Source organism: Apteryx rowi, unplaced genomic scaffold, assembly GCF_003343035.1.
Source record: "Apteryx rowi isolate R43461 unplaced genomic scaffold, aptRow1 scaffold_53, whole genome shotgun sequence".
NCBI lineage: Eukaryota > Metazoa > Chordata > Aves > Apterygiformes > Apterygidae > Apteryx > Apteryx rowi.
In genome coordinates this window covers 1,473,577-1,544,883 of record NW_020450794.1, presented here as the reverse complement: position 1 = coordinate 1,544,883, position 71,307 = coordinate 1,473,577, and the positions used below count along the sequence as shown (strand labels likewise).

General features: G+C 43.8%; 2 protein-coding genes across 4 annotated transcripts in view; one reads left to right on the top strand and one right to left on the bottom strand.

The window, feature by feature from the left end:
- Window positions 1-23,521, top strand: part of ACTR2 (ARP2 actin related protein 2 homolog) — a 25,833-nt gene extending 2,312 nt beyond the window's left edge. The window contains exons 1-9 of one of the 3 annotated variants that reach the window (XM_026080683.1): window positions 2,244-2,651; window positions 3,662-3,772; window positions 9,369-9,584; window positions 14,353-14,425; window positions 17,111-17,247; window positions 18,034-18,183; window positions 18,554-18,699; window positions 19,113-19,245; window positions 20,452-23,521. In XM_026080683.1, coding sequence (XP_025936468.1) covers window positions 9,375-9,584; window positions 14,353-14,425; window positions 17,111-17,247; window positions 18,034-18,183; window positions 18,554-18,699; window positions 19,113-19,245; window positions 20,452-20,622 — 1,020 coding nt within the window. In that variant the 5' untranslated portion in view covers window positions 2,244-2,651; window positions 3,662-3,772; window positions 9,369-9,374 and the 3' untranslated portion in view covers window positions 20,623-23,521. Of the gene's footprint in view, window positions 1-2,243; window positions 2,652-2,691; window positions 2,792-3,661; window positions 3,773-9,368; window positions 9,585-14,352; window positions 14,426-17,110; window positions 17,248-18,033; window positions 18,184-18,553; window positions 18,700-19,112; window positions 19,246-20,451 lie in introns of those variants that run through there. The other 2 variants (XM_026080682.1, XM_026080681.1) reach the window with 2 other exon arrangements.
- A 12,683-nt stretch (window positions 23,522-36,204) lies between these two features.
- SPRED2 (sprouty related EVH1 domain containing 2) lies at window positions 36,205-63,782 on the bottom strand. The gene is made up of 8 exons (XM_026080666.1): window positions 63,689-63,782; window positions 63,202-63,223; window positions 62,263-62,440; window positions 60,758-60,926; window positions 57,999-58,063; window positions 40,250-40,399; window positions 39,076-39,637; window positions 36,205-38,709 (listed from the first exon to the last, which is right to left on the bottom strand). The coding sequence occupies exons 1-8, from the start codon at window positions 63,780-63,782 to the stop codon at window positions 38,537-38,539; spliced, it is 1,413 nt and encodes a 470-aa protein (XP_025936451.1). The 3' UTR covers window positions 36,205-38,536.
- Between the last annotated feature and the right edge of the window lie 7,525 nt (window positions 63,783-71,307).

Genomic DNA, 71,307 nt, shown 5'->3' with positions numbered 1-71,307 from the left:
TACTGTTTGATGACTCAGTAGGAAGTGAAAGAGTCAGTATAAACCACAGTGCAATGGAGAAGAAACTATATATGGTAAAACTTCTTACATATGTGGTCTTGCATGCAGGCAAACTAAGTAGCTATTCTTAAAACACTTTTGGTGCATAGCAAACATTTGCAAAAATGCATGATTTTGAACTCTTGGCTTCCTTAGAAAGATGTGCAAATTCATTGAATTTTTAGTGTTAAAAGCATGGTGTATAGTAAGCACTGTACTGAAGTTATTTGAAAATTGTTCCAAGGAGTGTACACAATAATGTAAGAAAGAAGTAAGTGCGCTGTATTTAAATTTTATTCAGAGGTTTCAAATTCAAAGTGGAAAGAGCAGTGAATTTTTAATGGCTGGTCATTAGAAAATGAGAAACTGATGTATTCCAAACTACTGCAGTTCATAATGTTTGATTAAAGATTTTGGAGGAGCTCTTGTAGGGAAGGGAGGGAAAGTATCTAATTTTTCTTACTCTCCTTCAAAAAGCTTAAACTGTCTAGGATCTATTATCTATGGATACATTTTTGTCTCTTGGATGAATTTACCTATCTGTTATCTGTTGTATCAGCTATCACTTGTATCAGGTCTTTTCTTTCAGCCGTAATAACCAATGTTATGTCATAACCAACCTACCAAACTAGCTGAATATCATCTGTCTATCTAATGGCAGGAGGAACACTACACTGGGAAAGCTGTCATTTATGTCTAAAGAGATTGACATATGAGGCTAACTTGTTCTCACCTTCACCAAATAACCGTGTAGCCTAGGGAAAAAAATTCTAATCTGTGGAAGCGGAGACAGAGTTAAAATTTTGCCCTTGCTGTCTGCTGTTGAGTTTACCAAACTTTGTAAAAATGTCATTTTTAAGGTTCTTAGTTCCAATGTGAAAAAGGTAGGGAACAGTCTCTGAATGCCAAAGCTCAGTCTTATTCATTGTACTTCACATAGACTAAATCTAGTTTTGATTTCAGATAGACTGATTGTAAAACTTGTAAAATTGTAAAAATGACAATTTGTTTTTACAATGTAGCATTTGTCATTGCCAATATGCTACTATTACATAATTCCTTGGGAAGGTGTGTCAAATCCCTGAGGGCTTAACATAGAAAGGGACTACAAGTTACTATTATAGTTCAAACTATAAGAATTTAGCCTAAGTATTTTTGTAGGCCAGCATTCAAACACTGATAGCGGAGCTGCTCGAGTACGAGTTCCAATAGTACAAGTTGTAAAGACTTATTTGGATGTCACTGGTTGTGTACTGTTGTTGGCCAACATGGTAGCTGATGATTGGTAGGGAAGTTGCTTCATGCCAGGAGAAAGAAAAGGAGGAAAGCAATAAGCAAACATATGGGTGTAGAGATGCATGGGCTACCTGCAGGTGCTTATGGCTGGACTCATACAATTTCTAGATCCCTTAGCTAGAGAATATGATTGTACAGACTGTTTTACAGGATTTCCTTCTGGCTTAACCACATTCCACTGTACAGTGAAATTCTGGTCCATAACAAGCATATATAAAAATTGTAGTAGTAATAAAAATTGTGTGATTGCCCTGTATGTGGTAATTCACAAAGTCTGAAAGGAAAATTAATTTTTGTAAGAATCTGTACACCATTATTTGGACTCAGCTCAGTTCTTCAGAATGTCTCAAATGCTTCCTCTGGTGTAAAACACCAACTGTAAAGTCTTTTGGCATACTCAGGGAGTGTGATCCAAAAATGCTTGTGGTTACTCTTTACTTTATCATAGCAGCACCACATGCTTGAATACATAAATAAGATCTATATAACTCCCTAATGTAGCAAAGGGTTGATAAGTACTTGCATTTTCTGAAAACATAATTTGAACCAGAATAAGTGAAATGAGTTTTAGACACACTGTCTTTCATCAGTTATTCCAAATAGCTCTGCCTTTGGAGAGAGCAATCGCAGAATGGGTGAAAGTAATGAGGGCCACAAAAAGCAAAAAAATTTCTTTCCTTTCCTGCACTATTGTATGTTTTCTGCTGGGTGCTGACAAGGGAAGTTAAACATTTAAACTCTTAAACTGAAGTAGATGACGGTTTGTTATCTGAAATACTAATTCATGCTGATTTTTTTCATATTAATGTAATCTGTTGTGGTATGATCCTGTGTTAGTCCAAGAAGTTTAATTAAAATGTCTCTAGGCTCTTTCCATAACTGGTCTGATCCTTTCTTTTTCTAAACAGGTGCCTGTTTTACTGCAGTAAGATGAATAATCTAGACCAATAGAAACTGACTTTTCATATTATATGTAATAACAGAATTCCAATTAGTTGTAATTAGCTGTACTCTTTGCTATGATAATTGCTTCAGTGGCAGTCTTCAGAACTCACTTCAGAAAATTCGGTGAAAATTTTGGAAATTCTAACAGATGGCTTTTAATACAACCTGAAATGGATAATTCGGCATTGAGACAGGGACCCAAAGTGGTTGTCAGTTCTCTGTCCTTGGAGACTTTCAAGATCTAACTGGACAAAGCCCAGAGCAACGTGAGCCCAAGGCTGAATTAGAGAGCTCCTGAGGTTTTTTTCCAACCAGAATGATCCCATGAGTCTGTTACCCCTGTGTACCTAGTTGCCTCAGTAATTTTGCAGGTAAAAATGCATAATGTTTGGTTTGGGACTGCATGATTTTGTTCTGCCATGCTGATACAGCATGGTACATGGAATGTGTACTAAAGAAGAGAAGCCTGCTCTATATGAACTCTGATAGGCATCGGAGCAGGATAACTGAAGTGAGTAATTTGCTGATTACCATTAGCTTAAATCGTAGCTTCTTGCTGACACCTTTAAAGTTTTTGACTTAGAGCTGAACTTCCTCAACTGAATGTGTGTATTTTTTAAACTCAGTTTTTCCTCAATGTTTTCTTAGCATACTACATCTTGGGACCCAGTGATGTAGAACTTCTTCTTTTCATATGATTTCAGTAGCAAAAAATGTTTTAGCCTATCCTGTTTGTGAATTACTATCAGCTAAGGTTTCATTTGTCCTGTACATTTCAGAAGTGCATACTGCAAACTCATATTTTTTGTCTTAAAACGAATTCTGAAAATTCTGAAACTCTTGATAAATCTGTCTGAATTGTTCAGGGAGTCTCACTGCAGGCTCCCTGTTGAACCCTTTCTATAACAGCATAATACTTAAATTCACGTGGTTATGTTTCTTCCTGATGCGTGTCATGCTGCCTTTTGCTCTAATTGGAGGGCTTAGTTAATTTGATCTCATTGGATGCTCATTAAAAGGTGATCCATTTCAAAATGATCAGTTTCAGCTTGTTGGAGAACTCTTACATAGAGTGGAAGGAAATCCAAATTCAAATGCTGGAGTCTCTTATGCCTCTCATTGTGTTTAGTAGTTTTAGTACTGTTTCTTCAGAATTTGACCACTTCCTTTCTAAAACATTCTGAAAGATATTTTAGTTCAGTATTATGGATCAAGACATCATTTAAAATGTTCAAAAGTGATTTGAAAGCATAAATCCAACTGGTTTCCAGTGGGGCACATGCTCTTAAATCTGCGGGTCTAACGTTTTTATCCTAAAACAGGTTTCTAATAGTAAACAAACGTCATACGTATTCTAACCCAATTACTTATTTCTTTTCAGTTTGTGAAATGTGGCTATGCAGGCTCAAATTTTCCAGAGCATATTTTTCCAGCTTTGGTTGGAAGACCTATTATAAGATCAACTGCTAAAGTGGGAAACATTGAAATCAAGGTAATTTTTTTTATTATTCCTTTCTAATGGATAAAAATAGTCAGGGCAGTCTTTGATTTATGTCATTTTTGTAAAAGCTTTTTCCCCTTATTACTGTTTATGCTGTTCCGGTATCTCTTGATTCATTTCTGTGTTGGGCTTTAGCCTGTCACATACAGCAAAGTAACCGAGAGGGTAGTCTAAAGCTACTAGAGGCCTTCAGCTAGTGTAATGGAGGAGGCAGCAGGTAGGGCTCAAGTGGTTCTGGGAAAAAAGGAACTTCAAATGCCAGTATGTAAGTGAAGTTAAGATTAAAAGGCAGAAATCTGACAGAAGTGTTTGATATTTGTCACCTAGCTGTAATGTAATATTCTTTAGACAGTGCTGAATAATGAATAGCTGGAATTTTCAGTTCTTTCTATACTGTTTGCTTACTGCTCACAGTTGATCATCTGTGATCTTGTATGAGATGTTTAACCTTAGTTGTGTTTACATTTCATTGTTTTTATTTTTTTTTGTTTTGTTTTGTTTTTGCTGATGATAGACATGGTACTTCACACAAGTTGGGGAGGGAGAGGCTCTCTGTTCTGATGACTTCATCTTAAAATGTTATTCCAGGCCTGGGACTGGGGAGGAACCACTAATTGAGAATCTTTTCCTATAGTCTGGGGAGCTATCATTTCTCACTTTATTTTGTAATTACACAGTAATACTTCAAATGTTAGTAGTTGCTTCAGCAATAGAGACCTTAGTAGATCTATCTTGGCCCTGCTGTGGTCACACCCTCCCTTCTTGTTCCTAGCCACACATTCTCACCTGATGCTGGCAGTACTGCTTGTGCAGTCGTGTCGTGAGCCACTTTAGAAAGTGATCCAATGGAAAAAAAGAGTAATTTCTTTGTGAAAAAGAGTAATTTTTTTGTCAGTTAAAGTTTTGACTGCCTCACTAGACAATTGTGCAAGCTGCTGTTCAAGTGCAAGGCAGAACCAGGAACTTGAAGGAGAAGTGGGAGGCGACACACAGAGCTGTAGAAGCCATCTCTTAGGCCAGTTAAGGTGAAGTAGAACCACAGTCTTTCAATTGTGCTTTCTCTGTTGCTTGCTGAGCAACAGCTTCGCTTTTAAAAAGAAGAAAAAAAAGTAAAAGCCAGTGTTGTTATTTTCAGAACCCTATGGGCAACAGTGAGAACTTAAGCTTTCTGATTTCTGTTGCTGCCTGTAAAAAGCTAGCAACATCAGTAGAAGGCAGTATTAATAAGTCAAGAGGAAGAAAGATGTCAGACCTTTCCAAACTGCCTTTTTTTTTCTTTTATGTATTGTAATTCCCCTTACCTTGCGTCAGCCAGGGTGGTGTGGGTGGAAGGATGGAGATCTTTCCCTTTCACAGTAGGCAGGAGGATTTGTAAGGAGAGGAAAAATACTTTCCCTTCTTTTGCAAGTCTTAGGTAGAGGTATTTCTTCAGATGTATACTTGAACTTGATGTGAAAATTTCTTCAAGCAGGTCCCAATAAAGTGTTATAGAAGTTATGCTGTGGTTAACAAGGCTTAAGTCCAGGAGAAATTCACTGGCACAAAATCTTATTGATGAGGTCATATTTTCTTTCTAGCTGATCTGATATAACCTGCCCTGCCAGTTTTGGTGTCCTTTGATTATCTGATAACTTAGTTTAATATCATTAAAGATGACAGTACTGGATTAGGAAGATAAGAGGAAGAAGTGGCTAATTGCTATGAGATGGGTGCCAAAAAACCCCAATAATCTCTTAATTTTGTATGCTTTGCCCCTTTTCTTCTTGAGCATGGTATTACATAAGTGTATTTTAGAGACTATAAAGTCTTGTATCCCAATTCTTCCTAGCTGTTCTATAGCATGTCTATAATAGCTTGTCACTCTTTCTTAAGAAAATGGTATATAAAGAGAAGAAATCCATGCTGCGGATATTTCAAGTTTCCCAGCAGGATAATACAGTAGGAAGGCTTGTTAAGTTTTGAGTGCCATTTTTCTTTGTGGGATTCCTGCAGATTTCCTAAAAAAAAAAAAAAAAAAAAAAAGCATTTTAGCAGGTGACTTTTATGCCAAAATTTAATTCTAGCTATAAACTGCAAGTTCTTACTGGATAAGTTTAAAACTGAGTAAAGGAAGCTGGCAAGAAGATTATCAGTTTAACTTTTCAAAAGTGCTCAGAAAAGCTCTCGTTTCTCTGAAATTCGGAGACTCCGTGAAAAGAATCCAGAAGGTTATGAAAATAATGGTTATCATCCATCTGTTGAGCTACCAATTTCAAGTTGCTTTGTCCGTTTGTCCTTTTTGATTCTGGTTTCACGTTAAGGGGAAGTTTTGTTGAGGGTAACTTAGCAGTCAGGGCTGCTTATGCCAACACAGTGCAGGGGCATTGACAATATTCTTGCTGCTATAGAGGTGATGAGATGGGGGTACTGGTATATGGTTTTTTTCATGTTCCTTAGTTCTTTCATTTTGGTTTATTATGTGGCCAGAAAAGCACCTATGGAACAGATAGCCATGAGTGAGTTGGGAGAAGAGTATGGTCGTGGCCTGCTTATGCCTCTGCTGCTGTCTGGGAAATGACTATCGAACGTCAGCCTCAGTATCAGGGATATAGCTTTTTCCCACAGTCCATGACATAAACACAAAAGTTCTGTTATTACTGGGATCATTTTGCAAAGGCAGCTGCCGGAGAGACTAAGCACTTTTCCTCTGACACAATTTGTAGATTAAGTAGCTTTGCCTTTATGGAACCAATAGTTATCGTATTGCTTTTGACAGTCTAGGTGACTCAGTAGATTTAATCGAAGGAGGAAAATCACACTAATAGTGAAAATGGCTTTAGTAAAATTTTGAACAATGTGTGTATGCATACGCTTCAAGTATTTTGTAGTGCTTCCCAGCTGCTTTAATTCTCTTCTCTTCCTTCCTCCATAGATTGCTATAGGGAGGGGCTTTCGGACACTGCTATTACAACTTCACTTCACGATCACTTATTTCAATTCTAAATTTAGATACCATAAATTAAGTAAATATCTTTTGATGCTTTCCACGTATTTGTTCCATGATATATGGATTAGTACGTTTATAGGTGAATGCTTTCATGTTATTGTTTTCAGGTCTTGAGTGTTTGAAGGTGAATATTTAAAACACAAATTAAATTTAGCAATTGTTGGAATTATTTATGGTCAAATGCCTTGTGCGGTCTTGTCTACTTCAGATAAACATAATGCCCAGGGTAAAATTCCAGTGTTACAGAATATTTATGGACGTAATCTTGTTTATTAGAAAGATGCAGATATACTGATCTTGTTTGCAACATATGATGCATAGAAATGAGATGCCAGTGATTTGTAGCAATAACTTCCTTTAAAGAGAGATTTTAATCTTAAATCCTGAGAATAGCTTGGCCTTAACTACACTAACTCAGATCATTTCCAGCTGTACATGCCTCTCTTCTCAGCTTATTTCTACTGTGTACTTAAAATAATTTGAGAATTTCATTTAGGCCTTTTCTGACTTTCTTGCTTCTACCTTCTTTCTTCACCTTTCTTGACCTGTTGAAGTAGAATAACAAAAAGATGGTAAGTGAGGTGCCCCCTGTGCTGTTTGTTTACCATTTTTGCTTGATGGGACCTAGTAGCTGTCATGTTATTTTTGATGCTTTTTATTGTTTTGTCTTGTCCTACATTTTACATTTGAATACATACTTATTTTGGACGTTGTTCATTGCTTTGGTTTACTAGCAATTAATTCATTAGAATATTGTATATATTGCTTCTAAATGTTATATAACCTGTAGTTTTGCAAGATGCAAGAATAACACTTTAAGATCAACATGAGCTTGATGTCTTCAACAGTAGGAATTGCTTTATTTAACATTACAAGCTAAGGGCTTGAAATGCCTTTCAGATTTCAGTTAGACAAATATTATTCAGAGTACAAAAGTGGTGGAAACATCGAATGTCCTGATACTGGTTCCTCTCTGCAACTTCACTTGTGCTGTCCCTTTTCCTCTTCACCTGCCCGAGCGTGCATGCTGTTTGTTAGTGGGCTCTTGAGGACAACTGTTCTGTCCTTTGACTTGGTTTTAAAAGGACGTGGAAGTTTTGTGTAGCTTTCGCTGTGCATTAGAACAGTGGCTTTTCCTGGTTTGTGTCCTATTCAGCAGCATAAAGCTTCAAAGAACAGTGCACAGAACAAGTTTCAGATTATTTGAACTGGTGAAGTTTCTGTCTTTTTAAATTCTCAGAGGTAATGTGGCTGCACGATCTCTTAATGGTACGTTTTCCTAAATTACATTTGATTTAAAATGTAAGAGCCTTGACTTCTGACTTCTATACAGTTGAGATAACCAAAGGGTGATCTACTGTGCAAGGGAAAACAAATGAAAAGCCTTGTCAGGGAGAGGAGGTAGAAGAGGAATCGTTTGGTTTAAATTGCTTTGAATGAACTTCGCTTATGATCAACAGTAACTCTTTGTTACTTCTTAAAAAAAATATATATATAAACTGGATTTTTCATTGTGTGTCTCTTTTTTTCCTAGAATTGAATTGTGGGTTGAGTAACCTACACGTCAAAGTTTTCTGTGCCACAGTAACTGGAAACTGTGGTGGCATATTTTTGTATGAGGCAGCTGTTTTGGGGTTTTTTTTGTTTGTTTGTTTTTTTAATGAAATGAATGTAATACTAGAATGGAAACAGTACTGTTGATGCCTAGAAATATGTTCTTGGAGGATAAATATGATTAAGTCAGTTAAGGATTCTTTGGAAGAGAATGCAATATAATAGGGAGCAAAGGTTACATTTTATTGTGCATACTTCCTTTGGGAAATATGTGGGAAAGGAAGAGATACGGTGCTACTAATTTGAATGTGCAATGTTTTGCATAACTAACTTTAATGAAAGGATTGCTTAATTAGTGTAAGATGATTATACAAACTATGCATTACTTGGTTGTATTTGTGTAAGAATGTGTTACTGGGACTTTTGGCTTGGGACTTTTGGCATGGAACAGATGGTTTATTTTGTATTTAGATGTCTCTCTTCTTCACACCCTACTGGCATAGGCTAATATGTGAACCATTGTTTCTTTTAATGTCTAGTGTGGAATTTCTAATCCCTTATTTGCTTTTGCTACTGTTCTGTATGCTTATGCACCACTCATTATTCCTTTTTTGGTAATGTGCACAGAAATTTGCAACATGCATGAAAAACTATTCTGCCAATTCCACCTACTACCCTTATGTGCTGTTTTGCATCTCAGCCTTTTCAAATGAGTATTTGATAAAAGCATTTTGGAGGTGTCAGTGGAGAAACATCTATGCTTTTAAAGGTCTTCGTAGTGTCTTGCTGTAACAGGATTTGCTGGTATGTTTAAGGTTAATTAGAGTGGAATTAACAAAATATATTTTGGAAAAGGTTTGGGATGGGTCACAGTTGTACTATATGAAATATATTCTATTTCTTAAGTACTTGAAAACAATCCTAAAATGTGGGCCTTGTTTAAGAGCACAGTTGGACACAAGCTGGAGCAGTTCTGTCATTCTTGAGCATTTTGGTATTAAGATAGCTTTGAAAACACTGACATATTTCTGTATTACAATTTTACAGGATCTCATGGTTGGTGATGAAGCAAGTGAATTACGCTCAATGCTGGAAGTTAATTATCCAATGGAGAATGGCATAGTTCGGAACTGGGATGATATGAAGCACCTTTGGGATTACACGTTTGGACCAGAAAAACTTAATATTGACACAAAAAATTGTAAAATATTACTCACAGAACCACCCATGAATCCAACTAAGAACAGAGAGAAGATTGTGGAGGTATGTCTGGCTAGTAGAAACTAGTAATTACTGCTGTTGAAGTATGGCTAAGAGATTGTAACTTTACTGGAACATCTACTAGCTGTTTGAGGCAAAGCAATTTTCCTGTTTTCTAACCAAAACCATCTCAGCCATGATCATCAAGGCTACTGTGGTCAAATACAAACAGGCCTACCTCATTCTAAAGTTATAAACAGGCTTCTTGTCTCCAGTGAACTGTATCACCAGGAAACCACAGAACTGGGAATACATGTTTATCTTCAAGTATCTGGGAACCAAGATGTATTGATTGCTAGCTATTGGATGAATGGTAATTACTTTAAGTGACTTGGACTTCCTTAAGCTAGTAATACTTCTGAGGAAATTAGGCTTGAGCAAGATGTTTACCAGATGGGGCAGTGTTGTTGGAGGTGTGTGACAATCAATTCACTAATCTTTGTTTAATACTAGGGATCATTAATGAAAACCTTCTAAGAAGGAAAGCCTGGTCGTTGGATCCTAGATCCTGGGCAGCTTAAGCTCCCTCTGAACCTTGTATTAATGTGGATTGTCAGATGCTTATTGCATAGATCTAGTAACATGTGACAAAGACTTAGTTTTTGAAGAGCAGTAATGTGTGAGGAGAGCTAAAAGTTTGGTTTACTCTTTCTCAATCATCATGGATATTTCCAGTTAATGTAAGTATTCATTGTAACAAAAATGTTACAGATTCTAAGTCTGAAAGCTCATCCATTTATCAGGACTTTGAGTGTGAAAGTTTGTGTATTCCCCCCCACCCCAACTCTGTTGGTTAGTCTAATAAGAATTTACCTTTATCATTTCCTGCAAACCTTGCCTCTAAAATCCTTTTGTTGTCACCGCTGCAGTAACGCTGTCTGCAAAGTGGCAGTGAACATTTTTGCACTAACCTTTCCTTGCAGTGGCTTGGGAGAAAGTCGAGTAAAGCAAAGGTGGGAAAACTTCAGTGGAAAAAATCAAACCGTGCAATTTTAGTTTGTTTCTAATTTCAAGATTTCCTGGTGATTATGGGCATGAGGGACCTGTTGCCTTAGTATCACATGCTGCCACATTAGCAATACCATCTATTATATATCGGTCAGTTGTGGTGTGATAGGCGCAGCAGATTATTCTGAGTGGCCTCTGTGTAGCAGGAGTGGTTGAATTTCCTGTTCAGGCTTCTCTGCTTTTCAGCTGTCTACAATAGTGTTCTTGTTTCTGTTTTCCTGCTAAACACAACAGGCTGTTTTTAGTTTTTCTGGAACAGAGTAATTTTATACAAACCATCTCAATTTATGGTATGTCTTCTAAAGTCCAATAGAATATTTTTGTTCTGTTTTGTATTTGGCTTTTTTAAACCAGTCTAGAGACTGTAGATGCTTAACAGTGATCCAGAGGGTTAGGGAGAACTAGAATACATTTTTGTAAATGCATATTTGAGTTAGACAAAAATTTATAGTTTCCATTAATATTTTTAATGGATCACAGCATTATGAGAACTAGGAATGCTTAGTTTTAACTGCAACATATTTAGACTCCTTTTTTTTTTTTTTCCTGTTTTTGATATTGAAAAGGAAGGCTAACCCAGTATGAGGCAAAAGACTGAATTAAGATTTTCTTAAAGCCTGTAATAAATATTCTGATATTCCTGCATTTTGTGATATGGTGCAATAGCATTTTAAAAGCTTAGTCATCTGGACCATTTCAGGATGCTAAATATATATATGTATGTGTGTGTATGTATATGTATGTATATAAATGTGTGTATATATATACACACACACGTATGTATACACACAGACATGCACTATATGTACATTCATATATGCTATACTTCATTCTGACTTCCAGTGAATCTTTTTCCCCACCTCATCCCTCCATCCAAACTCAGCTAATTGTAATAGCAGTAAGTATCCACCTGACGTATGTATAGCATAAAATATATTTTTTTAAATGCTTTTTTTTCATAGCACTTAGACACTGTTCTTCAATTTCACTTTGTAGTGCAATACCTATGTCTCTAGCTATCCGTTACGTTCTCGCTGTGTAATACACTCAGGAGCAGCCAGGCTTTTATGGCACATTATGTAGCCATAGAGATACTCTAGCACAGTCACTTCTCCGTATCCTTATCTAGTATTCCTTATCTTTTTCCCCAATTTTTAGCTCTTCCTTGCTAGACTCAATTAGAGTAGTACTTTGTGGCTACTCCCAAAGTTGCCGTCACTAGAAGAAAAACCTTTTCAGGAGAACATTCTGCTCGGTATTTACATCTTAGATTTGTTAGTGCGTATGTCATGTGTTAAGGCATTTTTCATGTCAAATATAACAGATCTAGATGTCTTGAAAGAAAGAATAGAAAACCTCAAAGCCCTGCATGTCGATTATATTGAATATTCCCTTTGTTGTATGAAGATACAAATTTAGATTTTTCTTTCGTTAGTTTTCATTTTGAAAGCACTCAGATTGTCTGTGAGATTCATTCATCTCTCTCCATTGGATCAGTGCTGTTTTTAGGTAATGATTATTGAAGCTGGATGTCTTTCTGAGTTATTACCCTTTCAACTGTTCCTCTTCTGCTAGACACTTCCGTTTTTTTGTTTCTGAAAGTATTGGGTATATGCTAAAAGGTGGCCATTACAGAAGGCACTAGCCAGCCTTGTAATGTCTTGTTCATTCTCAGCCCATCCATCTGACGATTGTGCCAAATTTCCTTTTATATCATCCAGTTTATGGTGGGGTGTTATAAAAACCTAAGGCATGGTGTTCCCATGGCAAGGTGTTCTGCAGCTCGCCCTCCATATGTTCCTTTGTGCTTGCTGCCTGGGTGCTCACAGCAGATATTCAGAGAAAAAATAAAGCAGTTTTTCCAAGGGTTTGGCAGTGTGTTTTGAGCTAGCAAATTTGGGGTTGTGAACTAACCTGCTGGTTTTGTCTAGATCTCTGAAAGCATTCATAATGTCAGGTATAATATTGTGCAGCAAGATCTGTTACTAAAGTGGTTAGTTAAAATCCTGATAATTCGTCTTTCAAATTTTAAGACTATGATGGACACAGATTTTTGTTTGGTTTTTTTTTTGTCCGTTGCAGTTGTGTTAAACCAGGCTTGACTTCTTGCATGACGATTGTTTTCCTTTCTGCAGACTTAATGAGAGGGACTGTGGCACCAAAGCTGTACAATGAAGAAATCTGAAAGATTTTGGGGTGGGTCTGGTGAAAGGTGGGAAGAAAGTCCTCCTGTAGGGTTCCCCATGCTGGATGTGACTCATTGGCCTCGAAAGGATTGAAAGTCTCAAATGAAATGTTTAAGTATGGCATAGATGACACTTGAGCCATTTCTCTTCCTCTTCCCTTCCTTCTGCTTTAGAAGCAAAGTGCAGATAGAAGTGGAAATATTTATGATTTGTTTGTTTCCTTCTTTATAAGTATTCCGTTACCCAAAATAAAATGAACCCTGTTTAGAGGGCTTATTTAATGTTGTACTTGTTTGGCATGCTTCACAGCTCACTCAAGTTATTTATGCTTGCCACCTAAAAAAAACCTATGAAATAATTAACTTGACTTTGCAAGGATCATGTTTTTGAGGTGGGCCAGCCATTTAAAATCACACTGTTCTAACAGAGGAGGTTCTTTAAATAGTTCAGAATTCTAAAATTGTCAGGCATCAGCTTTTTTCTTTAAAAATATTTAGATATCTTACTTGAACAGTGGGAGTACTGAGGATTTAATTGGCTTATAATCCTAAACTTTGCAGAAGTGCTCAAGAAGCTGTAGAATAGCAAAGCCATAACTTTTGTTTGTGCTAGAATAATAAAAGTTAATAATTTTTTCTGCTCCTGATAAAGCATTTTGAGGGGAAAACTGCTGTACAGTATGACTTGTTTACTTGGCCTTTTTTGTGTTTATAAAGATCCCGTAAACTGTGTGTCCTTTAATCTTCGACCCTTTTTCTTCACTGAAACTAGTTCGGGAGGGTTAGGGGAACCTAGTCTACAAAACAGGCGATTACATTTCATGTTTTAATAAGATTTGTTCTGCAAACCTGTGTTGTTCTGTAAGTAGTAGCTGAGTGGCACTATCTGTATTACTTCAAGTATAGTGGATTTTGAACTAAAACCAGTTTTAGAAAGTTTGTCATCACTTGTGCTGTAAAGAAGGAAAGAGGAAGGCCCACAGACCGAAAACAGCCTGTGACACTGCGCTGATTGTAGACCTTTATCAGTAGGAGTCCGTTTGGTCTTTATTTGACGTAGTCTGCAGTTGTATAAAGACTGCAGACCTGGATATGGAGAAGAAAAAAAAATGAACTTCATTAGATTCAGAGCATACGCCTTTAGCAAACATTTCATTCCCAAGTCACACTTCAGTAATGAAGTACTTGGCTGGTCTACAAGTACTGCCTCCCACTCATTAAGTACTTTGGAAAATGGCTTAATAAAGCTACAGAAATTGGTGTGTGGGTTTCTTGAAGATATTAACCTTCGTTGTTAAAAGGATGGGAAATGTTTTAACTCCTTGATATTCATCTAACTCCTATATTCATCTGACATGAATGGACAAGTAAGGTATAAAACTGAATGTACTACTTACTGCTATAAAGCAAGTTGGTTTTTAATGTTCGTGTAGAAACTATGTGATGTAACAGCTTGGAAATTATTTTTGCTTAGCAAAAATACCAAATTATTGAAATACAGTTTTCTTTTAAATGTCTACGTAATATCTTTTAAGAATTTGTCTTTATTTGGACATTCATTTTGCCTTTGTCTTACAGGTTATGTTTGAGACATACCAGTTTTCTGGGGTATATGTAGCCATTCAGGCTGTTCTTACTTTGTATGCCCAAGGTAGGTGAAGATAAATGTTTAATTTATAAATGTGTTACCGAGCCAAAGTTATAATATAGTATTAATGTATCTTGGCCTTAATTCAATACTAATCTAAGTAAGCTCAACTCTGTCTTAAAGGTTTGCTTTTTGCTTTTAGGAACTATTAATAGATAGTACTATTAGTGTTGTTTTCATGAACAAACTGTGCAGGCATGCTTGTAAATGCAAAAAACTGGTTTGTCAAAAACTGTCATTGTCTTGAGTTGGATTTATTTAGCCTTTGGCATGTTGCCAAGTTTCAGCAACATGCTCTAATTCCATTACCTTTGATTTGCTGAAAAAAGAAAATTTGTTGCCATAAGTGTGTTTCAAGCAGTTGCAAAACCAGGTGACTTTGCATTATTTTCAGTTCAAGAAAAAGTTAATTCTTTTACTGTAGATAAACTGGAATAAACAATTGTCAACTTGAGGAGAAAATTTTGGAGTTACTGAATTTGATAGAAACTCTACCAGTGACTGCAATCCATCCAGAATTTTAAGAAGTTATTTAAGCACACGGACTCTAATAACATGACTCCTTGCATCTGTTTCTTAGCAGCTTGCTGTATTTAACCTTCACGTAGCAGGAAATAAATATCCTTATCCATTAATGTGTTACCGTAGCTTTTGTGTCCAAGAGCAAAGCGATGAGGTACTGGAAGGGTGGTTCTGTCATACAACTCATTAATAGTAGTTAGACCAAAACCACTTTTGCAGACCTGAATATTAGTTTTTAGCTGCTGCTAGCTGTACTAAATTACTATTTTTTAATTTTTTGATTTTTTTAACAAAATAAGGGACAACAAACTAAGTGGGATGTAGTGCAGAATCTGTGAAGAAAAGAGACTTTAAGATGATCCTAAATATTAAGCTGATGCAGTTGAGCTAAGGGTGTGCTCAACTACCCATCAGCAGAATATATTCTGCTCTGATAAAATTCATAACTAAATGATAAAACCAATTTCTAGGCTGGTGTTTGGCCAAGGAAATGTTCTTTGTTCTTGTAGGTTAAATCTTAAACCTTTCTCTTCAAGGGCCTAAACAGCAAATGATCTAAACTTTAGGTAGTACGTAGCTTAATTTTTCAGGGAAAAGTCTGTTTAATGGACTGATAGATACAGTCTTGAAAATTCTAATGTAATTGTACATGCGTTTTACTGCATAGTGGTCATTACTTTGTAAATAGCAAGATGTAAAACAACTTAGAGCAGTCTGTAGTGTTTTTCCAAACTATCATTTAAACGAAAGTTAAAGACCTTCTAAAATATAACAACCAAGCGGCACCTAACTAGAATGCTTGATTTTTGAAAATAAAAAGGAGTTCTTTAAAACTTCCTATTTAAATAAATTGCATTAAAGATTAATATAGAGGCTAAAATTACATACAGAGATTTGTCTTGTGTTGTTGCACTATGTAATGTTGCTGCTGTTAAAACTCTCTTCAAACTAATTGTCTCTTTTACCTGGAATTCTGTATATTCATGTGGCTTTTTAAGGCAAAGGGGTTTATAGATCACAACCTAATTCTAATTAGGGAATTCCTTAGCAATTTCTAATGACAGTCTTTTGGAGTTAGATGCAGTCTCTTATGACTGACTAGCTCCTTCTTTACTGAGTCCCTCTGTTCCGTTGCAAGACTTGTTCCGTTTGCTCAACGTTTTTTCCAGGTCACTAATAAATCTGAAGATCTGATCACACAACTGATTCACTATGTGTCTTTTAGTTCCTTCAAGGCAAAGAACCAATTTGTATGCCTTCTATTTGCGAGGCAGGAGCAAATTGCCGTAGTCAAACAAGTGTAACTTGCATTTAAAATAATGAAGAAACAGTTAATATGTGAAATCTTCCCTTGAAACTTATTGTCTTGCTTTTGGTAGCTTGTGAGAAACTAAAATTGTTACATAATTGACTTTATTTATTCTGCTTTGTATCTATTTTGTTCTTAAAGTATAGAAACGTCTGTTAATTTCTAGATACTGACAATATCTGTGTTGTACACCTTAGCGTTTGATCGTTTTATAATAGACTTTTTCACTGGAGTTAGTTTCTTGGAGTCTGTGAAAGTGGATCTGATTCAGCCTAATACTATTTCTGTGAAAAATTAGATGCGTGATGCATAGTTCAGATATTCTTTACTCTGCAAAAGCCTTTTTATTTATTTATTTATTTATTTTTAATACCAGCCCAAATCAACAACAAGTCCCAGTAATTCTAAGAAGGTAACTTTGGCATGAATACTGCCAGGTTTCTTCTTTTTTATGAAACTAGTATCAGGTGAATCTGAGGAGGAATTTGTGCCCCAGCATTTAATGATCTTAGATATTCTCTTTAATTAGAGTGCAATTTAAGATGTCAAAACACTGGATAAAATTCTGAATGGTAGAGTTGTAAGCATGTAGGAAGGAGTACAGGTAATACCCTTTAAAAATGTGTGAGAAAGCATTTGTTTATGTGAAAATCTTAAATTTAAAATATAGTATATATTAAAATATATTTAATGGAAATAACTGAATTTTAAATTGTGATCAGTTTCCCCAAAATGATGACTGAGGGGCAGAGGTAGTCTGAAGATAGCTATTTCATTGTAATGTTAACCTCCCTACTATTCTGCCCTATTTACAAAGGTGCTAATAAAAGCTGTAAATTTTTTTTTCGTTCTTTAAGGTTTGTTGACTGGTGTTGTTGTGGACTCTGGAGATGGTGTAACTCATATTTGCCCAGTTTATGAAGGTTTCTCTCTCCCTCATCTCACCAGACGGTTAGATATTGCTGGGAGGGATATCACTAGGTATCTTATTAAGGTAAGCTGGAGAGAATCTTTAAGGTTGAAGCTGATATCCAGGGTGGGTTGGTTCAAGTTAAAATCCCCTGATAGCGCGAAAGCCGTATACACCTTTCCCTATCTTATTAATACATGAATTACTCTTGTATTTTCTGTGTTACTTCAATCTACATTATGTTTGTTCATCTAAATCACATGTGATATGATTGATATTACTGAGAGACTTCACTTTTTTTTTGGTAGTCCCGTAGGAAGGAATTTTGTTCAATATTTGGGAAGGAAAATTTGAAAAATTCAAAGTTAGCTTTCTTGATATATAAAATGAAAATGAAATTGTGTTATGTCAGTTCTGCTCATCTATTTTCAGAGAGAGGTGGTTTTTTTGTTTGTTTGTTTTTTTCAGTGTTGAAATGATGTAGTGATTCTTACCTCATTAAGTCAGACAGTATAATTGACATTCTGGATGGACAAATCCTGTGGTTAAACTGTGGAATGCCTTGATGTTCTGAACTGAAGTCCTAAACATAAGAATTATTTTGGTTATCCTTCACTTCTCTTATACTGAAAGTTGTAGTGAAGAAAAAAGTTTCCAACTTGGAGTAATGCTGCAGCTGTTTTACTTCTTGGTCTTAGTGGATACACTGTGCCCATTTTTGTACAGACAGACTTGACTTAATACTAAATCTACTGTTACAAAAAAAGAAGCAAACTTTTAAAGATGAAGGTGTTTGAATGTGCTGGTCTACTGATAAAGAGAACTGGACTGTTCCTCACATTTACTGCTAATCTAATATGTTCACTCTAGCTCCTCTTACTGCGAGGGTATGCTTTCAACCATTCTGCTGATTTTGAGACTGTTCGTATGATCAAGGAAAAACTGTGTTACGTGGGATACAACATCGAGCAGGAGCAGAAACTGGCATTAGAGACTACAGTACTAGTTGAATCCTACACGGTGAGTGTTTTGAGACAGCTTTTCTTGTCTTGAATTTCATAGGTCTAAATTCAGGTAGCATTTAACTTTGCATCTTTTAAAAATTTTCAACAAATGTTCTCTTAAACCAATAATAGGAACCATACTTGCAAGGAAATGTTTGGTATGCAAGTATTAGTGTACCTGGTCCCTGATCTCTGTAAATAAATTATATAATGACTGAAAAAATTTCCATCTTCTTTTTAATAGTACTAAATGACTTTTTGCAGTGGTGATAATTATCAACACTTTACAGTTTTCCAGCATTAGGAAACAATGTAGGTCAGTTCCTCTTGGTTGAGTATCTAAGTGGCTTAAAGTAGTCTTCTGAACAGTGTTTTCTTCTCACTAGCTTCCAGATGGCAGGATTATCAAAGTTGGTGGAGAACGGTTTGAGGCACCAGAGGCTCTCTTCCAGCCTCACTTAATCAATGTAGAGGGGGTTGGTGTGGCTGAATTGCTGTTCAACACCATCCAGGCTGCTGACATTGATACCAGGTAAGAGCAGAACTCTTAAAAATCCTCTGTCAGGGCACAGGGGTGATGTGAGAACAGCAGTCAAACTGAAGAGCGTCTTTTGCTATAGGCCATAGCGCATGCGCTGCCGAGAGCATATCTACTCGGGTTGAGGGTCATTCTGCGATGACTCCTGAAGCTTAATGGGCTCTCTAGACACTTGGCTATTTAGGTACGAACCACCAAGGATGAAATTTTGGAAGCGCAGTGCTTTTGCTGCTGCTTTCAAGGACGTCTGGAAAAGCATGAGCAAGCATGCCAAGCTAGCGCCAAAGCTTTCTTTGTGTAGTGACTGCCTGTTTCTTAAATTTGTAGTTACTCCCCTGTACGTACAGGTACCTACTTGTACTACAGAGTGTACTACACAACACTAGAAAGACTATTTTCTCGGTCAGGTCTGAATTCTATAAGCACATTGTGCTGTCTGGAGGGTCCACCATGTATCCCGGGCTGCCCTCGCGACTGGAACGGGAACTTAAACAGCTCTACCTGGAACGAGTCCTGAAAGGAGATGTGGAAAAACTCTCTGTGAGTAGCCAGTCACTGCTTTATTTGTGTGTCTGTGTGAGGGTTATCTTAAATGTCCACTAGAGGGAACCAAGTAGTCAGAAATGACAGGATGCGGGTGGCCCTCCTCACAACTGGCAGGAGCTATCTGCATCTCAGGTCTTCACAGCCCTGCGCTTCATATTGCTGATTTGTTTGTATATACTTGCAATAAAGACACGTTCTAGTCCATGCTAATGGCAAGTGATTTCTGAAGCCTTAGGTCAGTTGAGTGTAAAATGTGTTGTTCAATGTCGCTAATGAATTTTTGTACCTTAGGAAGTCACCACTGAGCAAAAATACTTTTTTTTTTTTTTTTGAAAGTTTTGATTCCTGCTGTGCATTTTAGTTGAGATGCTCAAAAGTAAGAGACTAGAGTTCTCACACATCTTCAAGTGAAATAAAAGTTCCTCTTTCATTAGTTACTGGGAAGGGCAAGCAACAGCCAAATGCATATCACAGAGGCAACATTACATTGTATGCTGTTTGCTTTTCAAGGAGGAGATGCAGAAAAAATTCTTTTCAATGGAGTTTCTAATGTTGAACTGAACTTCTGCAGTTTTTAATACAGTATTATCTAAAGATCTTTTGCAGCTATTTGGAATGACTTGGTGTTAACTGTACAGAATGTTTGTCTAGAACAGTAATAGTTTAGACAAGGATTTGACTTTTCATTTCTGCTATTGAAATCAGAGCTTGAGCATCAAAGAGGTTAAGGGAATATTAATTAGTTAAGCTGGTCTAAATTGTGTAGATGTAGAATCTGTTCTATCTGCCTTTTTAAAATTAGTATAATTCTAAAATACTTTGATTTGATGATCTGGTAACTTGCATAAATTTAGCTGTCAAAGCTTAGTAAGTATTTCTTTACTCTGTTCATGAAATGCAAAAATATGGTCTTTAATTTAGTATTCTGACTCCTGGTATTTTTTCTGTGTGGATACACTGAAGATATAATTTTGGGGAAAGTGTCAATAGCTGTCTCTAATTTCCAGTGCAAAGTAGTTATTTTACTTGGGCTGTGCAAGCTGGAAGCTCATGCAGAGTGCCCTATGCTAGCATTTCAGTTTTTTAGTTGCATTCTTCTCACTAAACAATTTCCAATTCATTGTTCCGGTAGAAAGCACAATCTTGTTTTAAGTGGCTTCATTTCAAGAATCTTAGTAACGGTTTCGTTTTTTTTCTTAGAAATTTAAGATCCGAATTGAAGATCCACCTCGTCGAAAGCACATGGTGTTTCTGGGTGGCGCGGTTCTAGCAGACATCATGAAAGACAAAGACAACTTCTGGATGACCCGACAAGAATACCAAGAAAAGGGAGTGCGTGTGCTGGAGAAGCTTGGTGTGACTGTTCGATAAATCCCAAAGCTTGTTCCCATCACATGTCTAAAGCTTTTTTTTCCTTTCATTGCCAATCTCTGAACTCACTCAGCTACATGCTATGGAAAGGCCTGCCCGTGGCCTTTGACCCAAAGGTCAGGTTTTGTTCTGGTTTCTTGGGGTAGCTTTTGTTAAATGTTTCTTAACGTGGCTAAATTTGACTATTAAATTTGACCACTTCCCTGCAAACAAAACAGAGCAAGAGCAGCCTGTCTACTTCATTGTTCCTTCCCAGTAGGCAATTGGGCAATTCTGGTAGGCTTTTTCTTCTGGGTTTATTGCTGTAGTACTGCTAGCTTTTGTCTCTAGTTCACAAGGGGTTGTGTGCCTTTTTTTAGCATAAGAAAACCTTAAAACAGAAGCTTTTGCCATTGGGTCATTGTGGTGGTTATCTTTGCATCTTTTTGCCTCTCTCTACCTTACGATTTTTTTCTTTCCTGCAATTAGGAATTTTGATTAAACATAGTTAGAAACTAGTTTAACTAGCTGGAGTGGCTTTAACACATGGTTTCAATGTAATGTGGTTCTATATGCACTGCTGCCTAAACTGGCTTCTGAGGTGGTTTATCAGAATTCTTAAAGGTGATGGGGCTTTCATACTGTATTTCTCTAGTTGGGCAAGTACACAGTTGCCACAAACTGAGAGACATCCGATATTCTGGCAACTGTAAATTTGTGGCCTTAGGTGTCTTTTTTGGAGGAAGGAGACAAGAGGTTTGCTCTGCATTGCTTTTCTGCTAACGGACAGTTGGGGGTCAGTCTGATTGACCAAAAATGCCCCCTTTTTGTAGCTAAATTTTGATACCACATTGTCTCAGCATAGGGAACAAGAATGTTACATTAACTATTCCATAATTGTTGGGCTTTAAAGCCTTGGTTGAGAAACTTAAATATGCTGGGACAGGAGCCTCTAAACTTCTGAAGAGACTTTAATACTTTCAAAAATGCTTGTGAAAACTGTAATTGCAGATATTAAAATCCCCAAAACTAAGTTTTAAAAGTCTGATGTTTTAAGTGCTGTTATGTACATCAGAAGCACTTCTATTAAACTTTACGAGTATATTAACCTAGTGCCAAGCAGTTATTGCAAATGAATATTTCACTGACCAGTGTTTATTACAGCAAGCAGATATTTATAAACAACCACTGGCAGTAGGTTTTAAAGAATGACCTATATTTGTTGCAGTTAAAAATAACATTGGAATATGAGATGTTGGTTGGTAAATATCCACAGTTCATTCTGTCCAGTCTTGATTTTTGATACTTAACATGGAATGGGGAAGGAAGTAAAAACCAGTGATGAAAATGCTGTTTCTAGAAAGTACATTAAAGCTGAGTTGTACTGAAAAATAGAAGTTGTCACTAGTAATTATCAGCCATCTTCTCTGAGTATAGTTGCCTTTTTTTTTTTTTCTTGTGCAAGCATACTGGTAACTATCTTTGCAATAAAATCTGCCTTACATAAAGCATAGCAAAAAATGCTTGCATTTGAATGCTGGTTAAGCAAAATAGAACCAAGTTTTTCATGGAAATATTATATCACTTCTGATTTGGTCTTCCAAGCCTACCACGACATTAAGGAAGTTGAGATCCGCTTTTGACTTCCGAACCTTGGAATGTATGAGGTATGCATTCATACACTTGCCATTTGTCTACATCTTTACATTAATAATTGACCCCAGGAACGTGGAAATATTAACCCCCATTGAACTGTAAAAACTTGCTTTCTTTCTAAATTGAAGAGACAGCTTCCTTTTGGCTGAGAGAATTAAACAGGCAGAAACCATGTCTGCGTTTCTTTACCAACAAGACAGTCGCTATAGTATTGCTAGTAATGACCATTTAATTATAGGTGGGTGGGGTTTTTTGCAGCTATATTTACTCTTAACTTGAACAATATGAATTTACAGGCATGCCGGTCATGCCTCAGTGCATGCACTTAAACAGTTACTAGATTTTTGGGGACATGAATGTAAGGGGTACTCTGAATTCCTGTAGTCTTCTGAACATTTAATGCACAAGACTTAGAAATGCTGTGGGCTTGCTTTAGAGCTATGGCTTCTCATGTGACTGTCTCTGGGCTTTTTGGACAGTGTTGAGAATCATGGAAATAAACCAAAGAATGACCTAAAAAATGACATTTTTGAATGATAATCTGTCATACGATTTTTCAAATCTAGACCTTGACCCCACATTTCTTTTCTAAACCGTGTTCTCTCCTCTTCGTTGGCTTCGGTTAGGTGTGTGCCTGTTTGAGCACATTTTGAGGTTTTGGAATTTGGCCTTTATGCTTAGAGTACTTCACAGCACCATGAGTAATAGGTGCCACTTGATTGTGCAGTAACTTGAGTTTCCATGGAAACCATGTATATATAAAAAATCTAGCATTTTAAATTATTGCTATCCTGGATTCGGAAGGATGCATACTTAATCCAAATACTGAATGGGGTGTTGTAGTTGTGCTCAGTGTGGTTCTCTGTGCGTGTTTGCACACATGTGAGTGTGTGTTTGTGTGTGTCCTCTCAGTTGACAACTTCAATATTGCTATGAAAGCAATCTGGTTTTAACTTTTTTTTTTTTTTTTTTAAGACCAAATAACTTGAGTTGTAATTGCAATATGCTCCTCTTGAATTAGAATAGAAGATGCCTCATCAGTTTTAAGTTTTTGGGAACATCCTGTTTTCAACGTTAAGCTGCTTCAAACCCCCCACCCCCAGTGTTCTAGGATGTTAACCAATGTAACACAAATGGCTTTTTTTATACATTTCTGAACAATGTTAACACACAACACTGGTTGAGACCATGAATGGAAATAAACATCTATTTAAATTGACAGGTCTTTTCAATATAAAAAATAAAATCAGATTTTTTCAAAGTAGATTATGTTTGCTTTGTTTCCTTTGGGAAATCAGTTCTGTCAGTTTTTCTCTAACTTAACTTTCATCACAGAACTATCAAGAACTGCTTATGCTGAGGAAATCTGACGTGACAAAATAACATTCCCCATTGATTGCTGTCATAGAGTGGAAAAAACACGCCTACTCCATTCTGTAGCCATGATTCCCCTCCTTCTATCCTAGTTTCCTTTAAAAAAATAAAAAATAAAAAAGCCTTATCCTTGGAGAGGAGTCTTTTCTAGTTCAAGCTCTGTGCTTGGTACTGCAAAATGCTAAGAGCCCTCAACGTAGGTTGACCTCAGCATCACAGGCTGAGCTTGTAAGTCACGTAATGATGCTCTATTTTGGAAAAATCTCCTTTGCATATAGTATTGCATGTAGCATCCTATTGCACGTAGCACTGATGTAGTAAGATCATATGCTACTTCATCTGCTTCCCTCGTTTTAGCTGATGAAAGAACCATGCCAGGTGTTAACATGTGCCTTCTAGAAAGGTGCACTGGTTTGAAGCAGCTCTTGCACCTGAAACTTCATAATTGTCACTTGCCTTGTGGATTAGTGGCTGGCTCACTCTTCGTGATACATTTATCTGGCTTCTGAAAGAAGCTTAACCAGCCCCTTCCTCACAGCACGTTGTACATGCTGTTCTTTATGTATGTTCCCCAGGCATTCTGTCCCCGGTAGGATAATTGCTCTGGTTCTCCTAGAATGAACCAATATGTGCAGTTTGGCTCGGGATGCATGTCTCAAGGGCTAGGTCAAACGTGTGCCGTGTTAGATACAGATGCTTGTAGATGGGATTTTAATAGGGGAAAAAAAAAAATCCTTATTCTACCACCATGCATTCTTGGGGGGGGGGGGGAATAATTGGGCTTTATCTCTGCTCAGTAACAACTCATTCTTTTTTCTTTTTTCTTTTGGCTCGGTTTGCCTGACATGGCTTTTGTGGGGAAAGGACTAAACAGCTCAGTCAACATTTGCTAGTCAACTTTTTCAATAGTGAATCCCTCCCTGCAGGCACTTCATCTATTTTTCACAAACAAGCTTCATTAGCTGTTCCAATAGTATGAAAAATCAAGTTTTGTTTTGTTTTTAATCCAAGTATGTCCTTTCCTGTGTTCTAGCAAGCAGAACTGTTAGCAAAAAAATGTTTCAGATTTTTTCAGCGAGTGTTAAAATCTGAACTGAAAACTTGTTTTATTCAAGCCTTACCATATGCAGAAATACTTGTTTCCTTCTACTGGCTTAATTTGCTATCCTGTTGGTGGAAGTCACTATCATTTTGTCATTGTAGGCCTCAAAAAAAAAAAAGCTTGCTTGCTTGCTTGCTTGCTTAATTGCTAATTTTGCTTATTACCTTCACTGCATTACAACATTAAGGTCAGCATTAAGCGATGTCATCCAAGGAAAAAACTTACCTTTCCATAACCCGTTGTTACAGCCTATGATCCCAACTAAGAGCTGCACAAAAGCAAGCCTGCAGTGCACATCTGCCTATCAGTCTGACAGTTGGAAGGGTTTGTTACCTTTGGTGTATCCAATGCTGAGCTCTAGAATAGCTCTGGTGTTGCTGAAGCAGGGAGGAAAAGTTCAGGGAGGAACCTTCTGAATGCTTCTCAATTTTTTTTTTTTTTGCCCTGTCAAAGAAATCCTTAAAGCTGAAGATTAGGGAAATAGTTTCTATTCTGGGCTATGAGTAAAGTATGCTAAGGATCTTTTAGCAGAAATTTAGGATGATGCTACGGGGCATCTTCCAACCGCAGAAGTGGTGCTCCTTCCCTTTTTCTTTTTAGTCTCTGTTCCCCAAAGCCTAGGAATGGTAATTAAATCGTAGCTGCAGGAATATGACAGATATGGGCCTCTTGCCTACACCTTTTCATCACCACACCCGTCTCCCATCTGGTTTTGTTTGCCCTAAAGCTTAAGGGGTTTCAAGATCCTCCTCTTGCACTCGTCTTCTCACCGTGTGCCCATTTTAAATCTCTCCAGGTATTTTAGTGAATTAATTAATTGCCAGTTGCCAACCTCAACATAAGTGCATTCTGTAAGTCCTGACTTGCATCAGGCACTTCCTTAGCACAGCAGCGCTTCTGGGGGCTATTCCAAATCTAAACCCTTGTGTTGTCCAATAACTTTGCTTTCTAAACCACTCCATGTAACCCAGATGTTGGCTGTTTCAGCCGAAGCAGGAAGGACAAGGGTGGCATTAAGGACGTGGAAGGCAGTATTTAGGGAAATGCCCAACCACAAAATCTCCTGGGAATCTTTCAGGGTTTTCCCGATGTAGTGGGTGTCAACATTACTTTGAACTGCCATGTGGCAAAGTCCAATAAAAGCTAGTGGGATTTATATTAGCAGCTGGTAGTGCCAATATACCTGGCATGGTAGATTGTCCTCTCTAAGAAAGTCTTCTTGTAAATCAGGTGTGTGGAGCTTCCAATAGTCTTACAGGAATAGCCTTACCTGGAAGCAGAGCCTTTGAAACATGGTCACTACTGGAATCCCTGCACCCCGTGGGAACAAAATGCTCTATGATAATTGCTCATTATCTAATTACACAGGAACTTACAGCACCGGAGGGTGGACAACTGATTAAATTGTTACCAAGTTTTAAAATGGTATCAAAGAAATTAGAATATTGTGTCTGTTTGGCTCTTTTTTGGTACTGTCAGCTAAGTCGCATGCTCCTTGCGAGGTGATGAAGGCAGTTCAGTGGGAAGGTAGCTCTCCACATCTGGACGCTCTGAGTACTCTAGGGCTCTGAGTCCAGGCACACGCTTTTAGGAGAGCAGACTTTGCTTGCAGACACATAACCTGGATATTCCTTGTGACAAAGAGGCAACTCAAAGTTAAGGAGGATTCACTAATTCCAGGTTATCCAGGAAGGCAGCTGATGCTGGCCCCGTTTGCCTTCAGTGTGCTAAGGGTGATGTTTTATGTTCAACAGTTTGCTCGTACAGCATTTTAAAGAGAATATATCTGGAGCATGTATGCCTTGGTGTGAATGCAACATGCTGGGGAAAGGCCTTGGATCTATGCCGTTTTGGGGCATTCCGGTAATACTGAGGAGTAGTGCCGCCTGGGGAAAAACCCTAAGTATTTTCCCCTATCAGATAAGGTCCTCAGCTGTTGTGCCAGCAGTAGCAGGACCTCTGCAAAACTCTTCCACCTTGACAGCTGGACCCACCAGCGAGCAGCACCCTAGGCTCTAATTTTGTTTTCCAACATGATCATATAGCTGTTAACTAAATGTCTCTTACGCTTGAGCCGGCGTTCTCCAGCTTTCCCCACATCAATGGTGCCCAAGTGGATTTCTGCTGTAAAAGGTGGGTCTGAACTTGGGAGGTAGGTTGGTGCCTTACAAAACAGGCTGCTTTCTATTTCTGGAGGTTTTGTGAGGAGCGGAGGGGGTCGGAAGGAAATGACTCCTCTTTTTTTTTTTTCTCCTCCCTGCCCCCTTGCCTTGTAGCCCAGTTGTTGCTTTCAGGAATACGCGTGGCCTGTTTTCTTCAGGCTATTGGCTCATCTGGTAAAATAATTAGCTGTTAGGCAGACAGAGGGAAAGGATCACATCTGCACAAGACAGGAAGACTGGGACAGTAGAAAGAGGGGGGGGAAAAATCCCCGCCTGAATCACAGCTGCCCACCATGCAGAGTAACAGAGCTTGCCAAGAATATTCAAATTGATTTAGGGAGAAAAGCTGAGGAAACCGTTTAACCCCAGCCTGCTTGGATCTGTGACAGTACCGCTATGGACTGCTCCTGCTTTAGGCCAAAAGAAGGCTTTTTCAAGCCATGTGTTTCCCCAGCCATCCTTCCTCTCCCCCCGCTTTTACAACGGGAACGCAAAACAGGGCCGGATCGAGAGGCGGGAGGCCGGCTGCGCCAGAGCGGCTTTCCGCGACGGGAAAATAACCAAAGGTGGGAACACGTATTTCGTAGCGATGGGATTAGGTTGTAATTGGATCGTGTGATTAAAACCAAGAGCCAGGCAAATAATTTGGGACTAATTTAAGGCAACGGGAAGCTTCTCGCTGCCTGCAGCACACTCTGAGTTAGGACCTTGTTCGACAAACGTTGTCTGCGGCTGCGTGGTCTGCAAACAGCCTGTCCGCCTGTGCGACTCCAAAGTTACTTGCTGGAGAGTTTCTGAGAACACACATCCGCTGCCGCCTGTTCACGAGTGGTTGGGAGGGTTTGGCATTAAAACTATGGGTAGTAATTAGTTCAGCCGTGAGGGCCATACAACGAATCCCTTTGCCTAGCTAAATACATCTAATTTCTAGCATCTCTACGGGATATGCTTATTTAATGATTAAGAAAAGAGTTCCTTGGGAATGCGGTGCAATATTTGTTCTCAGAAGCTGTTTCTCCTTTCCGTGCGGGAGTCCCAGGTTCAGTCCCAGCTCCAACGGCAATCTCTCTGGAATAAAGCCACGCAAGGATACATGCAGAAATGCACAAAGCCACATCCAAATACAATAAAAGTGCTAGAACACAGGTGTTTCAGGATTTGGTTTCAGGCGCTGGGCTTCGGCTGCAATCGGGAGCCCTCGATGCCAGCCGAGCTGTGGGTAGGCTTCAAATACTAACACAGTCATAGATGCCTTCTAAAGGAATGGGCCTAAATACCCCCCAAAAGAGAGCCTTCTCTCCTGGCCGAGTGCTGCAGAAGCCACTGGGAGACACCAACCCCTCTGCTGCACAGAAACGCCTCTCCTGCCAGGAGCTGCTGCCTGTGCATCCTAGTGGGCAGGAGAGCCCTTGTCGCCCAGCGCTGGGCACCCAGCCGGCGTCGAGGGGCCGGGAACCGCCGCAGCGGTTCCCCCCGCCTTCCCTCCTTGCCAGGTGTTGGCAGCTGCTTGCCCACATCTGGCCAGTCCTTAGGGCTCCTCCAGGCACGAAGTCGGGGGGACCTGCGAGCCCTGACCCCAAACCCCGGCTGCCCATGCTTGCACACGCCAGGCGATGCCCGCCAACGTCACGGCAGAGATCCATGTGCACAACAGGCAGGACGAAGCCTGAAAAAAACCCTAGTAGTTACACTTTTACTGCCAGGAGCAACATTTTAATCGAAGCACTGGCTCCTGACGGAGGCTGTGTTCTGCAGCACTCCAACATCTTTGCTCCATCTGAATCATTGCAAATGCCTGTCTTTAATCTACTTTCAAGAATTGTTGGGGTTTGGACTTTTTTTTTTTTCCAAAGTACAAAAGAAAATGTTTCTGTGTATAAACTCACGGCAACAGCACTACGCAGAGACATAAACTAATGGAAGGTCCATATGTCGAGAGAGGATCATATGCAATGAGAACGGCCACGTTTTCTGTAAAACCTAACAGGACAGATAGGCAGCAGCTGTGGGTTACTCAAGAAGCAGCTAATTTAGCAGGCTGAATTCAAGGATATTTCCCAGATCTCCTGAACAATGAATAGCAGTGTTGTTTAAGATTCCCATTCTGCCTTACATCCTCCTTCGCCTGGAAGCAGGGGGAGGAAGCCTCGAGCTGCGCTTCGGGGGCAGAAGTACATGATTAGTGCCTAGCTATCCGAGCAAGCCCCAGGGGAGCAAGGGGGCCTGGGCTCGAAGGAAGGAAGGAAACTGTGGAGGATAAACAAAAAAGAGCCTCAGGAAAGCGGTCGAGATGGGCAAGACTCAGTGAAAAAAAAAAAAAAGCAAAATAAAAAAGGAAATGCTGAAGGGATCTGTTTGAGTTCTAGGTAATATTAGAAAAAAGCTCTCTGGATGAAAGACCTCTCCTGAAGCCGTGTTAGGCACCAAGCAGGTTCAGATTTCTGTATAGTTAGGGCTGTTCGAAGGCAAGGTATTCATCATTTTAAATACATAACCAGCGGATGTTTTTAAGGGATGCACCGGGGAGATGGGTGGCGGAGGGGGTGGATAGGGACTCATCCGGAGTCCAAATTTGCTGCAGGTTTCGCCCGCCGTGCAGACAGTCTGGGACCTTGCTACAGCGGCTCCCGGCAAAGCTGCCAAACGCAACGCCAAGCGGTTCCCCCCCACCCCGCCGCCGCTGCAAAAAACCTCTCCCTCGGCAAAGGAAGAGGTTACCTAAGCAAATAAGAGTTTGCAAAGGATTTGCAGCTTGGTAGTCATAACCGAAAAGGCAATCGTTGCCGCAAGACGGGTTGCCCTTATCTGCTTCCCCCATGGTGACAGGATTTCCTCTGTCTGTACCGGGGAGATCGCCGGAAGGTCTACCTGCCTATAAAAGAAAAGCACCCGCTTTCCACGCCAACCCAACGAGCTTACACATGTAAAGCACCCGGAAAATCCGCCTTCTCCCTGTCGCACTGACGGAAACCGGGAGCGAAGGGCCGAAGGCGGCTGGGCGCTCCTGGGGTGCTGCGGAGCAGAGGCTCGCGCTTCGCTGGTGGAGCCATTCCCGCAAGCCTGGCTTTAGAAAGCCATAGCTTTGGGGCTACCTGACACATATATGAAAACAGCCGTGTTTCCTTCTTATAACTTACTGAGCTGACCCTTCCTGTGTAGCAGTGCCACACAAATACCCCCCCTGCTCTGGTATCCGAAGGGGGTTCCTGGTGCAGCTCCTTCCCTTGTGCGAGGGCAAAAGCCCCCTCACCCAGCTAGAGCAGCCTGAATTTAGCCAGGAGGCCATAGGAAACAGCTGTGGCCTTCAGCCTGGCTTCTCCTCTTATTGTTTATGCATGTCTCAGCTGACACCGGCCACAGGGAGCAGGTTGGGACTCTGTGCCCCAGGAGGCTCCTTAGAAGCTGGTGGAGCTCAGCCAGTGCCGGTGGCTGGGCAAGAGGGTTTTACTGCATCCACTTTCCAGGTGGTGACGGAGATAAAGTCCTGGCTTCGTTAGCTAATAGCACAGACTGGACCTTTCACCCCAGATTTTTGTCTGTTTCCTTGCCAAAATGTGGGTGTAATTGCTCAGGTGTAGCATGAAGCTGTGAAGACTCTCAGTGGCTACAGCGTAGCGGGAGGACAGCCCAATGTCAGCACGGAGAAACCCTTTCAAGAGCAGCTAACCGACAACCTGACTCGGCTGAACGGGGACCGTCCTCTGCTGCGAGCACGGCTGAGACTCCCGCGGGATGAGTCAGCTCCTTGGAGTTTGCGTGGGAGGCAAAGACGGGGCTGGGGGTGGCTTCAAAGTGTTTAAACAGCCTTTGCCATTCAGGCCCAGTTTCTCAGCGGAATAAGGAAACGGAGAGATTCACCCCGTCCAGATTTAGCTCCATGGCTTAGGTCAGCCTTGAGGAAATTGCCGGCCAAGAGCTGCGGCCGCTTTGCGGGCCGTCAACACGCCTCTGGGCTCTGGCACGTGGTCCTTCCACCACTGGGCTGCACCCATGGGGGAAGCGGGAGGCTGCGAGCTGAGCTACCTGGGCAAAGAGGCAGCCGTGCCGCTGGAAGTTCAGCCTGGTCCTCCTAGAGTGCAGCTGGAGCCTGGTCAGTCCCAAAGAGGATTTACTGCTCCCCCTTCCTTTTAAGGGGATTAATGTGGGTTAGCTCCAACTTAACCCCACCAGCATTAGCCAAATCAACACAAAGTTCTCTGCTCCTGGCAGTGGTGGTGTTTTTAAGCCGTCATGATGAATTTTTAATAGTCTTTATGTGCAAAAGCAGCTTTGCAAAATCTCAGGCTCCCAGTTTCCAACTTAGATGACTTGGCATGTGAAGAATGCGACGAATATTTCAACCTGTAGCCCTGGCTGGTGAGGGCTGCCCAGAAACCATGCAAAAACCCCAGCCCGGAGGAGCAGCTGAGCTTGGGAGGCTACCTCGGTCTTCAGCGCCCAGCAGAAGCCATCCCGAACCCACCACACTTTAGCTGCTCCTAATTAACCTCAGGCTTCATATGGTGGAGCTGCACGCAGGTGGAGCTGTGGGTTATTTGATAGATGACTAAGATCATCCTGCCGGCCATATTTCACCGGCATGGGAGGAACTGCTGAAGGCTGGTATTTACCATGGGGACTGGGGTCCCCATCCCAGTAGGCAATGTGCAACCACGTGGATCTTGGCCTGGAAGCTCATAGAGTCAAACCGGATGAGACAAAAGGGTCAGAAAGGAAGGGACCTCTCTTTTGCCCTCATTGTACACATTTAGCCCACAGCAAAATCAAGGCAAATAGACTTAGCTCTATTGGCTGTAAAAGGGCACCCGGTTCAGGAACCATCACAAGAAAACCTCCACCATCCGCCTGAGCACACAAGGAAAGATGCTGGAACCCAGCCAGGGCGACGTGGCTTTCATCTCCTACATGAAAGGGGGCTCCCTTTGACATTTTGAGGCCCACTTCTTTTTAAGAGCTGTTACGCAAACGACGGCTCACACGAGTTTGAACACTACATAAGACCGAAACTCCCAAAGCAGGCAACATTTTCGTAAGTTGGACTCAGTTCTGCAAAGAAACGCAGGAAGGGTCCCGTTGACTGCAGCTGAACAGCTCCAAAAGGAATCAGTTTGCAGCCCTCAGCCGCAGGGAACCACATCTGAAAGGCATTTATTCCTAGTATCAGGGTCCCCTGAACCATGGTTTTCGTTGATACTAGTATGAAAAGATGCACATTTCTTCTGAAATCAGGGTTGCTTTCTACCTCAGTTTGGCTTTCGGGAAATCCCGTGTGTAAATACTGGCAATTTTGTGCTGTTTAATTTGTGAGGCCAAAGCCAATCAGACCTTCTGTAGCCAGTGGCTATCGTCACAGGCGATCATATTTAGGAGGCTCCAGAAGCTGATGTGTCATTAGCCGGACGTGTTAATTTATGGAGTCTGGCCTGCATACAGTCAGTGGGACTGTTCCCTTCGGGTTGTTATTATTAGCACGACTCAGACATTTTAAGCCTTTTGGAGCCCGGGAATCTTTCTCATTGTGCTTGCTTGCCTAAGGAAAGCCTAAGGAAATCTCTTGGAATCGTTGGCTTTCCAATGACAGTAATTTAATTTCATAGCTGGAAAGATGCTCCTATTAACGAGAGAGCGGGGGGTAAGGGGGGGGGTGAAAGCAGAAGTCAATCTGGCAACAGAAGAAGCAACTCATCCGCCTACAGCCCTTCAGAGACAGCTAACGCTCTCGGCCGCACTCACAAATTGCGAAGCAGCCCCTTCAGCAGCTCGAGCCGGACTGAGAAAGCAAACAGATGGGGCATTACCCCACACATTTCTTTGCCCTCACTGGGAAAAGCACGTCGCTTCCCTCCTAGATATCCCTGGCACGTGTTGAGACGAGTATCCCACAAGCGATGGAAATAGCGCAGCTCGGTTCCCAGAGGACGTGGCTCAGCTCGCCGGCTCTTCGAAGGGAGCGGTATGGCGTAGAAGGGAAGGGGCAGAGGGGGATCCTCAGCGAGTGGGACGGCGGGACGGACGGACGGATTGCCGAGCGCCCGGAGGTCAGCGCGAAACCTGCCGAACGACCGAATCGGGAGTCTCGAGACGTGTCTTCTCAAGCAGCAGACCTCGCAGCGGTGTTGCTCGTGACCAAGACTAAAACGTTGGCTCTCAACTACATTGGGATGGCAACTCAGGCTGCAGGATTTATTTCAGTATCTCTCTCTTTCTAGGGAAGGGGTGACTACGTGGAAGAGCTTTGTGCAGAGCTAAAATAAACACCGAGAGGCATTTTGGTATTGTTCAACGTATTACTGGGCCCTTAGAAAAATAGCTGACTGTAATTAGTCTCCTAACGCTGCACCTGGGAGGTGTTTACATGTTACCAAAGCCAGCAGGAACTTTACTGTTGACCTCAGTGGGGTGAATATTTTACACCAAAGGATCGAGGAAATCTTATGAGTTCCAGGAAGAGCTGAAGACATTCAACACCTCTCAAAACAGAGCCATTTTTACTTTACAGAACCTAAATACAGATGTTAGGCCTTCAGCTTAGGCACCCAGAGTGAAAAATGCTCATCCTGGTCTGTACGCACAGCTACAGCATGACTGTCTTTCTTTGAAATCGTTTGAGTCCCAGAAAGCAGCTTGCACAAATGCCATTCAATGTCCGCAATCCCAAACAATACCCAAAACAATAAATCGGCTTTCTTTTCACTACCCGCTTCATACCCGCAACCTGTTTTGTGTCCTTCGACACCGGAAAGGCTTCAGAAAAAAACTGTACGAGGGGACCGCGCCACCATCCCGACAATAAGAGAGTTAAGACTAAAGGATCCGTAAAAAGGGATGAAAAGCACTCGCCAAGGGGAGGATCGGGAGGCGAAGCCGCTAGCGTTTGTGCAACGGCTGCTTTGCGGCCACAGCGCGCGACCCCCCCCCCCCCCCCCGTCACGCTTGCGTGGCTATCTGTATAAAAACCAGGCGGGGGGGAAGCCTCAAACGCTCAGTTCGGCACTAGAGAAAGCCCCAGAGAAGACGCACGAAGGGTTGTTGCAGTATTTCGAAGCAATCAGTCAATGGTGTTACAAATAAAAATTTGTCAGGCTTAATGAATGAACTCACACTGCTGTTGCATTCGGTTGGATTTTGTTGTTGTTGTTAAGAGGTGCATAAACTTGCCTGTTTGAGGACTAACTCAGCGACAAGCCATCTGATGCGGGGAAGATGTTTCCTCCGCTGGCAGACGATGCCAATGCACCGTTCCTGCGCTCGCTGCCTTTGGAGGCTACTGCTCGCTCGCCTTTGGCAGCCTGCCCGTTCCTGTGGCTGGCCCACGAATATATATTTTTTTCCCCGCTTGACAGGTTGATCTGCAGCATGGTGCAAACGCTCCTCTCCAAAGTGCACTGCCCTCCCGGTGGGAAGACACGACCATTGCTTTGAACATCGAGCCCCATACCGATGCATCACCGGGGGTCTGGGAGTGTCCTTCCAGGTAGCCTCCAAAAAAAAAAGCAGCTTGCGTTGCTCCTTATATTTCCTATCATCTGGGATGAACTGGATATCCTGCACCCACATTCAGTCCTAACTTCCATTCTGGCTTTTTTAGCTATGCAGAATTTTCTGAAACAAATTCATAACTCCTGAGTTTTGCAGTGCTCAGACACGCTTTTCAGCATCTTGGACAACACCAGCAGAGCGCTGCTTCTTTTGGCTGCGCACATAAAAATGCTCTTTTACATTTTGGCCAGAACTTTTGCAGAATGTGGTCGCAAGTTGCACTTTCCAACTTGGCTTTTATCACTGTTGTCAGGAAGTTGTAAAGAGTAAGCACTTTTAAAGTGAGATCACTTGAGTTCAGTAGTTCTGGAACCGGGCTTTTACGGCTGGAAATGGCCCTCAAGGGCACAAGGAATGTTAATACTTCACATTTCAGGAGCGCCTGAGCTTTGAGTTGCTGAATCAGGTTGGAGCTGGACATAATCCGGCCGTGGGGAGGCTCCGCTTAGACGACAGCGCACGTTTGGGAAACTCCGACTTGCCAGCGCGAGATCAAGGCTCTCACGGTTTGCACTGAAAAAGTTCCTCTTTTCCGAAACCTGCACTCCCCCGTGGCGACCGTGAGCAGTTGATGAGCTAGTGTGACCACAGCACCGACGCAGAGAACCTGCGTGTGAAAAATCACCAACAAAAATTGCTCGCTTAAAGTGGTACGCCTGATCCCAGCTCGCCAGTTCCCTTAAAACACGTCGGCCAATTCTGCGGCTCATCAGGACATAACCCTAGAAAACGCAGGAAAAGGCACGGCAGCTCCTCATGCATGCTTCACAGAAATAAGAATGACTGATAAGAACTAAGCTTAAGGCTGCGTATGACCCGGTACTTAAAAGCGGGGAACGACATGAGTGGCACGGGCCGGTTGCACACGATCGCCAGGGAAGCGACTAAAAATATTTGGCGAGATTTAAGCACACCGCCCCCAAAATACGCACACATTTTCCACCATTGAAATATCTCGTCTCTGGGTGGGAGCCAAGCGCTCTCCTATTTATTTCCACTTGTGCCACCACGATGCTGAGGAATTCGAGCTCCTAATTCAAGACGGTCCGAAAAAGCCAGCGGGGCCGAGCGTCCTGGGCGCGGACAAGGCGCTAGGAGGACGGGACAAGGCGCTAGGAGGACGGGAGCTCATCCAGCGTCGCGCGCTGAGGACAGGCGAGCGGTTCCCGCCCTGAGTGCTGCGGCTTGTGACTTGGGAAGAAGGCTGCATGGGGGCCGGCGAAGCCGCCCGCTTTTGCCTGTGATGATAAGCAACAACGCCTCCTTTCCAGCCGTCCTCACGGCCACCTCCAATTTGCACGTCTAAGCGGGGTTAGCAGGGAGTCACGGTTCCTTGCGGATGGGGAGGATGCGTTGGCCCGTCATAAATTTCTATGACACGAATATAAACCTCTTGCTCTTCATACAAATCTATAGAAATAAACAGAAACGCAAGCAAGCCGGGGCTCGGGAGCTTCGCGAAGCGGTGACAAATGACCCGGCGGCGGTCGCGCGGCCGGGAAGTCGCCCACCGCGCGGGCCGGGCGCCGATCCGGCCGACCCGTTTGGACCGCGCTCTTCCTCGCCTTCTCCCATTCGAAACCTCCGGGACCCGCAGAGGCGCCGAGAGCCGGGCGGCCCCCGGCCCCCTCCCCAACTCTCCCCTCCACGAGAGCCCCCCTCCGCCTTGCCGCTCTCCAGGACCTACCAAGGGGGTTTCGCCTCTCCTCCTCCTCCTCCTCCTCCTCCTCCTCCTCCCCCATCGGCAAATAACGTGAACAGCGCCGTCTCGATATGATGTATTTATATTTACATGGTACATTTTTAAAGCAATAGCTACACGGATCATACATATTAGAAACAATAAAAAAAGAAGTTAAGAACTAAAATGTACATCATACACTTGTATATATATTTTTTTTACACGGAGGTAAAAAGGCTTATAAAAATCAATACAACAGGGTTTTAACTTTTAGTATATAGATACAATAATGATGAGGCTTCAGGCACTTTAATTTGTTAATGTGAGCAATAGCTTGAAAAAAATTTTCCACAACAGAAAAAAAAAAAATTTTGGTTAATGATGTTTTGTTACCACAGATACAAAAATAAAATCTGAATAATTTCTCTCAAATGATTGATGTCAGTATTGCAAAGCTGACCGGGAGAACGCCACACACTGTTCAGCAGCAGTGTGGAAATTAAGGAGAAATATTTACAGAAAACACCCATTTCTACCATTGTGCCCTTACACCACTGCCTTCACAAACCAAATAACACACGCAGCAAAATCTACAAGTATTACAAAAACCCAAGAGGAGAAGAGGGAGGAAGGAGGAGGAAGAAAGAGGGCTTTTAAAAAATTTTTATTTTCAGACATACAGAAAGGCTTGGAGTATGTCTGCTTTACTTAAATAAATAGGGGCACTTCAAGACCGGACAAAAAGCTGTAAGATCTTTTTGTAGTGTTGTGCTTTATAGAGAGAAGATCTTACAGATATTTGTTTACATGAAACAACTTTGAGAACAGGAATAAAAGGAAAAGGTTGTTCCATTACATTTTTTTGAGGCTGGCTTGATGTTTACTAGACACCATTGAGAGATTTGTCAACTGCTATTAGGCACAAAATATTTATATTTCATTCAGCAAACCCAGACACATCACCAAGAGTGTAACACTCCATCCCTTTTCCATTATCATTCCTTTTTTCTTTTTTTTTTCCCCAACCAAAAAACCCCCAGCAACTGCTACAAATTAAGCCTACCAAACTCTAGTGTATAAGCACGTTGCATACTTAATTTATGGTTTACTAAAAAGCTGTGATTAACTCTCAGAGGAACAGTCGGGACGTTCCCCCAAGAACGAATGGCAAGCGTTCCTTACATTTATTTGGCCAAAAAAAAAAAAAAAGAAATCCTCTCTTTTAAGACTGATGTCAATGTGCAATAGAGGGAGGGAAAGGACATGCGCCCACTGGCAATTTACTGCAGAAAGAAATTATGGCAGGAACAGCAGTGCCAGCTTGGACAAGCCAATCCCTAGCTGCCTCAAAGGATTCAGATTGTACTATGCTAGTTAGAGCTCACTGCGCTAAATCATTTTTTTTTAATAAAAATTATTTGGCTATTCCTTGTAATATATTAGAAAAATACTCTTTTTCCAGCTAATTACAAGCCTTGTACACAAGACGACATGACATTAAAAAAAAAAAAAAATTAAAGTATTCTTCTCCTGCCGTATGCACCTTAGGCATCCACTTGATAAAGCCGGGTGGTGACCTGGGGAGGGGAGAGCGAGGGCAACACTTCGCTCTGGTTCCTGCAAAGACTCCCACGCTTAATCCTACACGCAGGATCACAGAAACACTGGTTACACACGCATGAAGTCAGGACATATGTAGGCATCTGGAGGACTGGGACCGTAAATCAGGGAATTAAAGTGGTGGTTAACATCCTGGCTTTTCATTGTAAATACCTGCTTAGAAATGCTAAATGTAGTTCCCGCTGCGAACACATATGTTCTCATGCTCGTGTGCTACACAGAAGACATAAACAAACACTTTTTTCCTTACAACCCACCACTTAATGCAGCATTTCCCCAGAACTGCCATGGATTATAATAGTGCTCTTGAGGTTGCATTGGTAAATCATTCCTCGCATCGCGACAATTTGGCTCCTCTACAATCTTAGTGTTTTATTCCCAAATCATTACGTGGCTGGCTAATGATGAGTTCCCCTCTTTTTGGCAGAACTCTGGAAACACACGTTTTTTTTCCCCAATGTTATTTAGGGAAAAAAACCCTAAAATTTAAGCTTCCCTTTCAAGTAGTGGTCTGAAATGATTACAGGTAAGGAGAACTACCAGATTCTCAATGGTTACGTGACTACGGTAACTGAGCCTTGCTTTCTGTTTAAGAACAGAGAAATAATTTAAGATGTTTGCTGAAGGAAATGACGATGGACTCTAAAAGAGAAACTGCAGCTTAGATGGCTATTTTGGCTTGAAAAGAGGACACAAAAAAAAAAAAAAAAAAGGGAAAGAAAACCGGTGACAGAAATACTGTGTTGGGGTACAAGTTTGTTACTAGCACACCTTCTACACACACAATAACTTGACTGCAAGTTACAATATCTTCCAAGTGCGATTTCGTTCTGCGACACCACCCCGTTTCCAGAGATGCCGAGCTCGCTGACACAGCGATGGTACTGCACAAGCGGAGGCAAGACGGACACAACCTGGAGATGTTCTACAATCCACCACCATTGCAAGCAGTTCTTTCCTCAAACTCATTTTAACTGGAAAAAAAAAAAAATATAAACATGTACAAGACAGTCTGTTTGATTACAGATTAATAATACAAAAGTCTATGCTGTAGATTAGTTAGTTAGAACACTTGATGAGCAAATCAATGCAGTGTGAGCCCCTGGCGACCAAAGGTAAAGTGATCCAAACCGGCGGTTTCTGGATGCTGTTGGGCACAGTGGCTGCATCAAAGTAAGTGATCTCGATGCTCCCAAACCAACGTGTTCCTTGAACTACAGGAAAAACATAACACTCGCAACTCATCCGTAGTCATCCAGCAGCTTTGTGTTTTCCACCACAGCACCTGCACATGACCCCACAGTGGTAACAAGCCCGAAGCGGCAAGTAACAGCACATACATGGAGCGATGAAAGACAAGGCGATAAGGGCCATCCACCGGAGGCAAAACATTTCATCACTGGTGTCACACGAGCAAGGATCCGTATAGTCTCCTTCTGGGTCAGACATACAGTGATAGAGCATAGTGTCTGCGCACCACATACAGCTCACTCGATGGATGCAAGTCTTGACGCGGTCCGGAGCATCCTGGCATTGACCCCGTTTGTTCTCCTCGTGGTTGAACATGTCCCTGCAGTACACGCAGCGCGATCGCTCGCCATCTTCCTTCCGCCTGGGTTTGAATTTGACAGGTTGAGTCTTTATCACAGCACCCTTGATATCTTCTCCCAGGTCAAATTCCGAGTTGTCTATGTAAGGGTAAGTGTATTCGTGTTTGGAGGCCTCGCTTTTCGCAAAACGTACGTAGGAGTCCATGTCATCAGGATCGAAGTTCTTTCCTCGCGCTGGGGCATGGCGATAGTCCTCGTAGCCGGTCATCCAAATCTTTTCCCGAGGATTGATGCGCACGATCTCCTCATCGTCATCTGGAAAGTTGACGTGCCGATAGGATCGTGGTACTGACTGTGGAAGCAGGGGTGGGGGGGGAAGAGGGAGAAAACGCAAACAATCAGTTATTACATCAGGGTATCATTTTTTCATCACCTTCTCTTCAGTATTTTTTAAATTGCTTAATGAAAAAGCCAGTATTTAAAGGTTTTGTCCTTTTCTGTTTGTATGCACTTCATTTTGCTCTAAGAAAACTAGTCAATCAGTGCAACTTCACAGAGCGCCTCACCCTCTGCAGTAGCAGGGTAAAAGTTCTGCCTTTCCCCAAATTCCAACTTTCTGAAGGAAAATAGTTCCAGAGCACTAGTCACTACCCACATATGAGGTAGTCACCAATTCCTGGGCACATCTGAACCATCACCGAGTTTCAGTCTTTGGCTCAAGAAGGCATGCAACTACCACAGGGCTACGACAGTCTGCTTGCAGGTAACGTACAAGGTAACGTGAAATCCCAGCGTAAACCTTTATTTATTTTTTTAATAACTGGAAGCCTTTTCAAGCTAACTGAGAAGGAGCAGGGGAGGAAGGCAGGGGATCCTTTGAAGGATGTTGGGGGGACAAAGTTTTTACAGCCTGAGCTACGACGGACACGGCCCTTTCAGCGGCAAGAGCAAAAAGAAAGCTTACTTGTTCGAGATGGTAGTGGTCAGAGCTATAATGGTCGTGAAGGTGGCTACGAGTGCAAATTCGTCGATGTTCGCAGGATGCCGGAGAAGCTAGCGTTCGCACAGGCTGTTCCCTTTTCTGGGAGGAGTTCGAGGAACTATCTGTAGCGTACTGTTTTCAATGGAAAGGGGAAAAAAATTGTCATACCTTTGACTGTTACCACACAGGGCATTAAAAGACACGTTTTGCCACTCACTGATTTCGCGCACACCTGCAATATTGGCAACACCTGAGAGCAAGCAGCTTTGTAAAGTTTCCCATAAAATTCTCAAAGGAGGCAGATCTGTTGCCAGGCCATAAAAACTGTCGCCACACACATGGAAAAATAAAATATGGCATAGCTGGCCAGTGACATATTCACTCGCACCACTTGTATTTGCCTGGCATGTTATTTGCTGTCCTGGGCGTTGCAGGCAGGTGAACGTTCACGCTGGACGCTACGTCCGAACAGCAAAGTTAAACTCCTTTAAATGATGCAATCACGTCAGCCCTGAGGGCACGCTCAGACAGAACCGACTAGTCACCCAGGCTGAAAAAATTCTGCTCATTTTGTTAACCTGCAGGAGTCCCATTAAGTCAAAAACTTCTTTCCATGCTCTTCTCCAAACACTTGCTGAATTCCAATTCATCACAAGCTACTTACATAATCAGCTTTCCTTTAAAGCTTACGGTTTTTTTCTTCTCACTTGGTCACTAATCTCTAATGTGCAATGAATGCTACTTCTTGTATTTTATATATTCCTAGCTCACAGTTCTTATTTTCTTTAGGTGAATTAATTACGTCATTACCCAACAACAATTGCAAAAGGGCGAAAGATCACGTAATAATATGCCACTGTCAGTAGCTGCAGCTTCAAAATATGTTTATTTCTCTTACCAGGATACTGGTTTTACCTGAAAAACCTTCTCTCCTTGTCAAGAATGCAGTCTATAAATATTATTTTCCAATGAATTGCACCAGACACATCTCTTACCCCAAGAATACAAGAGCTTTGCACGACTCCATCCACAGGTGAGCACACCTCAACGCCTTACAACATGAAACATATGCTGATCCACTTTTAACCAGTATGGCACCCAAAAGCCCTCAACTCCCAACTTATTTTGTCGAAAGCAAATCTACAGATCTGTCTGCAGCGTGATGTGAAGTCAGGCTGGGTTATCTAAGGAGCACAAGCAGCAGGATGAGTTTGGAAAGGCGGATCCACCCGCTGTGAACAGACTTTCCACGCATGTGTTTTCTTCAAACAAGGTTAAGTACTCAGAAGCAGAACACCTCTTAAGATACATTAACAACACCTACGAAGTGTAAACGGCACCGGTACTCAGACCTTTGGGTTTCATCAGCCCAGCCTTCGTAACTTATTAGACACAAGCATTTCATATCCGGGGTTTAAATATTTCAAGCTAACCCTTGTGCCTGTAACTTCAGGTCTTACAGTATCTAGCACATTTTGGGGACATTTCAAAATAGAAGTGCAGTGTTTCTGCAAGAGGCGATCAGCAGAAGCAGCTGCAGTGATTTTTATCTTGCTCGATCCTTACCCGCGCGGCGTGCTTCCACACCTTGCTCTCCTCCAGACCCAGCAGGGCGACCAAGCCCTCTCCTCCACGTGTGTCGACCTGGCTACGAAACCTGTTTGCAGCATACCAAAGAGGCTGCAGCCCAGGCCACACTTTAACCTTATTAAAAATGGCTTCATTTACACATTCAATGTCCTCAGATTAGCGGGGCAGCTTGCCAACACAAACACTTCTGCGAGTGCCCAGGAAGGGAGAAGGAAAGCTGTCCAAGACCAGGTCTCTGTTTGCTCTGCTGTAAACTCGTTAACGCTGCCTCCTGGTCCGTAACGCTAAAAGCAACTGGTTGAAAAATCAAGTCTCTGTGGGGATACCTTGCTGACTGATGGCCAAGCGCTGCTACTTCCCAACAAGGTCCCTCATCAAAGCTTCAAGCTTCTGTAGGAGACAAGGAATGGATTTCAATGCACAGGAATGAGTGGTTGAAAGACTTGAAAAAAAAAGGATGGACCCCCCCATCTTTCAAAAAAGCAAGTTACCACTGGATCTCTCGGACCTACGCCTCTGCTGGGCAACCTACGCAGAAATGATCTGCAGAGGGGGTGAACAGCAAGGTGACAAAGTTTTCTGATGCAACCGAGTTATTCATGGGAATGAATAAATGAAAGCTGGCCCTAAAATTTGCTTAAGAATCTCATGATGCTGGGGAAATGGACAGCAAAAAAAAAAAAATTTTAATTATCAGCACAGCATGAAGTGAAGCAAGTGAGGAAAGCACCTCGATCTGACACATACAGTGACACACTCCGAGACACCTCTGGCTGCTCGGTAGCAGATCAAACAAGCAGCAGCACCCCAGAGATCACCATCAAGGCACTGCATATACCCGCGGTGCACCTCCGATCTTGAACACCATCCGCACTTCTGGTCCCCTCTGCCCCATCTCAGTGAGGACATTTCCACCATGACAAAGCTCGCAGAGCAAGGGCCAGGACAACAAAAGGCATGGGGTGGCTTCTGGATAACTCAGTAGTCCGGGTCCCTCCAACCTGGGAATGAGATGATGGAAGGGAGCAAAGAGAGGAATCTACAGAGCCGGGAGAGTCGCGGGGAATGCGAGTAGGAAGCGATAATTCACTGTCCTTCAGAGCACAAGGACATGGGGCATTCAGTGAAGCGGGCTCAGATAAGGTTCAAACAAACAGCAGGAAGCACTTTTGACAGGGCCCATAGTTAAAACGTGGTTCAAAAAGCCATACGGAAGTGCTCAGAAGAAAATAAGTGGCCGACGATCAAAGGCGTGATGCTCGGTCCCTGAAAAGAGCACTGTTCTCGGAGCGTCGCTCAACGGGGAATGAATCCGAGCCTGACGGCTGGCGAGAGTCACACGCGCTCGCAAAGAAAAGGCGCTCTAATCTTCAATGAAGTGCGAGCAATTCGACTCACCACCGTGAGCAAACGAGAGCAAGATTTTGTCAGTGATGGAAGCAGAGGACAATTTTTCTCCCACATGACTGTCAGGCAATTACCAAAATAATCCACGTGCACATCCACAAAACTAACCCACAGGCTGTATCTGAGCTGGGATTTTCTACCCCTGGTAGCAATACGCTCACCTGTGGGACCAAATCGAGAGAGAATATGGGCTCCTGGGCCAGGCTCCACTTCACCGACGGGGAAAAACGTTCCAAACCATCAAGCCACCGGCCCGTCAGAGAAGTACCGTCTTCCTTTAAAGCCTGCTGAAACCAATCAGTTCCCAGGTTTTTTGAGGAGAAACTACCGAAAAAGTGTCCAGTAGCCAGATAAAGGAAACGAACCCAAACCTGAGGTTGCTGCAACAGTGAGTCCACTACTGAAACTCAGTTTCAACACTAATTTGAGAATTTTGCGCGGCACGTGCTAGAGCTTTTTGATTGCTACGGTGCTCACGCAGTCTCATGGTTTCACTGCTTGGATAACAGAATCATTAAACATGACCATTTTTTATAAAACCCGTGCTACATATTTCATTTTGCAAGTGAGCTATACATATCTAAGAGAGCACATGTACCGCGTGTTTGATACAGCTGCTTTGAGAAAAAACACTGCGTTTCTACATGCAAATGATTGTACTGTGACCATTTAAAAAAAAAAAGTATCCCTCTCTCCCCCTCAGATTTTAAGAAGTGACTCATTAAATTAAAAAAAAAAAACAACTAGTCATTAGTAAAGAAGATTATGTTAATCATTTACTGCAGTTTACTTCTCATTGAAATGGATTGGTTACACAAGAACGGCTGGCTAATCAGGTGCCTAAGTCATATTCTGAGATAAGCATCTATTATAAAAACAGATGCGAAAAAGAAACCTTCGCCTGCCCCTCTTTCCCAGCCACTAAACTGGCCCGACCACCTTGCCTCCCGGGGCTTTACAAAGTAGTTTCACCCTCCGTGATGCAATGCCCAGGGTGACTACGGAAACGAAGAAAGGTTCGTCCTGAAACGATGAAGCAACGCACTACGCAGCAGCTTGGCAGAAATCGGCTGCCCGAGGGAAATGATGGGAGCTGTGTCGCTTGCCGCTTCCCGAAGCACTCCAGCCGGCTAAAGCCTTGGGAAGTTTGCCATCAAGAAAAACTGTGGGTCAAACGAGACGAGAAGATTATTTCTTTTTTTTCCCCTGCAATTTTAATGGTCCCACGAGGCAGGGAGGGCAAGGGGGAATAAAAGCATCATGATGTTGAACAAGTCATTTCACAAGTCATGGTCCTAAAAGTAATCTAAAAACTATGTTACTCTGGCCCTTCTAAAGGACGAGACGGAAGTTTGAGAGCTATTTCGGATGTATGGTAAGGAAATTTCCACCTTTGCAAAGAAATTAGTATAAAATAATAATTTCCCAGAAATCCCTCAGCTTCATCTTATAAGAACAATTCTTTTCTTCCCCTCTCCAACTTTATTTTTTTTAAGCCTAAAGAGACACATACCAGCACTTCTGCATTTCACAGAGATGGCAAGAGCAAAATTCCCAGTGTTTGTCTCAAAACACTTCTTTCTCTCTATTCAAGGAAGTGAAAAGGGAACCAGCTCACATTTTCACACCAGCTCTAAGTGTGCCCTGTATATTTAGGAGAGCCCATTTGACAAGGCCAGATCATTTAAGTATTAAAAGAAAGAAAAAAGTTCATAATGGAAAACCTTCATGATTTTAGACTTCTGTCTCCTGAACACAAGCTTTTAACTTGTCATTAAAAAATGCATCCATGTAAGAAAATACTTTTGTCGAATTTGTCTGTTTTATATCACTCAGAACCATTTTTACTACAGACAGTAATTTTCTTTAGGAAAGCAGCTTCCACAGATGTTAGAGAAGCTTCGGCTCTGTCATCCACCGAGGGCCGCCAGAGCTGAATCCAGCTCCAGTCCCTAACAGAAAGCCTAAAGAAAAGTTTCACGTTTGATCATATTCCAGTCCAGTTCAAAGACAAGCTGGCTGTACACAGCTCTTACAATAAGCACGGATTCAGATTTTCTAAAACCAGAAGAGGGCTATAATTTCTCAAATGCTTGGACTGTTTCCTAGTCCCCATTTACACAAATACCAACACGAAGTGCAGAAGGCGAGCTAGTTTCCCTGATACCTTTTTTTTTTTTTTTTTTGGACTTTTGTGTGTGGTTGTAACACACAGCGCCAGAAATATCCTGGTGGCTGCGCTGCCTTAGGTCAGCCCAACTTAGGCAACGTTTACAAGGACTCTGTGCACAAGACCATCGCTATTAAACTCATGTTAAACCTGTTTCTGGCATTACTGGTCAATTCTGCGTGCGCCGCAGCTGTGGCTTAATGACTCACTTTGAGGAGTAAGAAGAATATATGGGAATCAGGCACGGGTAAATGATATGGCAAGCAGACAGATGTGCTAAGGAGGAAACCTCAGTGAGCTCCGCTGTTTGTTTTAATAGTCTTAACTAATCGCCGGTGATCCAAGGCATCAGTCATCTCTGCAACAGCAGGCATTTGAACAGGCAGAAAGAAGAACGCCTGCGAGTCAAAGCAGGACAGTAGGAAGACAGTCTCCTGTTTTGCATGGACACGGCCTAGGACCAGAAGCTGTGAATGTGTCCACATGACATTTTCTTCCCAAGTAATATCCCTCATCTTGCCCTCACTCCACCACTGGCTTAGAGCACCGGTTTCAAAGTAAGAAGAACTCTTTGCATCAGGTACTTATATGGGAAAAGCAGCATATCACACAGGAACTCACTCCAAGACTACCAGCAGCAGTCAGGTGCCCCAGGTGCTCCTCACCACGGCCTGGCTAGATTTCTCCATGCCGGGATGAACACGATGGCCCCAGTGGGAATGCAGACCTTGCTACATACCCGTAGTCTCCTTCCAGATGTTGGTGAGCAAAACTTCTGGAAGTGCCAGGCAAAGCAGCGGGCAAAATTTGGGGAGTTTCCGGATGGGGAGAAGCACACCACGTCCTACTTTAAGTCTTGGGTCTCTGACGTGCTTCTTGTCAGCAGAGCTACCGTTAGTTAGCCAAGTGCCAGCTCTTAATCCTAAGGCATTAACAGGTAACTTAGCACACCTTGTGCTTCCGAGAAGCTTTTCTCAGTATGGATGCTAGGAAATAAAGGAATGAAGCTCAGCCCGGGGCGTTAAACACTGCACATGCCGAGAGGACGGCGGGAGCTCGGGCTGCTTCTCAGCGCAGACGGGAACAGATGGTTCCACTACTGAACCTCAGCTCTACTATACAGATATTTCCAAGCGGGGGGAAATAAGATTAGGGGGGAAAAAAAAAAGCGCTAACAAAAACTAGATTAGCTGAGCTAAAAGAATTTGTGCAGCTAATCCATCATTAATGTCTTTGCTGTGTACAAATTAAACTCTTTAGCCTCTAAATGCAGGGGCACACTCCTCATGTATAATACACTTAATTACAGATAGAGGGACAAAAACAGTTAAATGCAGACTTCCCACAGCAGACTGGTATGATATTTTAAGAATCAGTTAGGGGTCATTTATTCACACAGTTCTGACCATCCACGCTATTTTCGCTGGAATCCAGCCCCAAAATAGAACTCAGCAGCTGATGCAAACTTTTAGAATACCCGCTTTACATGCACTGCAAATATGTCAGGCTTTGCTTAAAAATGCAACGGCGCTTATTTATTTCAGGCTTTCTTTTCTGCAGATAGAGCCAGAGACGGATGGAGGAACGGCTTGCTATAATCGCTTCTGATTTAATTTTCAGAAAATCTTTGCAAGACACAGGGAGGGCAGACCCTTGGCAAAACACATTAAGGAGGTGAGGGAAGGCAACGGGGCCGCGTAGGTGCAGCTGGTGGTGCATTTCTACCCTCGGCAGAGGTCCGCTTGGTCAATCGGAGGATTTCTTCTTTCAAAGGGGTGACAGGAGGGGTTTGTCCCTTTAAAGGAAAACCATTCCTGAGGCCTCATGTAAGAGCGCATTTCGTTGTTTAGCTTTACGAAACTCCTCCTTCCCCTTTGAGGACTCTCCGAAAAGAAACATTTGCGAGCATGAAACCAAATTACGGCCAGACTAACGAAACGCGGGCGCCCATTCCGAGCGGCCTGAGCTCGCCACGGAGTTCCCCCCCCCGCCCCCCATTACAGGAGACAACGGGACTCAAAGCAGATCCGTCTGCGTTTAAATAGCATGTGGAAATTACAGGCTCTCTCCCCCAGAGCAGCGGTTAGGGAGTCATTTGCCCTGCGGTTCTGATTCAACCCTCTTCCTGCCACCACCGCGGCAGATGCTCCAAGCCAGCACCGGCAGGCAGACGTTTCCCCCCTCCAAGTCACCCCGGGGCCGGGCTGCCGGGGCCGAGCCCGGCGTCATCCCCCGCCGCCGGACCCCGCTGCCCCGCGGCGCTCCCCGGCGGCCTCCCCAGCGCCGCGCCGCCGTGCCCCGCGCCGCCAGGCGATTCCCTAATCCCTGGTGCCGCGGGAACAGGAAGCTGTCCATCACCGCCTTGTCCGCCTGCCAAGGCCGCCTCGCTCCGGCCGGCCGTGTTTACATGCCGAGCGCGGCCCACTCCGCCTGCCACCTCCGGCGCCGGCGAGCGACGCTCCGGGCTCGCGCTGCTCCGGGCTCACGCCGCTCCGGGCTCGCGCCGCCGGCGTATCGAAGCCCTGGGAAGGCCTTTCGCGGTCTTTGCTCGCTTTGCACGCGCCCTGCGGCTGAAAGGAAAGGCCGGGGGCTTCAGAAGCTAGACATTCATTGAAAGCCTGCCCCGACCGGGTGATTTCTTTAACGGGAAACGACAGCTGTATCAGCTACGCGTTTTCAAGGTAAAGGCATCACGGTCCTCCTGCGGGGCGGCCGCGTAAGTGTTCGCCGAGCACACCACCCTCTGCGCCAGCTCGGGCACCTTGGCGTCTCAATCCAAGGATCAATCTGGCAGCATCAAGATGCAGGATGAAGACGCCACGAGCACGAAGCCGTGCTCAGCGCAGGGATCGCCCCCCTTACTTGCACGAGCAGCGCAAGCTCAGCCAAGGGTTTCAGCAAGCAAAGCCACGGGCTTTGTGATGAGCCAGCTGCAGCCCACGCCGGTTTTTAGGACCGGGACCAGGGGACCTGTGCGGACCGAGACAGCCAAGCAGGACTTGGACGCGTTGCTTGACGCACGTCAACGCTGGGCAGCGCTCAGCCGCACGCCCCAGAAGGTGGTTCGACACGCGCGGCTCGGTCGAGAGCCGCGTCCCTCGGCCGCGGCGTCGCCCCTCCCGCCCGCTGCGCCGCTGCCGGGCTGCAAGGAGGCCACCGAAGCGGGGCCGAAATCCCGAGGCCGCAAAGCTGCTGCATAGGGCTCCGCGGAAAAGCCGCGACACCCCCAGGCGCCCAACGCTCGGCAGCGCTCCTCCCGGCAGAGCCGAGCCCCGGCGAGGGCTCGGGTCGCCTCGCCGCTTGGAGGGGGACGTCCCTGCCCTAGACGCGGGGCGGGTTAACACGCTTGCAGATGCCCTTCCCAAGAGGCCAAATCTAAGCACGTTCACTGCCCTTCCGGATGGTACCCACGTTTTCCAGCGCGCTTTAAAACCGAAGGGAAAAAAATAAAAGAGAAAAGGGGACGTCTCCTCACCGCCACTCTCTCCCCAACGATAAAGGCGCCGCGCTCTGGCACCTACTCTTTAAAGCAAAAAAAACCCAGCGCGCTCGGCCAATACCACATCCTTAACAACACCCCCCGACCGAGCCCGAGCGATGCGCCGGGGCCACCGCCTGCCCCAGCGCTTCCACCGAACCGCGCTGCTGCGCCAGCGAAAGAAAGAAAAAGAAGGAAGAAGGGGGGGGAAAAAAAAAAAAAATCTCCTCGCCTCCCCGGCGCTGCGTCACGAAAGGGGGATTTCGGCTGGGCTCCGCTGGGTCTCTGACGCACGAGCACACCCGGGCGATCAGCTACGGAGGATGAATTAAAAGGGCACATGCTTGTAAACAGCTTCACACTTTAACTCGTCACATTAGTTTAAGTACATCGCTACACAGGCAAATTATTTTCCGGAAGAGGCACATTCAGCTAGCTGATGGGAAGTGTGAAATGGTGCCGCAGTGCCTTCCAATCGCGAATTCATTAGCCAAAACCTCCAGCCAGCAAGAGCCCCGCCAGCCCCCCCTTGGGGCAACGCTCCTGCAGGCAGGGGACTTTGCACACTTTGCTCTGAAAAATGGGTTTTGATGCCTCTTTTAGCCCAGAAGTCTCCGGCGAGCCGAGTATTACCAGAAAGTAGGCGCTGGGTAGTTTGAAGAAGACCTGAATAAATGCCAGGCTGGTTACACACAACAAAAGTATTAAAGATAGTACAAAACCAACAGAGCTCGCACACTAAAGGATGCCACCATGTCGTCGTTCAAGCACAGGGAGAGGGGGAATTAGGTGTTCAAAACAGGGCAAATGAAAAAACCCCACTCTAACAAAATTGCCTTTTGACAGCTGGAGCAAGAGAAAAGGGGCAAAGTGAACATAAAATGATACCAAGCCGGTGCACAAATCGCAACCCTTACAAGTTCTGGCAAGACACAGCTATAAGGAAACTCCCATCGTAGCAGAAGATGGTGTTTCAGCTTCCTGCAGGATATCTCCCAATCCCGCCGCAGAACCAACCGTGTTGGTAGGTGGGAATGCGACAGAGCCAGAAAAGACGCTATAGAAATGGTCTTTAGAGAAAGGATTGCGACAAGAGAAATTGCTTACCCTCCGCAAAGCGGTTCAACACATCCAGATTGCTGCTATAATTAGCTATGTAAGAACTACATGATAGCAAGACTCAAAAGAGCGCAATCGAGATATTATCTGCTTAATAATTTGTTACTGAACTACCGATGCTCCTTGCCTTTCTTCACACGTACCCCCCAGATGACACAAACTCTCCGTAGGCTGTTACTTGCAGGAAAGGGCTATTTCCCTTATTTGGACTACCGCAGCGCAAGATCTCATCATTTCTTTTGGGTCCGGTCAGAGTTGTGAAGCGAACATTTTTTGTCTTCTCCGCAAAGTGCAGAGGGCTGTCTGTGAGTAAATACTGCTGAAGCATCGCTGCGGCGGTCCTGTTTTTGCAAAGGGCTCAGAAATTCAAAGATTGCATGCAGTAAAACAGGCAGACACAGTTTGGTTAGAAAAAAAAAGAAAAAAAAGGTGTTCTTGTTTTAAAGCCCTAAACTGAAATAGCGCCAAAGCAACCGAAGCTCTGTGCGTTTGGGAATTGCATTAAACTGCATATTCCTGCTCGCTTGGAAGAAAAGCCTGCTTTACGCACCAGAAATGAACCTGAAAGCAAAAAATAATAAGTAAATTGTACAAGACCTCTGTGCCCCCCCCCCTCCTGTTTTTGCAAGAAAGCAAATAAAGCTTAATTTCCACCCCCTGGTTATCTCTCCTATCAGTTCATCTTAGTTCTTCAGGTCATTTACATCTCATGAATCTGTAATATACGTAGGAATAAACAAATTTGATGTAATGTGTATATTCACAACTTTCACACCACAGTAATCTTCATAATTTATTCTGTCCACACAGCAAGCTGCGAGTGAATAAGGACAATTTATAGGCTGAAGTAGATCGTAATTATCCCTCCAATTTTGAAGAACTAAAGAAAATAGCAACTCCATCCCAGATCACACCAATCATACCATACCTCTGTCTCAGCAACAACCTCATTCAATGGAAAGTATAGCTTGCTTGCATTGGCAGAAACAGCAAGAAAATAAACAGCTTAACTTCTGACGTAACCTGAAAGAAATAGGAGCTTCCAAAGGAAAGGAAGAAACTCAACCAGAAAACAACTTTCCAATCAACTTTCCCTACTGAAAAATCTCTCTGAGTGTTGTTATCCATTCCCACTGAGCGACATAAGTTTGTTATGGGCAAAGTTAAGATAAAAAGGCTAAAAAAAAATCTAGTTTTAAAATGGCTGGATATTCAGGGCCTTTTCCCTATTCTGGTGCCATCTCCCTCTGCTTCTGCCCCTGGTAGGAAAGCAGGAAGAACCTGACAAATATTCCAGCTGATGTACACTAGTACTAATGGCAGGAAAAAAAAGATTAAACTATGGATAAACCAATTACTTTAGACTCAATGACTACTTTAGTTGTCAGTCTGCTGGCACAAATCAAGGCAGATTTTGTCATGCTGAAGTGCGAGGAACGAAAGCGGTGTTAAGACATAACGAACATTTGCTAAGTTTGTGTTGCACGGACTGTTCAAGTGCAGGACTCTGATGTGCACAGCTCTACATACAGCTTGAGAGACCCCACCGCAACAAACGCGAATACACCTTAGCTCAGCTCATTTCTTCTCATTTAAGCCAGAGTATTTTTTTTGTGGGGGAGAGATTTGAGCCTGGTGGTACGTGCGTATGAAGTTCTCTCTTCTTGGCAAGTATTTTTTTTCTTTAAATCCGAATGAGACTAGCTGTGTAGAACGCAAGCCCCAAAATCGAACATCGGAGAACGCGGCCGGGAGCAATGAACCCTTTTGCCATGTCCGCACAATCCAGCTGGCTGTCGAGCAGCAAAGATGCTGCAGGTAACATCATCTGACCTGCTGCTACGGCCATTCCCTCATCTCTTTGCTCGGCCGCACAGAACAAGATGGATTTGCTCACGATGACAACAGCTGAAGCACCCCACTGCCCGTACTGACCTCGCTCTTCCAAAAGGTAGTTTTGCTTTCTGTTGCTATATCTTCGCCTTAAGAAAAAGGCAACTGCAGGCTCTTGCTCCTGCTCAATCCCTGAGCGCACCTCATGAAAGAAGTCTTGTGACTGACTGCTGCTCTGCTCTCAGCACCACCGTTTTTCGTGGAGGGGTGGGGTGAGAGATGCTCTAACCCTACACAGAGCTTACAAGAACTTGCAAGTATATTCCAAATATATACCCAATTTGCAATATATTCCAAATTGGACTGGGTTTCTACATATCTACTTTAAAGAAAAAGAGCTACAGCCGTTCTTTAAAAGAACCATCTGAATGTGAAACGACCAAGCCAGCAAGAAAAGTTAGATTCAGTGTTTATCTAACTAACATAAATCTTATAAATTTTAATAGTGAGGCTGTAACACACTTGAGGCCCACATGGGAGGTGAAAGTAGGGAAAAGGTTTCATGGCAAGGCAGCAAGGAGAAATCTGTTTTTTTAATTATGAAACCGTAAAAGATGCAAGGAAGAGTGTAACATTAACATCTGCTGCAATCTGCACGGCTACGGCAGAGAATGGGCAATTGTGTCCAAGCCTTGAAGGACTGTCAGCAGACTCCAAACCACATGACAAACTTCCGAACGATAACATCCCCAAGCACATGAGTACACGTTCGTGTTGAGGAAAAGGCACGAGGGGCGAAGGATTGCCCCAAGCACAAAACTTGATGGTGAAAACGCCCATCCGAAGAGTCCTGTTGCAAGCCAGGTGTAAATCCTACCACAAGGATTCTGGTTTCCCAGAAGAGTGAGATGCATATAGAAGAAAAACGGTGGCACCGGCAGCGGCAAGATCGGTCCACATCACCTTAGTGAAGCAGGGGCATATTCTCCCCATCTTGAAGTTGGAGAACTGAGGCAAAGAGACTGAGGCAGGAGCTAGGAAGACCATAAAAGAAACAATGGATTGAGTCTAGGTGTCTCGAAACCTAAACCTGTAGCTCAGACGTTCTTTTCTAGATTACGGATTCTCTAGCTGGAAAATTCTCTAAGTCTCATCTTCACAAAAATTAGTATTTTTTAAATTACTATTAATTATGTGGAACAACTATCATTGTAACATGCAAGTCAAACTTAGGAAGACTGGGTTTCTTGTTTTCTCCCTCACATTACTACCGAGCCAAAAGGGGACTGCAGTCACTTCTAGGTTCACAAAACAGGACTGACATGGAAGCTGTTGCTCTTCCTGCCAGTGGGTGTCTTTTCTTTAGCACTAAAGCAGGCACAAGACTGCGGATTTATCTGAAAAACACATGAGCAACATTTCAGCTGAAGTGGTCAAAAGGTTTCAAAACGAACATCTCTGCTTTTTCGATGGCTTGCTAAGAGAGACCACTGCAGGCACTCTGCAGACTCTGGAAGACATTGACCTTTCTTTCCTTGGACTCAATTCACGTTTTTCACTTCATGGTCATGTGGGATTATTATCTGTAATTGAAAGTAAAAGTGTAGATTAAGGTAAAATTCTGCACAAGAACTCAATTATACGGCAGATTCTGTGGCTGAAGAACTACAGAATATAGTTGGTCCTTATTAAACGTTATTTCTGAAATGAATGTTAATTAAAGAAGGCTGAAGATGCAGGCTGGATTGATGAAGACAAACAGAGCAATCTCAGACCATTGTAAAGACAATGTTTCCCCCAACGGAGACAGAACGGATGGCTAGTCTTACTCAGATTGCATCTCTTGAGAGGACGATTTATAATGTACAAGACAGGAGAAATTTATTTGGTAACATATGGAAAACATTTATGGGCTCTACTGAGGATCTGGAATTAAAGAAACACAACTACATATTGTTAAAACTTCTAAATGGAGATTTCATTTTAGAAATAAATGTGTTTTCCCCGAAGTCACTGACATTTATTTCTATATACTTTTGTTTTCTGCTCTGTTAGGTACGGCTTTCCGAACAGAGGTTTGTATCAATTTGTTTGGTAACTACAGGTCTACTCCATGGAAAAATTATTAGATGGCAAAGTCCTGTTTTTGAAGATACAATCTGTGCTCCAGCATGACGGCCACGAGCGTGTGCCGGAGTGACAGGCAGGGTACCGCTGCCTAAATCAGTTTGTCGGCACTGTGAGGGTATGGCCACGGGAGGGGACAAGGCCACTGACACCAGCAGTGCTTCCCAAGAAATGCTTGCGCAGCCACAGCTGCAGATAATTCACCCCCTTTGGAAAAAAAAAAATCATCCTGGTACATGAAAACAAGCCTGCATTAATCCGCGCAAGATCAGTGGCGGGAAATTTTGGGACAGAGAAGCTGGGGCAAAAGGAGGCGTGAAGTTACAGAGATGGCTGCAGTGCTCTACGGGGGAGCTGACCCGGCAAGGGGACGTCTCGCCGCTCCTCCACCGTTCCCCCGTGCTCCCCCAAAGCCTGTCCTGCTCCTGGCCGAGATGGCTTCGCTCGCTGCCTGGGCAGACGACCACGCTCCTTCTCGGTGGGGCCGGAGAGCTGGCCCGGCCCCGAGGGGCTCGGGAGGGATTCGGAACGGGTGCGAGGGCAGGACACAGCGTGCATGCCTGTATCGGCAGCCGCAGCCTCACGTCATTTCCGCTTGTCCCTCGTAACTCAGAGCCCGAGCGAGAGCCCTAGCTCTGGGGCAAAGCTTCCTTCCCGAGCGCAAACAATCTGCACCGCTGCTGGATCCCAAGGGAGGGCTGCATGCTAGTTTATAAACAACAAAACAGATGACATTCGAGTTATACGCGCAAAAATATGCTAGAAGTCATCACCACACAGGATCGTAGCAAAGCCAACAAGACCAGGGACAGCACAAAACCCCTGCTTCAGTCAAGAGCCAACAGGAATATTACAGCCAGTGCTTAAGTGCAACAAGGATATTTTGTTAAGCTGATACGTGGGTGCCAATGCCAATACAGATGCATGCTATAAAACTGGGGCGGCAATCAGTAAATCCATGCAACAAATTTGGAGTTTGGGACTGCTGCGGTTGAAGAGGTTGAAACATCTTCAAGGAGAGGCAGGACCTTGGAGCAAGTATCTGAGACGGCAGCGCAGCAGCAGCAGCTGAGATTTTCAGAGACGCGTAAAGGGCTGTGCAAATGACTCAATCCTGCAGATGCTTCTGAAAATCCTGCTACATGCAGTTCAGTTTATTCATGCATGTGTGGGAGAGGGGGAGGACTGTGAAGATGTTAATAACTACTTTAAGAAATAAAAAGAACAAATGTATTTGCTCTTTAAAACAGAGCAAAGAAACCTCTGAAGTCTGTTGCTGTGGCTGGGGAAGGGCACATAGGGGAGTTTAGAAGTGGTGGTAATAGAAGGTGCATGCATGGGTGACCAAATGGACTACTATACACAAGTCAAAAAGAAGTGCAAGGAAGAATAAAACCGAAGAGGAAAAAAACATCCCAAATCTCTATCAATCTTTTTCATTTTAAAAACCCTCCGCACAACAGTTATTTTTGGCATCAGAAGATTTCAAACTCCGCCATCATATACCAGGATTCCTAGACAAATGGGTAGTCGAGAACTTCAAAGAGCTTAACGGCTGTAATGAAAGCCAAGACTTTATCCTGAGAAAACAGAGAAGAAAGATCGGGGAAAAAAAGATGCTCCTAAAACCACAGGTCTGATTTTTGGAGTGCTCCAACACACCTAACCCTGACCAACAGCTTGACCAACACCGCCACGTGAACCACCACCATCAGGTAAGCATCTCTCAGCTCTGCAGATCACACACCGTCCAAAATCAGGGCTGGCAGGGTGGCCCAGAAACACCCAAAAGCCATCCGTAAGGACAAAAAATGCAGCCTGAAGCGCAGCCACCTGCCACTAGAGAAAGACCCAGGCTGTGTCCTCACAACCTTGGATTTTCAGTACATAAATCAGCGCAGCGTCTTGCTGAGAGCACTGCCAGCCAGGGCGAAATGAAGTCCCCGAGGTGTGAACCTCCCCGCGGCGCTTAACGGGGTGCTGATTGCAACTGCCTTGGGACTCCTTGCACGCCAACGTTACTAAGTAGTTGGCTCCTCTTTCTCCAAGGAGAGTCCCACCAATAAATATCCGTGCCGCAGGGGGTTAGCTGTCACCTCGCTGGGGTCAAACAGAGGGGAGACCATTTTTCAGTTCTGGCTCTTCGCTTTGAACGCGGGCGTTACAGCTGTTTTGATGCAGCTGGTGCGCGGTCCGTCCAGTGCTCCCCCCCTGTAAAACAACATGCGCTCAGGGCAACAGCTTTTTCTCCTGATAAAAAGCACCCCAAGAGTCGCAGTCAACACCTGACCACAAAACGTGAGTTTGTGGAGAAATATATGAGCATGCCCAGCTCCCTGCATGTCAACTGGTTTGATTTGAGTAAAAATATCCTTTCCTATTTCCTATTTCCCGTCAAGTGGCTATTTTCATTGCTTCAACGCTGACTATTTCCGTGCCTAACCCCACTGGAGCTGGCACATGCCTGGATGGATACGGCACGTTTCGACAGACTCCTTTCGGACGAGCACAGAAAAGCCGCGCGCCGGCCCGGCGAGGCGAGAGCACTTCCACTTCCAGCAGAGCACCAAGGCGCCTGCGACTTTGGGGACAAAACCATACAAAACAGTCAACCGCTCTGGCTCCGGCGGGGCCTCCCCCCCGTCCCATCCCCGTGCCTATAAATCACTGCTGGCAGGTAGCTGGGAAGCAGCTGCTAATGATAGTTTTGCTCTGGAGCACAGGAAATCACCTTTTAACCCGGCCTGCTGTTGTTTGTCTCTGCGAGCTGTGACAAAGGAACAGATGCGAACAGCATGCCGACCGCCGGGAGGAGCCGCTGGAAACGCCGACCGCCGGAAACCTGCCCGGACCCCCACCCTGCCGCTCCCCCCGCGCTCCCACCGCTCAAATCCCCCCCACCAAAACCCACTTTTTAACTTCTGGTCCTTCCCCGTGCCCCTTCTCAAATTGAAAGTTGCATTCGGTTCAATTGCATAATTTTGCATGTCCTGATTCTCGAGGCCCTAAAGATGCAGGGAAGTGTAGAAAAGAAGATTTTAAACGAGCTAGTGTCTGTAGCTGTGCAATATAGCACGCGGCTGCGTTTGCTGGACGTCGCGAGGACGTCCCACCTTTAACCCTCCTGCTGTGCAGCCCCCATGCGTGCCGTGGCCAGCGAGGGCCGTGATAACCTAACGAACGCGCGTGTGCGCGGGCACACGGGTCTGTGATTGGAGCTGAGCAAACACAGTTAGTAAAACAGAGGTATGCACTGTGAATGTCTTTTTTTCCTGCTTGTGGAATATCCGTGATCGGACTGCAGTTTCATCCGACGCAGTCACAGTTTTCTGCTTGCTTGTTTTTAAAGCGTACAAGTGTAGCAGGGACAGTATCTTCTTCTGTTTCAGAAAAGCTCCCAAATGTGTTTTAGACACTACCACAAACTAAATATGAGCAGCTTGCTCCTACTTCAGTCGCTGCTGGGTAGGTAGGTTGCACGCGACTGTTTGTTCCTCCAGCTGAAAAACACTCGTTTGAACTTCCTGCGTTCACGCATACAACAAAACACCTCCCAAATTGGCTTTAGTTACTACCGCAAAGGCAACTCCTCTAAGTTTTATTTCCCTGAGCGTGCACCTGGGAGGCAGGCGCCTACTCTGGTTTGGGGGAAGCTTCTTAAGGCGAGAAAGAGAGAAAGAAGGGGTGTAAACACCACTCGGACCAGGTCGTATTAAACGCGAGGGGTATTATTTGCTCAGGTCTAGCCCTGAGAACATCTGCTCTGTTCTCTCATGCTTCTCACATGACGACGCGAAGCCAACAGAAACCCAACGCTCTTGCTATTGGTAAAAGGCAGGCAAAAGTTTACCTTCTGCAGAGGATATACTTCCATTAAATAAAACACACCCCTTGACCAAACACGATTAAGGCCGGAAGCCAATTCTGAGCAATAAAAAGAGCCCTTTCAAAGCTGACTGTGCAAACCGTGGTGTAAAGGAGAAGGACGTCACGTGAACTGTACTTACTGTGAAGACATCGTCATCACCAACCTCAGCCTCGTTGTGAAGCGTTGACGAGGAAGTAGTAGATCCTAGAAAGAAACAGCTGTTTTAAAAACACGAAATTTCTGTGCAACTTTTTTTTTGTTTCATTAAGCTGGTAAACATTCGTATTCTGACCACTTCTATATGTCTTGAACAGCCATCTCTTCTGCCTCAACTCAATAGCTGCAGTAAAGAGCACTGAGTGAGTGGCTCAGATTAAGGAAGAAAAAAACCTCTACTGCTAGCTGTGTTGGAAAGGTAAAATCTGAAAGTGTTTCTTGACATGTAACTGCATGGCTGCCAATGCTAATTAACAATGTTAAAAATAGCAATTAACATTTCCAATTACAGAACACTTTCATTTCTGAAGAATGATAAAGCCACATACTAATCAGCGTTCGAGACCAGATCCTCAGCTGTCAAGAAACGATATGTGAGTTATTCTTCAGTTGAAGATGTGTTCCTTAAAATTAGGGGAAAAAATGACTTTTCACTTAAAAATAAAGCTCCCTTCGAAAGGGAAGGGTTAGGTTGTTTTTTCTTCTTGTAATTTAGGAAGTAAGTAAATATTGTAAAGGTCTTCTCTCTTATTAGCTATTCGTCAGAGAACCATCTTTCCCTGTGTAAGCAAAGCATTTGAAAGGAGCCGAAATATGTAAAACCATAAACAAGAGTGAACTACTGAGCTGCAGTTCTGATTAACTACATGGCAACTGTCTGGAAAAGTGGGAAATTGTATCCAGAAACCCTCCCTCTAACCTCCTTTAACATTTTATTTTTTAATAACAGGACATTGGAACTTTCTGGGTTTTTTGTTTTCTTTTGAAGTGCATGCATTTATAATTTAAAACCAACAACCCTCTAATAACTGCGATCCATGAGGCTGCAAAGGAAGGTTGGGGCAGCGAGCTGCTCTGAAGGGGCAAAAGTTAAAAACCCCCCAAAAAAGGAAAAAAAAAAAAGATTTTTGACCAAAGCCCACTGTTACATTGAATTAGAGTTGGTTTGTGCTCAAACAAAGTAACGTATCACCTTCATTCTAGAAAATATTTTTAAAATAACGTGCTTTATATAACGCTAACTGCACCAGTCTTGGCTGCTCTCAGTTGCGTAACCACGAAGGTGTGCGCAGCTAAGTGTGAAGCCCACTTAAACAGTAAGTAACGTGAAAAAATTCATACCGTTTGCTCTATCAGCTTAAAAAAAAATTCCAGGCTCTCTCTACAGAGCCGCGCAGGATTACTGTGTTTGTGCACAAAACTTCTACGCTTCTGATACTACAGGAAGCAAAAAAAAGCAGCGATTTCCTGAAGCGAAGCTTCAAATGCACAGTTTGTTGTGCTTCATATTACCTATTAAAGGTGATCAAATAAGTGCAGAACAGATGAAACCCAATGCCTGACACGTGTGTGTGCGTGTGTGCGTGCGTGTGCGTGCGTGTGCGCGCACGCGTACCCGAGCTAGTTATTGGTTTTCATTCAGGCAGCCTGATTTGGAAGTTAAGGAGGAACACATTCATGTGGATCGGTCTGTGCTCTTATGGCGATAAATACAGATTTGGTGATTTTGAAGCGTCTGCAATACAGAACTTGATTTTAAATCCTTCCATCGGAAAACGGCTCGCAAAGTGCAGAGCTGAGGCTGCCGTGTCCAGCACCTCCCGCGTGCTGCTGAGCCCGACCCCGGGACGACCCCCTCCAAACTGCACCGACCTGGGCCCCCGACACAAGCCACCGCTTCTGCGCGACTCACAGCGCCTCCCAGTTTCAGCAAGCACGAAGCAAGCAGAGGGCCTGGCCATAACCAGTCTGGGTTGGCGGCACAGGAACAAGCACGTGAACAACCAGCTGAGAGGCTCTTTCCTCTAATTGCTAAGGTGAGCGTTAAAACCGGGACAGCGCATCCAAAAACCTATGCTGTCTTACGGAGCAAACGTCCTGAAAGCTTAATATCAATACCTGAAAGCTAATAGTTATATATCAAAACACTCCGGTCATACAGGGTGAGAAGGAGAATGGCCTCAGACCACTCAAGTCTCTGTGTAAAGCGGCACGGTTAAAAAACAAGCAAAAACGCATGCAGAATCATGGAAACAAAATAAAGGAGAGCAGTGCTGAATTACAGCTGTATTAAGATTGTTTGACTGCAGTGAAATGTGAAAAAGAAAAACGTACGACAACTTCAAAGCACAGGCAATTCAAATGCATTTTTCACAGAATTAAAAAACAAAACAAAACAAAACCCAAAGTCTTCAAGGACTACCACTCAGCTAAGCGGACCCAGACAAAACCAATTACTGTAAAAACAAAACAAAACAAAGTTTGATTCAACTCCACGCGCAGATTTAACAAAGACTCAGTAAAACCGGATTCTGCTGCGTGCAGAGGCCAGCGAAAGCCTGGCCTTTTCTAAGTTGTCGCTCCTAGCGTGAAAAGCAACCCCACCAAAAAAGCACTGACAGGCTAGATAATAATTAACGGCCGAGATCCTGATGGACCAGGCCGGGTAGGATTGGAAAACACTTGGACTTAAACCCCTTCTCTCCTTACGGGGTTAGAAAACAGGGTTCGCCGAGTCACTTGGGGCTTGCTCAGCACAGGGGGAAGCGGCTGGCCGCGGTCAGAGACGCCGCAGGGACCTGCAAGCGAGAGGACTGCTTCCAAACCCATCCCTCCTCCTCCGCCCTCGCTTTAAGACCCCTTTCCGCAGGCTTCGGAGGAGCGCGGGGGCCGCCGCGGTACCTTCGATGAGGTCTTCGATGGCCTTCCTCACTCCTCTGTCGAAGGCCCGCGCGTCGGCGGGGCTTTGGAAAGTCAGCCCGAATTTCCTGTTGTCCACTTTCCAGTGGTGGAAGGTAGGGTTCGCCTTCGTGTACACCAGGTCCTTCTTCACGAAGCACTCCAGCACCACCTGCGAGGGGCCAGAGCCCAGAGAGAAGCCAGGTTACTCCCCCCGCGCCACGGGCCCCGCTGTCGCCCCCTCAGCACGGTCCTTTCCCCAGAGCAAGCCAAGGCGTCGTTGCCTTCCACGGGCGAGGGAACAGCCTTCGCTAGCAAACTGTGACTAAGGAACGCCAGGCAGCTCAATGGCTCTCGGAACGGTGGCACATCCATCGCTTGGGCGCCCTTTGGGTAGGTGCTGGCTCGCCTCCCACCCGCACCCGACCAGGGCACGGCCACGCTAGCAGGGTGCAGCTACAGGGCTCGGGTGGAGCAAGAACCTCTTCACTCCGTCATTTCACTCCACAGCCGGTTTAGGAGGCTCTGTTACACCCCCCCACCCCACCTTCCCTCCTCTTCCTCCTCCCCGACCACTCATTTCCAACTGAAAGCTGGCCCGAGCGCTCCTAGGGTGACGCTCAGGCTAGGGGAGAGCGGGAACAGTTTGTTAGTCTTACCCCACTCCTCCGAAAGCATAAGCAGGGCTCATAAATAATGTCCAAAAAAAAGCATCTTAAACAACATAAGGGTGCAAACACAAGCTGTGCTGGAAACAGCTTTAAAACGCCAGTCCTTCGGAAAGCAGGATCATTTACGTCTCGACTGGGACATTTCGTTTGCTCAAGCACTGAGTAGCATGAGCCCATGCAAGCAGCAGATTTGTACGCTAGCCCAGCTCTTGCCAGGCAATGACACTAGCGAATTTCAGAAGAATCACATGTGTGAAACCCAGTAAGAAAACATAACATCCACAGTGGCCTCAAGAAATGGTGAAAGGGCTGTGTTAATTCTATCTGTGCAAGAAAGTGCTCTTTTTTAGAAAACCAGCTACCAGAAGCAAGTGAGTGCATCAATTCATAAGAGACAACTCGTCTTCGTATTCTCCCTCTGCGAGTTCGAACCCTGAATAGCAGGCAGCATAAATTATTCATTGCCGTTTGCAAGGCTTGCGCTGCATTACTCAGTACAATGTGACTGCCTTCAGGGATTCTTTACACTTCAGTTCACTTCTCACAGACCCCTGACAGATCTTCGAAAAGCACGGGGCCTTTTTCCAGGCATCAAAAAGGGGTCTTTGCACACGGATGTGGGACATTTACCTGTGATTTCCAGGTGGCAGCACGACAACCTAGATAGCAAGAGATGACAATTCAATAACCTTCTAGATGCAGATGGGATTGTTTTGTCCAATCTGGCACTACTTTCAGATGACTTCTTTTTTTAAACTTTCACAAGAACACAATAGCATTAGATTTGGGGTAATTCTCATTATATGAACAGACAAAAGTTGAATTAGGTTCTATTACCAGTTTGTCTTTCTGCCTTTCACCATGGATTAGAAATCCACTTCTTCCATTGCCCTCTGGGTATGTGACCTTGCAGACGCCAACTCTACTGAGACCGCCTCCTTCTTGCGGCAACCATCCCCCACTGGAGTCATCTCGGGTCATAACCACGGCTTTGACTCGCACAATATAGCTGTCACTGCAACAGTAACAAAACAAAACAAAACCTTTTGTGAGGATCATGCAGTCGCATCCGAGCATTTTTCTTTTTTTAAGACAGCACCGGCCCAGGTCCCAAGGTATTTGCAGAGTTTCTGCCGGTAATAGAGACCCACCTCTGCAATGGATGGTCTTTATTGCTCCGGCCACCATAGGAAAGAAACCCACCAAGCAGCAGGAAACAGCTCGCTGGGTTTCCAAATATCAACGTGGAAATCAGATCGCTAATGGTCCCAGAAGCCCTTTCCCTCACACCGTTGGGAACGGGAACCTAGAGGATGGGGTAAGCCTTGTAGCACTCCCTAAACGCCACCATCCCACGCAGAGAAGAGACATGAGCGCTGGACTGCAGTGGTCCTGCCGCCTCTGGCAGGCATGAGCTTCTCCAAACTGCTGCAGGTACCATGCAGCCCAGGAACAAACCATTTTAAGGCTTCTGCCATTGAATTAGCAGAGTGGCTATTGAAGACAATGCTCAGAAATTCCTCCACAACCAGGACAACCGTGATCCTTGTGGGAAAACTGCAAATGCAGCTCCACCTGGGTGCAGATGCAAGCGCACAGCTCGGGGTATTGGGACCACACCATGCCTCTAAAGCAGCTTGTCCAGCTCTTCCGAGGGACTGCAAAGGCAGCACATCATAACCTTGCAAGAAACTCTTCCGGAAGCAACTGAGGGATCTGAAGACAATCCAGGTGACCAGGCAACACAGGGGTCAAAAAAGCGTGTGCACACAATACCATCTGAGTGCCCTCCGCAGCTCTACCGGAAGAGGAACCAAAGAAAGATGCGCACTCCCAACAATACTGGACACAAGCAGAAGCATAAAAGGCATGCAACAGGCGCTGAAAAAAGGAAAGGTGAAAACTGACACACTTCTCCCAAAAAGCTTAGTTTTGCTCCCTGCAAATTTTATGTGTGTAGGTCCATCAGCTGGCATCAGAAGCCCCTGAAAAGCAGCCCTAACTTCTGGTATTAAACTGTCAATCTGTGGGAAAGGCTGGTGGTCTGTTAAACAAATGTCCCAAGGAGAGACATCCCTGCACCAAGCAAAAAGCACCAGGAGCCAAAGAACGTGCTCAGTCCAACCTGAGGGTCTGCAGCATGGTGGAGAAGACAGCCAAAGGCTCCCTCCCTTCGCCCTCGCAAGCCGCTCCAGGGCTTTAGAAAGGGCCCTGCCAGGCTTTAGCCAGGCCTCCTCCCTTTCCCTTGTCACAGCTTGCTTACTCCGGTGTCCCTCGAGGACATCACCAGCAAAGAGGTCACTCAGGAGCAGACACTTTGCTGCAGGACATACACCAAAGACAAGCACCTCACACATGAGCCGACCTTTACCAAATGGCTTGTGTCTCCCTTCCCGCCCTAGAGCCGCGCACGCTCCTGCTGGCTTTACTGGGCTGAGAAATAGCAAAATCCCTTTTTCTTCCTCAGATGGCCACTGAGTCCCGCTTTGGTAAAACTGCCTCTTGTTGTTGGATTATAAAAAAGGTGCAAAATAATGTTCAACTGCTATCATTTGAAGTCCGAGTGATTATTTCTCTAGTATGACCATGCTTCAATAGCTAAGAAATCAGCTGCACAGATCCTACTTTAAGGTATGCAGATGGCAAAACATTTTGAATAAACAGGACACACGTTCCTCTTCCCCTATTTAGCACCATCCTCCCCCATTTGAAATCCTTTCGAAAATTTTAAAATAGACTTCAGACATACTCCAAATACTCTCTCATTTAATCCTTAACCTTCTGCTTAAGGCAAGATCCAAACCCTACCAATTTCCTCACACTATTCCTCCTTCCTAATTAAAGTCACCCGAGCCACCTGGGTCAGACAGGCTGACACCACAAAACCTTCCTCTAGACCTCACAGCAAAGTGGATCTGGCAGAATAAAAATCGAGAAGGAACTGCAGGGCAGCCCTTTGGGCCCTCTTGCCAGGATTTCTGGTAGGCGAACCACTAACAAGAGGAAAGGCACTTATTGGAGACATGCCCTAAAATAGTACTTTGTTTCAGACAAAGGATGCACAGGAGTAAGGAATTAAGGTAATCAGCCCGAAGCTAAGCCAAGTTTTTCAGAATATTTTTGCTCTGAGTTCTTAAAACATCCTCCTGGTAAAGGAAACAAGACCAGTGTGCTTACAAATGGATGCAGTTATCTTTTTATTCTCTAACTAAAAATCATTTCTAAATTTCACCTGTGGCAACTCTAATCTCTTGGCTTCCTGATACACAGAATTAAGCAAATTACCGCACCTAATTTCCTGCTGTGCCAAAATTGAGCTGCTTCCATCCAGGGCAATTTTTGTTCTCTTCTCCTGTGTACTTTTTCCGTATGTTCTTTAAAGATTAGCAACTAACAGACAAACACAAAGAAAGCTAACTATATCTTTCCACCCCAACCTCCTTCTGTTCTCCAAGGCTCCTTTTTGGGCTTGTTTTCATATTAACTCCATTCACTGCCTTCTGGAGTACTTCCATTAAATATCAAGCTCTTCTCTGAAGCAGGAGCTACTAAACACAAAAGCCATCCATCCAAACAAATGGCTTCTTCTCCTGCCATGTTTGCATATTACCTCTTCCAATGTAGCTTCCCGTGGGATTTACCATACCCTTTTACAGCAGCATTTGGAGCCTCTGGCTTTCCCTAGGGTAATGCTGCAAGATGTCTTCAGCCACTTTGTTAAGAAATCAGCAACTACCCAGTGCTTTTTCGATTTCTACCAATATTTGCATGTTTCTTCCACCCCTCAGTGATTTCTTTAGGCTTGTAATTGAATACTGGTGGCTGCCTAGGTATGAAATTCAGGTTCTTCAACTACTACCCCTGCGCAATATAGTAATGTGCCAGCAGGGCAGAGAGCCATAAGGCTTTCCTTATCATATTCATGCTGATATCTTGGCCTACGGCTCTTTTATAACCTCTGCCACCAACGCCCGCAATTTTATCCAAGTGCCCAACAGCCACGTGACTAGATGGAACATCTACTAGGGGAAAAGACAGGCACGTCACTAACTCGAACTGATATAGTCCTACTTTTGCATCGTATTTTTTTGGAAGTCAGGCTGGCTGGGCTGTCCCTGGTATGCTCAGCCAGGGATGCCCTGTGCGCCTGGTTTAAGCTCCCTGGGGGCTGGACTAAATGATCTCCAGAGGTCCCTTGCAAACTCAACCATTCTGTGATTCTGAGAGAAGGCTGATAGGTTTTGGATCAGCCTTGGCAGCTGGATTTGCCTACAGCCAAGACGCTCTCATAACTTACAGAGGGGGCTAAGGAAAACAAGTCGGGATGGCAATTTTTTTGACCAAAACAGAGCAATCAGGTAGTTTGCTTTAATGGAAAGTGGATGTCTTCTTGTTGCAGAAACTCAGGTGGATCATTCACTGACTTTTCAAGAAAACATGGTGGAGCATGAACTTAAAGGAAATGGCCTGTGACATGAAAAATGTGATAAAATTTCACTCCTCTCCTCACTACCAGCTGCATTTATCTGTGTCACTCCTGAACACCCAAGGAGAACACAACATAAACTGCAGTTCTCCTGTTTTGAAGAGCCACTGTCTCTTCACTGTCTCATATTTAAGCCTCTTAAGCAGGCTTAAATGTGTCAAGCAAGAAAAGCTAGTTTCCTTCCCCCTGCCACAGCAAGAAGTGCGATCACCTCTGTTCCCCTGTTAAAAGAGGACCTTGTTCAGCAGAAGGGTTTACCTTTGGCAAGGTAGGCAGAGCTCCGCTAATGCAATCCGCTGGCATGCTTTTCTAGATGATCAAAAGTTACAGTGACACCGCACTCCCCCGAGAGCCCAGGATCCACTCCTACCTGACTCCAGCCATGGAGCTCACGTTTCCCAATATGAAACCTATGCTGAGGGACCTTAGAGAAAAAAACAAAACAAAACAAAACAAAACACCAAAACCTTGACAGCTTTGGACAGCTTGGTTGTGTCACTAGACTAGGACAGAAGCTGCAAGTTGAATTTTCAAGGCTACACACCACTTCCCTTAATCTTATGGCAAAATCTTTTTTGCAGTTTCCATCTGTAAGCACAGAATAAGCAATGCTGCTTTCTCTCGCGCCAGTGCCGATAAACACTTGGGAGGTATTCAAATCCTTCAGCAAGAAGTCCATATAAGGACCGTGCTTCCTTAGCACAAGAGCTGTTTATTTTCTTTGTGATTTAACTTTATGGGAGTGCACAAAGGCTCTCACTAGTTGCAAGCCATCAAATCCCCCATAGCTACGAAGCAATCAATCTGCAAATCCCATGTGCGCATTACAGGTGCGGAGGACCAGGGCATTCCCACTTCAGAAGTGAAACAATCTTGCTTAAATCAGCCCCCTTCGCTTCTATTGCAGCAGGCATGTTTCAGAAGAAATGCTAATTAAATATGTGAAAATATCTGATTCATTCCCGTTAACGACCTACCAAATGAACAAAGATTACATAACCCAGGTCTTTCACAGAGTTAAAAACGAGCGGCTAAAGGAGCCAGTAGTAGCCTTAGTTCCCCTCATTTTATTGCCTTCTAAAACTTTAAGACTGCTCCAGTTGTTGGGTTTATGGCCTACATACTATGCATCTCATGCAAACTATTCTTAATTATGCTCTTAAATGGCATACTTTGCTGTTTTAACCCAAACGATTTGTCTTAAGCAGCGTTAAAAGCCTTGGAAGAGTGTATCCGTGCGGATTATCCAGCTGCATGGCAGCGAGCCAGCTCTTTGGATGGCTGTTTCAGGTTGTTAGTTGGTCCCACCCAGAGCAAAAACCAGAATGAACTTGGGGAGCAAAGGTAGCACTGCAAACCACAGCCTGTTTTTATTGGAAGTGAAACCGAACCCTTTAAAAATTATAGCTCGTGGGTGTGTATATACGTGCGTACGTAAAGGCGTGCACGCGCGCATGTGTGTTTAATTGCTGTTCTGGAGGATACTGAGAATTTTCCTAAACAAAAAGTCAATGAATGATAATCTTTGTGATATCCGAATCGCTGTTACGTTACCGATAGCCCATCTTTTAAGAAGCGTTTGTGCATCCAAGAGACAGGCTACATTTAAAGGGGATAAAAGTGCTTTTCTCTGGCGTTCGTGAACCACGCACAACCACCACCAGCCAACACTCCTCTACGTGAACCACGTCGCCCACAGGAACAGCACCACAACGAAACCAGGTGGGGAAAAAACCCTGAGTGTGCGTGGAGAAAGGGACGAGAGACCACATAATCTCCCCCAAAGGGCCGGTTATTACCCAAAAGACCAGCTCAGCCCCCAAATGCTCGGCCCTGACCGACCCCTTCCTGCACCGTTTCGCACCACCAGCTCTCGCTGCCCAGTTGTCAACAGCCCCGAAGACCAACATGGGATTCGTCAGCACCGCTCCGCGGACGAGGCTTGCTAATTAAAGCACAAGGCTCTCCTGACTATCGGTACTTCCGAGGACTCAAGTGCTGGGCATTAAAAAGCACTCATATCTCTCAAAAAGTTTTTCAACAGGGCACGGTGACGGCAGTCCCTATCAAAGAATTACTGCTCTTAAAAGGCAGAGTCAGTCTTAAGCCAGTAACTTTGCAAAAGGAAGATCACTTCTACCAAATCTGTCACCACTTTCCTTCCTTTCCTACTTTGTTTCAAATGCAGCAATTAAACCATCACTTCTAAGATGTTTTGTAGTTAAAAATCCCAAGAAGCGATCCCACTTCCCCAAAACTCCCAACGCTTACTACTTTCCTTTCAATCACCCTTAACATCTAAGGAACATCCCCAAAACCTTCCATAATTCAGTAATACTTTTTACAAGGTAACAATTCTTCTCTAGCAAGGCTAGTTGACCAAACACAAACTTACAAACTTTCACGCTAAAGCAGACATACAGCACTTAAGCATTTTCCTCCCATCTCTGCTCTACAGCTTACAAGGCTAAGAGAGATTAAGGTCTCAGACGTAAAGGTAATATTGCTCCACACTGAAGGTCCAATTTGAAATTTGTTCCCCACACACTTTCTGCTTTCACAGTTTCCATCCAGTAACCAAAGTAGATCATGGGGTCACAAAAACAATGTCTTAGTCTCCACCTTCCCTTCTTCTTCCTATAATTTCACCATCATCTGTGATAATTTCACCATCATCATCTATACTTATCACTCTGATTTTATACACATTTACTGCTGGGCATCAGCTGGCAAGAAAGCAACAACGAGGGCTGACCCCTCTTCCACAAAACAGACATTTAATGAGCTGGGCCTTCAATGCGCTTCTACTTTCCTAGATTCCACTTTTAAGGACAGGGCAAAAAGGACAGCAACAGGCTACCTACACACTGATGGCAGAGGTAAGGCTATTCAGCTGACCTTAACCACAGAGACTGGGCATTTAAACAAAATCTAAACAATTTGGATGCACGCAAATTTAACTTAACGATTAGCAGGGTATGACGTATCTTTGGCCGAGGCGGATGCATTTCATAGTGTGGCGTGCCTTTCGCCCCTGCCCCAGCTACTCCAACAGCTGGAACTGAAGCCAGCTAATTTTGCCCGAGTGATTGCCGGAAATTACATTGCAAGAGTTCAATCCTGCAGTCACAAAGCAACTGCCTTTTGATGGAAACCACGAGAACTATGATGCTTGGAGTCCCTTTTCTTGACCTGATGCTTGGTTCTTGAAACCCTTAGTAAGGGTGAAATATCTGCAGATTATAAACAGCATTTTTTCTGTTCGACTGCAGCTCAAAATTTTGGTAGAAAGAGCAGCACTCTTTGAGTGCACCCCGTCATAGTGAAATAAAGTTTGATATTTCGATAGCATTTAAATTTCTAGCAGGCTTGAAGCTTTTTCTTTAAATATCAGCAAGAGGAAAAAGGCATCTGTGACACTTTGGCCAAACCCAATATTAAAATGGAGTGTGTAGGAAACAATGGAAAACCTCCCAAATTTCAGTGCATGATTACCCAGCTCACAAAGGCAGCATTGATGAAGGGGGTGGGGAGAGGAAGCATTTAAGAGTTTGAACCTAGAACATTTTCCTTGCGCTCATCTTCGTCACCCCAAGAATACAAAAACATTGCATCTGTAACAGATCTCTGGTACAGCGACCTGTGTTTTTTCTGTTTTTTAAATATGATACTGACAGAATAAAAAGATATTCTGTGGAAATTTTGTTTTCCACCTAGCCAAAATAAACACAAGATAACCCAAACTGATCTCAACATGCTTTGACCCAGTGATGCTTGCAGAGTCCTGCATATGCATTCTGTAGCATTTTACATTAAAATCAGCATTAACCTTAAAAACTTAGTTTCGGGATACTTCTTCCTCTAAACAAAGCGAGAAAACTTCACTGGCACTTAGTAGATTCCCTCTGAAAAGGGGAAGTTTCCCCTTCCAATTCCCCCATTCTGTGCCAAGACAATTCTCACCTACAATTAAGCTGCTGAACCGAGTCCTGCTGCGTGGCCAGCCTGTAAGCTGATCCACCATTTCAGGTTTTCCTCCTCATTCTCCAGTAATTCTTGCAATCCAAATACACCAACGTAGTTCAACATTCCTTCCTTTTATGAAGAAATTAAGACACCAAAACAGCCCCGCAGACAATTACTGCTTGGCTCGCGCGCTGGGGCTGGGCAAGGAGAAAGGGCATCACGTCCTCTGTCCTGAAACCTCCTTCAGGTTGAGGAAAAAACCTTCTGTTTAAACTCCAAGCGGACTTTCTGCGGCGGGAAGAGCTAGGAAATGGTAGCACGAGCAGCTGAGTGGCATATAAGAGAAAACCTAGGGGGCTGGCTATCCTGCAGCTATGCAGTTTTACATGATGCTAAACTACACATGGTTGGGAGCACCGTTTGCCCCAATTGCTTGCATTTTAAGAGGCCGAAGGCAGGGTTTAAAAAAAAACAAAAAAAAAAAAAAAAGAAGAAAGGGATTCATTAAGATGATCGCACTCTCAATTACCACTAGCTCTTCTGCTGCAGCAGCAGCTGAGGGCCAAGAGAAGTCAAAATAAGGCATAAATTTAAATTGACTGAAGATGCATTGCCATACATCTGTGACAGCTCCCCATTTAGGTACAGGCAGGACTTGAGTAAGACCTGAGGGAAGAGGAGTAGGAGAACTGCTTCTAGCCACCAGCAGCAATTTTTTAGTTTTCCTTCTTTGATGCCCTTCTGGGTCTACGGCAGCCCCAAATGCAGAATAAAAACTGGCCAGGTCCTCGGGCTCCGGGCTCTGCCCCTTCCCCAGCCAGTGCCCAACACATCTTGGTTTGCTTGCAGCCCTGCAGATCATTTGAAGAGCCACTCATTAAGCACCTTAGTGAAAAGATTAATAGCAGTTTTGTTTGTTTGTTTTTCAGAAGGGAAAGGACTTCTCAAAAAAACCCAGGACACCTGCAACAATTCTGCCACCCACCTCCATATCTCCCTTAAACGAAAAGGCAGTGACTAACAAAGGAATCCTTTCACCAAAATGTTTGCTAAACATTTAAGCATGATTTTATTTAGATTACGAGAAACAGCTCTATCATATTTGCTCAAATGGGATTTCATAATCCCATAAATATTTCAGATCCTTCCAGGAAGCATGTGGAAAAGCTGCTTTTGTGTGTGTGTCTGTGTGTCTGTGTGTGTGTGTGTTTTAAACAACACACACAAAAGCATCACATTCTGACAGGAGGATAACTTTGGCAGCGTGTTTTTACCTTTTCTAGGCATGCACAGGCACGGACCAGCTGAAGCGGGCCGAGCAGACCTCCTGCCGGTGCAGAGCGCGCACGTACTGCACCGTCCCCGCTCTGCCCCATTCAGGAAAAACACTGCAGCTCCCGGGAAACGCGTCCAGCGGGCATCGCAGCACA

Excerpts from the sequence above, each read along its gene's own strand:
- SPRED2 (XM_026080666.1), bottom strand. The coding sequence starts at position 63,782 with ATGTGTGAGGTGCTTGTCTTTGGTGTATGTCCTGCAGCAAAGTGTCTG. Across the intron at positions 60,927-62,262 it reads AAAGGCAGAAAGACAAACTG|GTGGTGCTGGAGTGCTTCGT; the intron begins GTAATAGAACCT and ends GGCCCCTCGCAG. Across the intron at positions 58,064-60,757 it reads CATCGAAGACCTCATCGAAG|GATCTACTACTTCCTCGTCA; the intron begins GTACCGCGGCGG and ends GTTTCTTTCTAG.